Here is a 61,411-nt window from a genome sequence, read left to right as displayed (position 1 = left end):
TGAACGTGCGACAACATTTCTCTCCGAAATGGTAAGAAGTTATATTAGATTGAATGGAGGATTTTAACTGTGACGAGATGATTGACAGGGTAGTTTGCGGTGACATGATGCACCGGGATGCACGCGACAGATCTGTCCGTTAAAGATGACGAAGTAGTATGTCCCAAAGCTTGCCTACTCTTTTGCTACACACTCAAAAGTATGTACTTTTTCTTCACAAAAAGAGTACATACTTTTAGGGCGTAGTATAAGTAGGCGAATTGGGACGCAGCATTAGTCTGGCAAAGAGCTCATTCAAGCCCATTTCCAATAGGCCTATTTCACAAAATGGCCCCCGAGACCGGAAGTAGGGTAAACTCGTTTCCGGTGAAAGCCCAAGCAGTTACAGTCGAAGGACAAATGCGGAAACTGTAAGCAGTTTAGTCCTGTTGCTTACCTTTTTATGGTGTTTATGTCAACCCAAAGAAGAAACAACCCTATTTATCACTTCACAGCTTTCCGTGTTTTACGGGTTTTCATGGAACAACTGGGGAGAGGTTAAATCACGCCAGACACAGACGGCAAAAAGACTTCTGGTCGCGCTGCCGCCCGCTACGATCGCCATTCATTTTCAAAATGGACTTTGAACAGCTTGTTTTCTCTCTCAGTCATTCATATAACGTTATCTGACAAAAGTAAGAATATCAGATGTTGTCCGTTTTGTTGATAGTTTTCAGGGAGTTGTGAAAAGATCGAAATTGGACAAATTCTTGACGTTTGCTTAGTGCTCACATAAAAAAAGTTCCATTCATTTAAATGGCATGACACTTGATGACTAAGCTCACATTTAACGTTAATATATCGAAAAACAATAAATAAATAAATTGAAATGATGTCTGATTGTAGGCTATGAGTGAAATCTAGTGGCTTTTGTTAAAAAAAAAATCATGTTATTAAGTGTTAGTCCAGGAGATTGCAGTAATCTTCCACTAGAATAGATTATGGCTCCTTTTTCATGTTACCATGAATGAAACTAGGAATTGTACATCTTTACAGTGAATTTGATCTCACGTTGCTATGTCTAATAATGAAATTACAAAAATAGTTAGACTAAAAACATGAATGAAGTGATTGATATTACATGTTTTTTAAAAAAAAATCATGTTACAAAATAATATTTAACTGTCTGGGGTCCCCTTATGAAAAGAAAATATTCCCTATATATGAATTATCAATATATGAAATGGTTTAACAGTACGGTATATTTGAAAACATACAGAATAATATATGGTGTTAATATATTACAATATATTGAATGAAACATGTCAAGTCACTTTTTACAAAGAAACAAGTCATTTTCATATATTTAAAAATGTGAGTATATATTTACTAATATATAATGTAATTTTATTTTCAATACACTAAATAATATATACAGGGATTAAAGTTATCCGTCGCTACGACGGACTTCCGTTAATATCAGGTTCCCCCTGTTTCTTAAATTACCCTTTTCATTATTTTAAGGCCGTAAGTATGCTTATTTCTCAAATAGTGTAATAAATGTCTTGATTTTAGTTCGAATGGGTCGGAAGGACGAGGTGATCACCCGCTTAGGGAGATGTGATCAAAGCCTGGACTGGAGCAAAAGCCCGTTCCTCTCTGCACAGAAGCGTTCTATTATCACTCCGCTCCTGATCACTCCGGGTTTTCCAGTCCCACTCACGGGAAAAACTGCTCCGTGTTCAAACAACTTTAAAAATTATTCCAATATGTTTATTTTTTTATATCACAAACGTCTGAATTTATAAGACTATATGTAACGGTTTGGAAAGTATTTTATACGTTTAATAAATGTCCCAGCTGCCCTTGCTTGCACAAGTAAACAGCAGGCCTGGCAAAGCGCACCCAGGTAAAAGGGAAAGAAAGTTACAGAAAACAACTTCTACAAACAATTTTAATTTGCCAACAGTTAATAATAATAAATAAAAGTGCATGACGTGCAAATCGGATAACAATCAAGTGCAATTTAAACATGTTTTGTGGAGGGCATCAGTCCCGAACCGGCATCAACACTCCATTTCAACATCTGCTTCCTTCTTCACACGCGTCTGGCGTGATTTAACTTCTCCCCGATTGTTCCATGAAAACCCGCAAAAACACGAAAAGCTGTGAAGTGATCAATAGGGTTGTTTCTTCTTTGAGTTGAAACATAAAAAGGTAAGCAACCGCTTTTAATCTCCGCATTTGTCCTCCGACTGTAACTGCTAGCGCTTTCACCCTGTCTATGGCTTTCACCGGAAAATAGTTTACCCTACTTCCGGTCTCGGCGGCCATTTTTGTGAAATAGGCCTATCCGTCGAAATCGAGGCACCAATCAGAAACGTTGGGGCGGGCTTTACACGATGACGACAGCGCTGGGATTTTGAAGCAGATTTTGTAGCCTACATTACAAAGATAGATGCCGCCGTCGAACATCACTCGTTCGAATCAGCTATCGCGTCTGTTTAAAGCGATTTGAACGTTTCGAGCAAAGAACAACACTCGGAGATTCTCCGCCGCTCTGCCATAGACTGTAAAAAAAGATGGACGACGCCCCTTCGCTCTTTTCCATTGGAGAGAACTGAAGCCACCATCGTCCCGATATGGCGCTGACATATTGGAACTTGAGTCTGCGCAGTAGCGTTTTCCGGACCAGTCATGCGCAGTCGTGATCAGGAAATAAAGCCGCGAAATCAAGGCCCCACCCCCACTCTCGCTGAATCAATCGTAAGCACACGCCCTGCACTTTTCTTAAGTGGCCTTGTCTGCTCCGTTCCTCTCCAATGATGTCTGCTGATTGCAGTACCTCGTTAAAATAAGGTAAATACAACTACTAACCACATAGTCAACATTATAAAAAAAAGTCCGTTAGTACTTCAGTGACTACTTCGCACAGAGAAGCTGTCAATCACAGCTGTCAATCATGATGTCACAGCACCGTTTTTATAGCATCAAATAACTAACTAAAAACTAACTTATTTTAAAAACAAACACTTGAAATTACATCAACGTGATAGAAACTACAGTAAATGACAGAAACTATCTTTATAAAAAAGATATGTGAAGTGTAATTTAATTATTTAGTTGGTCTCACGTCCCGTTGAATAACATGGGGAGGCGGGGCTTATGACCTATACTAGGACCGGTCACCGGGGGGCGATCGAGACGTTTTGGCTTCACTTTTGAAGGCTTGTGCGGCACGCTTGTGCTCTGCATACGTCATCTCCTTCATCGCTCTGATTGGGTTTAGGTCTATCCGCGACGTCCGTTGGTGACGCCCCTCTGGAAATGATTTGTCTATGACGCTTTACCAGACCATAACTCAGTTACAACATAAGCTGTGTCCCAATCATAGACAGTATAAGAAGTGGACAGAGCCATCTCATTGGAACTCAGTTGAGACAGTTGAAGCCCATTTTTAGCGATTTTTGAGCACTTCCGTTCCTGACGCGCAGACTCAAACCGACTCAAACTAAGCTTGATGACGTGAGCAACCTGTCTGACAGACGTTAATCTTCTAGTAGCTGTGCGTGAAAATTGCCAACGTTAATCTTGCAGAGACGGGGAACTTGAGCAAAGAGTTCCTTGGTGTGAGTGAGCAGGAGTAAGTATTCCGTTGCTTTTATGGACTCATTATCTATGGGCTTCTCCCTTGACGGGACGTCCCCCCGATTGCCTGCGAGCTTCTCCTGCTGTCTGTAAGGTAATTTCTGTACAGCGCGACAGAGAGTCGAGTGGTTATGACGCAATCGTTAGCCTATTTTTACTAAATCTGTTTCTACGGGGCCATAATGTAACATAGAGGGTAATGGAGCCCTTTATACATTGTCGTGTTTCTTTAGAAATAAATAATGGACAAATGGAGTCTTTAAACGCCTCAGATGTAAAGTTATTCGCTGTCAAAGTGACGCCAAAATGAATGGGAGTCAATGGAAATGCTAACGCAAGTGAAGTTCTGCTACAACATGGCGGCACCCGGCTGGCTTCAACTTCCGGTCGATGAATTACCCCCTTGGTCCCAATGTAAAGGCTGCGTCCTCCGAAGGCCGCATTTGAAGGCCGATTGCGTCACAGCGGCGTGACGAAGGCTGTCCCAATTCAAAGGCTGCATCTTCGAAGGACGCATTTGAAGGCCGATTGCGTCACCGCGGCGCGATGAAGGCTGTCCCAATTCAATTCCGCATCCTTCGAAGGCCGTATTCGAAGGCCGGTTGCGTCATCACGGCGTGACGAAGGCTACCCTGATTCAAAAGCGACGCCAAATGCACCCTTCGTTTCCCCGTGAAAGGAAGGATACATAAATGGACACTTAGCGGCCTATCCTACCCTGATCCTACCCCATAATTCATTGCGCGCCGGTGACGACAGCATTTTTGGTGCAGCATTTGGTGTGTAGCCTACAGTTCAAATTCAAATGTTGGTGTTCAACTATGCCTTTTAAAACCGTTCATTTTTCGTTTTTCAATTACGGGTTAAAAAAATTAAAAACGAATGGATGCAAATTTACACAGACTATTAAACTAAAGATAGTTTAGTGATAGTTGAATCATATTCAGGGGGGGGGACCGGCGTTCTTAAAGAGCCCAGCACATTTAAAGTAACATGTTAATAATACACAAATTATATTGTACTTCTGTACAAAAGCCAAAGTTGAACACCAAAATTTGAACTGTAGTAGGCTACACAAATGCTGCGAAAAAAAAAAAAGAAGGACTTTTTGCCCCTTTATTAAACATTTAAAATATTCACAAATTACTATGGGACAAATGTCGATTTTACTGGTTTTCTAAGGCCAGGTTAGAACCTGGAAATTATATTTTTCCCGCAATGCTGAATGAGAAGAGCCTCTGGAACCATGATTTATAGGCTAATGATAATACATGTGTCTGAATAAATAACGAGACATTTTAATTGTTCGTTTAAAAGTGAACATTTCAAGCTTTAGGCTAGGTATATTTTGTTTCAGTTCATTTATGAGACGCGCTCCAGTTCACGGAGATCATGAAAGCGCGACTGATTGTTTTATTTTATTTTACAAAAGCACAACGTTTTCTTGTTATGTGAGTTTGGACAAATAAAAGTAGTTGCGAATGATGTATTATTCTTTTCTGTATGACCAGAAATGATAGAGTATTTTTTAAGTTGTTTCCACTGTTGATGGGAAAATGCAAGTGTTCGCGGCCGCGCCTCCATGTCATGCAGTGCGCGCTCACACTCCCACACACATTTGCGTCAAAATCTTGTGTTTATTTGTGATAATCTTAGCCCTGTATTATGACTGACATTTGACGAATTTCTTTGTTCCTTTTTTGGATAAAACCGCCTTCTAAATATGTAGCCTAAATGTAGGCTAATAATAATAATATTATTATAATTTGCGTTGAGTTCACTGAAGACAGTAAGAATCATAAAATAATTTATGAATGTTTTATTTTTATATAACCTAACCTTGTGTTTGTGTTATATTTCTTTTTTATATGTGAAGTCTTTTTCTGCTTATTCTATTATACTGAGCTTTTTCCTCCTAAAAAAATTGACTTTAAAGACAAGTGGCCTAAATGTCGTTTAGAAAATTCATGTATTTAACATCCTCAGTAAAATATAAAACATAAAAATGACAATAGCCAGGAGCGGTAATCGGGAACACCTGGATGCGCAATTAGGAAATCCTATGAAGGCTACAAGGTGCGTCCTTCGAAGGACGAATAGGCTGCATCCTTCGAAGTCCGCGGCCTTCGGAGGATGCAGCCTTCACATTGGGACACAGCTTGAGAATGGTCTGGTTTTAACCAGGCTATGCTCTTCCTGCACTGAACCAATAGCATCACTTCAGTTTCAAATAGGCTGACATAATGTAAAGACTCGGTGCTGCCACCTTCAGAGCAGTGACTGTTTTGTTTTTGTTTCCATAAAATTGTTGCATGTATGGACAACAGCAGCTTTGAAATTAAGTATCTTTTTTTTGTGTGTGCATATTTAATCACAGAATAAAATAAATGTAGAATTATATTGTAGAAATATATCAATGAATCTAGAAATATATCATAAAAAGAATAAAAAAAGTCTTAAATTACATACTTTAATATGCTTTATACAACATTGCCTTTATTTAATGTTTTATCAACATTTATGTTTATAACATTTATTCATGTAACATTTATAAAGAAAATATCATAATATGCCATAAAAAAATATGATCCCATCAAATGTTGTAGTCTTTTGCATAAACTTAACATTGAAATTTAACATTCAAAATGGAGGAGGTGGAGGAGGAGGTGGTGGAACAAATTTTCCTCCAGTATTAGGAGGAGGAGGAGGCGGTGGTGGCATGGAGGCATTTTGGGGAGGTGGAGGTGGTGGTGGTGGGGGTATAGAAGATCCACTGTAGGCAGAGCTAGGAGGAGGAGGAACAGCTGTCTTGCCCTGAAGAGGAGGTGGAGGAGGCACGTTGCTGAGAGGAGGTGGTGGTGGAGGAGGAGGTGGACCAGCCATGTTATCTGGGGGAGGAGGAGGTGGTGGTGGAGGATTGGCTGATGTCATTGAGGTATTTTGGCCAGGTGGAGGTGGTGGAGGAGGAAGCAAAGATCCTCCATACTCAGAATTAGGTGGAGGTGGAGAGGGAGGAGGGGGTGGGGGTGGAGCATCTCCCATCTCATCATCTAGGAGAGGTGGAGGAGGCAGCATGGACAGGTCGGGATAGGCATATGGAGGTGTAGACGGGGAGCGGTCAGACTTGAGTGAAGGAGACGGTGAAGCTGGAGAGAGACCAGGAGAGGCTGTGAAACTAGAACCCACCCAGTCAGGCACTGATGGAGGAGGAACTGCGATACCCAAGAAAGACCTGAAACCACAGCAAATACATCAGATTTCTGAAGACAATGGAAAAAACTGAGTTCATTGAAAACATTTGTAACCAAATCAGTAAAAGCCATTGTATTACATACCAGTTGAAGGTGCTGGTCTCCTGTGTGCCAAGTTGTTTTAAAGAGTCCTCATTGTCGGTTTCTGATTTTGGCTCTTCCTTCGATGACACAGATAATAATTTGAAATAAATAAATCAATTCATCAAAAGGGGTTTTAAAAATGCTGCGCAAATGATTTAATAAAATATTAAAATATTTTAAATTCCATTACAAAATACAATAGAGTAACCTTATAATTAATAATGAAAAACATAAAAAGTGTAAGTACATTCCCAAATAGTTTGGTTTCTACTTATTTTGATTCCAATGAATTTATGACTCTTAAAAAAAAAAAAAGATTAAAAATGCAGTTAAAACCCCTTTTTTAAGAGGCAAGTACGTCATTCACATGCTAGCCTATATGTTGAAATATTATTATTTAAAAAATACATTATATCAATAAATACAATATATTACATACACCACCTTTCAAATGTTTTCTGTAACGTTACTGAAAGAAGTCTCTTATGCTGACCAAGGCTGCATTTACACTATTTGATACAGTAAAGGCAGTAATATTGTGAAATATTATTACACCTAAAAAAACCTGTTTTTTTATTTGAATATATTTTAAAATGTGATGCAAAGCTGAATTTTCAGCATCATTACTCCAGTCTTCAGTGTCACATGATCCTTCAGAAATCACTCTAATATGATGATTTGCTGCTTTTCTGATTTTCATTGTTGAAACTTTTGTGGAAATTTTGCTACATTTCGTCCCCTCAATTGTTTGATGAATAAGAAGTGCAAATGAACTTTTTTTTTTTCTTAAACAGGTTTTTTGCAAACATGTAAATGTCTTTAGTGTCATTTTTGATCAATTAAACGCACTGTTGATGAATACAAGTATTCATTTATTTCAAAGAAAAAAACTTACATATCCCAATCTATTGAACGTTAGTATATAACCTACTATTATATAGACAACAGAATCCTACATATTTTAGGCCTGAGTCCTGATCCATACATTAGATCACATATTATTTATATTATTTAATTTATTACATTAAAACATGTCTAAATTTTCTTTTAATTCAATCAGAAGTAAAAAACCAGCCATGTAAAAAGTATTATGTTTGGATATATATTTGCTCACATTGTTGCTGGCTTCCCAGTGGCTGTGGCCCAGTTTGTCCAGGAGGGTGTAGGATATGGGAACACGTCTGTACACACGAAACGGCTCCCGTCCTCCTGCTGGGGGAACCGACTTCTGAGTCCGGGGAACTTTTGACTGTTTGGCCAGCACTCCGATCTCTCTCCGGGCAATTTTCTCCTTGTACATGCCAACTGTCTGAATGTGAACACTGACATTAAGAGGCTATTTTTGCCATATGCAACTTTGACAAGATTATTATTCATGTAACCAGGAGCAATAGTGTTTCATATTTCTAGCATTGTGCTAACTTGCCCTTAGTAATAACTGGCATTGTATTTCATGATATTCTGGTGCTTTCCGTTGAGTGATAACAGGAGCTCACCAGAGTCAGCATGTTGACGGAGGACTCCATCTGTTTGAGCTGAACCGTCTGCACATCTAAAATCTTCAGCACAGATGTGGCCAGATTGTTGATCTGGTACGAGACACTGGCCAGAGCCTGTGCGGTGAGAGCTTTGGACTCTTCAATGACACTTTTGGTGTCCTCCACCTAAAGGTAAATAATCATTTTCAATAGGCCTATTCAGACTCTTCCATGTTTTTTTTGTTTTTTTTAAATGATGAATAACAGCAGATTGAAAGAACTCCAGACATCTGAAACATGTAATCAAGGACTTAAATTTATAGTTTGAATGAATATTACAGAAAAGTGTTGTGTTGTGTCTGAAAAATGCTACCTTTGCAGACACATAGGTATGTCTAAATAAATATAATAAATATGCACTATACTGTTCAAAGTGTAATATTTTCTGTAAGTCTTTTATGCTCACCAAGGCTGCATTTATATGGATCATGCTCAGTTGATACTGTAATAATATCATAATGACAAAACAGGTTCGGCAAACACTCTAGTGCGTATTTGTGTTTGCGGAAACTTTGCGCTCTGGAGAACATCAAATGTTTCTATTTACAATGTGTTTTTGCAGAGGTGAGGAATGTAGCCAATCACAGACATGTTTGATGACCTCTTGACCGCAACGGTCAATCTCATTTACAAAGTGTAGACTCAATGCAAGTAAGAGATTCATTGTGCAGTGTAAACATCACTGATTATAACGGACCTTTGTGAGATCGTGATGAACTGAGGTGAATGACAGCATTTTAGTGATTATAACATGAGCAGTCTTTCAATATAATATTACGGGTTCTCTTCATTTTGATGGTCCCTTCAACATTGCACCTACATGTCTACTAACTCGCATTCATTAGAGTGTTAGCACTAGCAGATTATTAGTAGACTGGAAGAGTTAGGGTTAGAATAAGTTGACGTACTTTCAAAGTTACTTATATTCAGTAGAATGAGTTCTTCGGATGACAATAAAGAGTTAGCAGAACTGAAACAGACAGTCTACTACTACTCTAAAGAGAGTTAGTTGGCATGTAGTTGCAGAGTCACTTACAGTCAACAGAATGTTCAAAAGAGACCATCAAAATGAAGTGTTAGCCTACCATTATTAAATATTATTCTTATTATTAAAGACCTGCAAATGATGAAAGGCATTTGCAAAATGATTGCTTTCAATATAACAGACCTCCAGGATACAGATATGGATTGCTAGATAAACATGTTAAGAACAGTTTTCATGGAGTTCTAGGAATACATACCACAGCCTTGTTTAGGCATGTATGCCCTCGGCACAAACAGCACGAAGCTGAAGACTCCAAAAGAGTCCAGACTTAAGAAAGGTGTTTTCAGTAATCCATGTGAATAATTAATAGCAATGGAGCTTTGAAATTAATTCCACTTTTAGTGAGATACTCTTATATTTAGCAAATGTAGGCTAATAAAATCCAGTTATTAAAAAAATACTAGACTACTTATCAGTGAGTGTAAATATTACAATGTCGTACAGCATTTTTAAATCAGTACATAATATATATTTTTTTAGGCCTAATGTAAGATCAGATAATATCAAATAAAATCTCTAAAATACTCTATTTATGAGAATTTATATATATATATATATATATATATATATATATATATATATATATATATATATATATATATATATATATATATATATATATATATATATATAACAAATCAAATCTTATTAATGCAAATTTGATGTAGGCTATAGAAAAACAATGAAATCAATATCTCACGTTGAGGTATTTGTTCTGGCAGTAATCGGCCACTCTGTGCAGGTTGCTGTGGTTGTCTAGAAGAGCTTTTCTTGCCGTCGGAGCCTCTTGAAGGATTTTGTCTATGCATTCTTTACAGTTGTTGTCTCTCATTGTGCAGATCTGCAGTATAATGTACTGTATGCTGCTGGTTATGACTCCTCTACTGACTATGGTAAGACAAAACTAAGGTGAACTAGCGAGTGACTGAAGTGAAGATGACAGGCACAAACATGTTGGAAGAGAGGGTGTGTTTAAAAAGCAGTTCTGCACACACTTTCAGATCGCACAATAATCTTTAGTGCAGACACGCTACAGAGTGTATTATCTATCTATCTATCTATCTATCTATCTATCTATCTATCTATCTATCTATCTATCTATCTATCTATCTATCTATCTATCTATCTATCTATCTATCTATCTATATCTATCTATCTATCTATCTATCTATCTATCTATATCTATCTATCTATCTATCTATCTATCTATCTATCTATCTATCTATCTATCTATCTATCTATCATCTATCTATCTATCTATCTATCTATCTATCTATCTATCTATCTATCTATCTATCTATCTATCTATCTATCTATCTATCTATCTATCTATCTATCTATCTATCTATCTATCTATCTATCTATCTATCTATCTATCTATCTATCTATCTATCTATCTATCTATCTATCTATCTATCGGAAAGAACAATGTCAACATTCTTCAGTAAATTATGACAGGATTCAATTATTGTAGGCCTACTACACTATCCCTTTGGAAGAGAGAGAAAATAATGCATGTCTTTGTGTGACCACAAGAGGCCACCATCCAGCTATCAAAGTGTGTTAGGTCCTTTATTTCAGTTCAGTTAGTGCGGAACTCTATTTCCCTTCTTTCACTCGTTGTGAAGTGTATTAAATGCATTTGGGTCTGTTAATAGCTGTCAATGTTCTAGTGAGTCTTACATCTAAGTTTGTTCAGAAAACGAAATATTAAATATTTATTCATGCTATTAAACACTGATCTATTCCATGACCACACAACTCTGGTAATTCGTCAGTAAACTGACTTTTCTCGCCAATAGAAAACAACTGTCGATCGGGTTGCCTACTTTTAAAGTTATTATATTGCTGTTAATGCCCCGTCACTGTGAGCTGTGCATTTTAATGATGTGTCTGATAGGCATGGCTATTGCTATAATAGAATAGAATTGCCCTTGTGATTGATATTTCATGAGCAAAGTCTGTGTGCAGCTGGGGTTCAATGATAATTGGTTATCATTATCGCATCTGTATGTCAGTTACGTGCATCACGTTTTTACCACAGAGACAAATATTGTCAAGTTCTTTTATACATGCAAAGCACTGTCATGCTGTATGAGCATATCAGCTCCCGTCTGCATATTCACTATACACGATAATATATTTATAATGTGATACAATTATGAGAAAATATTACGGCTGAAACATTTCATGCTTCTGACTGCTCCCATGCCAACAGCAGCATTGATGATCTTCGTGACTAATAACAATAGTGCTTTCCAGGAGAGGGAAATCTTTTCCACAGGAAAACGGTCCATGTAGCATATAGAGCTGGAGAGTTCAATGAAAAAAAGAAATCCATCATGAAACAATATTGCCTTTGTTCGGGAAAGGCCCTTCAATGGTGCTGCAAAATGATTCGTCTGACCTTTACATGTAATTACATTTGGTCCTTTTTGGTCCAATTTTGATCTTATTTCTTCATTGAGGGACATTAAAAAATGGCTATGAATTCCAACACCACTTTTTTTTTTTTTTTTAGCAGCATATAATCGTAAATATTTCAACTTGCATCTTTACAGCGTTTCGCGCAGGAAACGACATTCTAAAAACACAGCGCTTAACGCATCTCGACGCGTTTTCCACTGCCTGCGTCTCGTGTTTCAAATCCAAAGATGTGCTGTGTGTGTGAATGGCCCCGAATGGGACAAAAAGGCAAGGTCCGTAGCGTGTGTTTACATAAAAAATAATGGAAAAGCAGTGCAGTGGAATGCAAAAACGCGTTCTGTGGAAAGGGCCCCATACTGTTTCTCCTGTTTTGTTGCTGGAGCATGAGCTGCGTTCACGCCACATGACATGCCGTAATTACCGTAATTTTGAGATGACAACAGGTGACGTTCTATTGGATTGGAAATTATGCATTTTTATGCAACACTATCAACAACCTAAATTATGCTGCGTTCCAGGCAGGTTTTTGAGCACGTAAATCACGACTTCAAACCACGACTCAGCTTTCCAGGCCAGTCACGCCAAACTACCTGAGTTGTTTTGTATGGTTTCGCGGGCTATGTGACATCAGAGCTCATAACTGGGAGTACATCGATCTAGTACGAGTTCACGGGTGGGAAGTCACGGGTTTGACTGCAGTTCCAGTGCACTTTCACAGGTATAAGGTTGGAAAAACAGGGGTTAGCCTACAGGTTGCCTGGAACGCGGCATCATCAGCAGTCAGGTGGTACAGCAGTAATGTGGTACCAACTCTCAGAAAATTCCCAGGTTACAAGTTGTAATTACGAGTTCTATTAGGACGTGGTTTTCACAAGTTGGAATCTTGTAATTACGGTAATTGCGACATGGCATGAACGCACCTAAGGCACAACCCACTTCTGGATAGGGGGGCGGGGAGAAGCAGCTCATTTGCATTTAAAGATACACACACAAAAACAGCTTGTTTTTGCTTCCACCCAAAAAGGGGCATTTTAGGAATAAATTATCTGCGGGGTATATTGAGCTGAAACTTGACAGACACATTCTGGGGACACCTAAGACTTATATTATATCTTGTAAAAAGGGACATAATAGAATGTTCATAGAACATTCAAAAGTAATGTTTTTACAACTTAATGGGAACGTTAGCAACACCTTCCACCCTTTTAGCTGGGTGTTACATTAGTGGTATTGCCTATTGATTTATACAACTGAAGTTGAGAACCTCTGTTATAAATAGCTTTGTGGTTACATGTTGATTGATGCAAATGAGAAACAGAGCTGCACATTAAAGTCGTATCATTGCAATCCCCCCCTCCTGGCTTAATATACATTTGGTGGACATTTCTCGTAATGTCAGTGAGAACCCTGCTGTTTTACGATTTTAACATAGAAAACCCTGGTGCACAGAGCCAACAATTGCTCTGAGATTTCTTCATTTAACAGGAATATGTACAGCATAAATTCGTGCCGGCCCGGGGGTTTCCAAAAAATACTCTGGGAAGAAGAAATGAGAATTTATGTTTTCACTCAAGAGAGCTGCACGGGAGTTTGATCAAGCTGTTACTGCAGTTTCTATGGTCAGTTCACTAAAATCAACCTAATGCGTCCTAAACAAACCTCAGCCTTTATGGATTCACATAGATATACACACACTCCTGATTGTTAGTAATTATTTACATAACCAGGAGACTCCCATGCAAGAAAAAAATCATGTCTTATTTTCTCTATATTGCTTGTCCTAGACAATAACAAGATTAAATGGAGAGCAGTCGGAGACTAATGATATGTATCCTGCTTCTCAAACTTTTCTGCTTAGAAAAAAACCCTAATCTCATGGCTGCAGTTCTGTTTTTTTTTTCTCTGAGTTGTATGATATAAACTCGCAATAACATGAAAAAAGTCAGAATTGTGAGATTCTGAAGTTTTCTTGCTATTGTGAGTTTATTCTTTCAAAATTCGGACTGTTTTCCTCAGAATTGAGAGTTTAAATCTTTCTATTCTGAGTTTATACTGTAACTCAATTCCTTTTTCCCAGAATTGTGAGATAAACATGCAATTATGAGAAATAAAATCAGAATTGTGAGATAAAAAGCAGCAATTACCTTTTTATTTTTTATTCTGTAGTCGGAAACAAGCTTCTGTCTCTAAATTTTTACTGAAAAGATCTCAAAGAGATATCTTTTCTGAAAAGAAATACAGATATCTGCATGCAGTCAAATTAGAGATTTGACTGTATACAACAATTGTCTCATTTCTGCCTAGTTTGAATGTCTAAAAAATATATCCGAGGAAGTAGACACTTAACTGAGAACACCAAGTCTCTTGAGTTATGAAAAAGCACTTTGAGCGATAAAATCATCTGGGCTGTGCCAATAAGAACTAAAGAGCATCAAGGGAGACCTTGGAAGAAGACAATGAAACAAACTCAAGAAGTCAGCCGGAGACGAGAGATGTTCTCCACGTTGGAGCAGGTTTTGATAACGCCGATCAGATGAACCCTGTGTGGGTTTCCCCTGGCTCAGTCAAAGCTATAGCTGCTCTTCCCTTATCTCTGCAGATTGGATGTTGTGAACACATAGCTCTGACACACTTCACAGAGTTCCATTACGGCCCCAGAATTGAATTACCAACAGAAGTCATTGAATGTGTTTGTGGACAGCGCTTCAGTCTAAAGTTCATTCATTTCACATGCTCAGGTACCTGCAACTTTAGCTTTATTTCAAAGTCAGCTAGATGATCAACAGATTTACATAAGGACTTGCAGTTAAAGTCAACATGAAATGCAGTTCGGAACCATTTCCCTAAAGGGATAGTTCGCCCAGAAATCAGAATACTGTCATGTTGTTCCAAACCCAGTAGACGTTTGTTCATCTTCAGAACACAAATAAAGATATTTGTCTCACAATTTTTGTCTATCCATTGAAAGTCCACACAACCAAAACTTTCATGCATCAAAAAGTGGACTATCCAGGAATGGACAAAAAATGTGAGAAAAAAATTCTTAATTTGTGTTCCGAAAGATGAACCAAGGTCACTTTATTAGGTGAACTTTCCCTTTAATAAGATTCATTTCTGATTGAAACAGGATATTCAACAATAATAAAAAAAAACCCTAAAGACTTGATGTTATCTATCAGGAATAAACCGTAATCAAATCAAATTTTACTATCAGGTTTTACTATATGTTATAGGTTTATGTTTGTATTTCTTGTAGAACTGAGTGTTTTGGTTGGTTCTCGTTTACATTTAGTGTGGTTGGTGGTTTCCCTGTGTTTCTATTTAGTCTCCAGCGATTATTTAAATACAGATCTTTGTTTGATTTTCCAAGTCTTCTTCATGTGTGTTGGCTACCACACTGTAACAGTAACATATCCAAAATGTTGACTGATGTATTGTGCACAATAAGAACAGTATAGCGTATTAATGAAGTATATAGGATCAATATTAATTTCATGCTGACTTTAAAATCCATCAAAAGTGTAGCATTATAGCTTTTTTTTGCCACATTTTATTGATGGATGCAATAGTACAGAGTCTGGAAATTAACCAAAGGGAGAGAAAGAGAGGAATAGGAATGGGATGGGATCATGGGAACATGACCAAGTGCCCTCCAAAGTTTTGGAAAGATAAGAAGGCACTATAAAAGTAAGGGTTTGGACATTTATTGTGTGAATGTATTAAAGTAACTTGTAAATATCAATGAAGAGCAGCAATAATGATTTTATTTCTGACTGCCTAATAAAGGCAATATACAAACGTCACAATCAGATGCCCCTTTGGCAGCTGCCGGATAGTTTCAGTAAACCTTTATAGTTTTACTGATTGATTGGTTGGAGGTTGATCAGAAAAGATCAATAAGAACAATATGGATATGCTTTAGAACTAAGCTGTAAATATATTTTAATTTACACTATCGTTCAAAAGTTCTGGGTTGTTAAATTATTAAATGTTTGCGAAAAAAATTATTTTATGCTCACCATTTATTTGATCGAAAATATAGTAAAACAGTAATATTGTGAAATATTCTAAATAACTGTTTTCTATTTGAATATATTTCTTCAAAATGTAATTTCTTCCTGTGATACAAAGCTGAATTTTCAGCATCATTAATTAGCATATTAGAATAATTTCTGAAGGACTGTATCACATGATCCTTCAGAAATTATTCTAATATGGTGATTTGATGCTCAAGAAACATTTCTGATCATTGTTGAAATGGATGTGCCGCTTAATTTTTTCCTCCAGAATTCTTTGATAAACAGAAAGTTCAAACGTATACATTTTTAAATAAAAGTCTTTCATAATGCAAAATGAAAGATTTTGGTGTTTCTAAACTTTACATTGTACAATATTAACTGATTAGATTAGGGCTATAGCACAAAGGGCTCATAAACAGTTTTATTTTAAAATATAAATATATTTTACAAGTAGGGCTGCAACTAACGATTATTTTGATAATCGATTAATCGGACGATTATTTTTTTGATTAATCGATTAATCGGATAAAAAATTCAATTCGATTTTTTGTTTATTATGACTAAATAAAACCCGGTTATACTTTATTTTAAGGTGTCCTTGTTACAGTGTAATTATATATTTAATAGGGATGCACGATGATATCGGGACAACATCGGTATCGGCCGATAAAAGCTTAAAATGACCATCATCGGCATCGGCCGATATGAATATTTCTGCCGATGAGCCTTGCCGATAGGGTGGCTTGTTTCCTATGCGCACGTGACGACCGTGAACGAAGCATGAGCGCCAGCAACTTAAACTTCCAACTAGGGGTGTGCGTCTCACGGTTTTTGATCGTGGACGATTAAAATGTCTCCACGATCTGCTTTTGAAGAAAAATCATAGTATTGTGCATTCTATCAGTTCAATTCTGGCGCCTTCATCTCAACATACTGTACAACGCGACGTACATTCACATCACATGTAAACGCAGAGGTAGAGTTACACTCACGGGACACCGCAATTCACAAAAGTTCATTGTTTGCATGTGCGTCAAAGTCTTGCTAGGTAAACATGTCATTCACGTGCTGATGCGCTGTTCTAACATCCGCTTTTCTGAGCGCGTTACACCCGACGCTCACAGGAACTAAAGCCGTCACAGCGCCTGCATACTGGACTAATCTTTCGAGTCTTATTGCGCTGATACTGTCAAATACACACAAGGTTTACATAAAGTTGGTTATGTCTAAAGTGAAAGCAAACAGAGAAAATCTGCTTGTCAAATGCGTGTATATTAGACGCGTCGCGTTACTCGCGTGCAGTTCTTAAAGAGACAGTAAAAATATTCTGCCGCTTGTCTTTAAAGAGATACTGCACCCAGAAATAAAAATTCGGTCTATCTAATGTTGTTTCAAACCTGGATTCATTTCTTTCTTGTGCTTAAATATACTATGGAAGTCACTGGAGTACAGCAACTGTTTGGTTAGCCACATTCTTCCAAATAACTTTTATAATTTCAACAGAAGAAAGAAACTTGAGAGAGTAAATGATGACAATTTAAATTTTTGGGAGAACTATCCCGTTAATGTTAATAAAACAACAAAAAACAGAGGAAATCACTCACTGCTCTTGACTGAGAACATTAATAGAAGCTTTAATAAGCTTTTTTTGCACTTAAAAAAAAATACAAATATATCGGTATCGGCATCGGGCAAAATTAGTTTGAAAATATCGGCATATCGAATATCGGCCAAAATCCTATATCGTGCATCCCTAATATTTAAGTACAGAGTAATATTAAGTAACTACATGTACTTACTATAGGAATAGGGTAGGATTAGGTTGAGGGTTAGTTGCATGTAATTATGCATAATTTACTGTTATTACTACAGTAAGTACATGTAACATACCGGTATGTAACAAGGACACCGTAAAATAAAGTGTTACCTAAAACCCTAAATTAGGATATTTATGTGTAAAAGTGTACTTTAAAAAGTGCAAAAGCCACACATTTTTTTACAAATATCAATATTTGCATTGTTTTTAATAGGGATGTAACGATTCACTCGCAACCGGTTGAAAATCGATAAAAATGTGTGACGATTCAAGTCGGTTGAAATGTTAAACGAATCGCGATACACGTTTTAAACAGCAGGGCGCGTTTACTATAGCCTACTGTGAAGTTGTGAACCTCGCTTTACAATAGCACAATAGCAGCGAGCACACACTGGCGTGAAGCTAGCGAGTGTTTTCACTTCATTCATGGAACTTGATCTTGTGTGAGCCAAGCTCAACTTCCATAGGAATGAACTGAAAACGCTCGGTTTGCTCCGCTCGCGCCGCACCAGTGTGTGCCATAGACTGCTGTGCACGTGCCGTCAAACAGTAGACATGGCTTTGGCGACGGCAAGCGTAGATGTTGACGTTGACTCATTCAAATCGGAGGTGTGGCGGCATTTTGACTTTCCGTAGACTAATAATAATCACCACCGTGAGTAACACCAGTCACCTCCGTTTTCATGTAAAAGTCATTAATACTACAATTGCGAGAGCCACGGAGATCACAAGGTGCATCAGTGTTTCCGTGGCAACCAGGTGTTGTATTTATTTTACTATCTCTTTCTCTAAATGTGTTTTTTTTTTACTCTTACTAGTGTAATGATACAAATTATAACAAAATTAGAATCTTGCCTTTATTACAATGTAAAACCCCTGTCAATCTGGTACTACTAATTTTACACAGTCTTTTACATAGTGTGCGAAGGTACCAGTGTCCAGCCTCTTGACCAAACAGACAGAAAGACTGAGTTGAAACAACCTTGAAGGGAATTTTTTTAATGTAGTTTTATTATTTGAGAAATATATTTTAAATTAAAAAGAAATGTGCAGCATTTTGTCTGAGAAATAATAAAAGGGACACTTTTGTCTTAAATCGCATTTGTTAAAAAAATCGTGAGAAAATCGTATCGTGAAACCAGTATCGTGAATCGTATCGCATCGTGAGATGAGTGAATCGTTACATCCCTAGTTTTTAATGATAATTGCTGATGGCAAGTTGACAACCATGATTAATGTAAAAAAAAAAAAAAATTATATCCAACATATTGTTTTAACACAATTTTTGTTAAAACAAATTTACATACATGTTGTTCAGATGTGAAGATATAAACTAAAAACATCTCAAATATATAATTCATTTAATATTTATTTAAAATTAATTGAATTATAAGGATAATTTGTAAAAATAAATATAGAAAGACTGAAAACAAGCGTGTGAACATAGAGCCGCAGTAGATCGCATAGAGCCGCAGTAGATAAAACTTAATAGTAGACAAATGCTATATAAAGAGAACGTAATGGAGGTACGCAGCAAGCTAACAGGCTTGATAAAAAAAAACAGGAAAAATGATGCATTAGTGCACAAACATTCGCTGAAAACCACTGAGTACAGTGACTAAAAAACAATAATTTACTGCTGCTGTTATTAACTGCCTTTATATTTAGTGCTTCGCTTTGTAAAGACCGTTTTAATTTAATATTTCTGCGGTAGCACTATTTTAATCCATCACTTATGTTGCGAGCGAACTGATTGCGCAACCTGATGCTTGAGACGCAAAATACAGACATCCCAAGTCTCCCGGAAGTTCTGGAAGTCACCCGCATATTGATAGCGGCTCCCTGATGTTCAAACTCCCGGGATTTGAGCGCGCAAGCAAGAGCGCGCATGCGAGACAGAAGAGACTGTGCTCCAAACCGTGTAGCGCGAGCGCGCGGCAGAGCAACGGAGGGAGAGAGACCTGCGTGTGTGCCTCATGAAGCGCGTGTAAGACAGAGAGCATCCTGATTGGCCTGTTTCAACCAATCACCAGTAACTTCATTTGCAATGAATATATGGTGTGAATAGGCCTATATGCCCAATAATGCATGCAAAATAGAGCATTAAGGGAAAAAAGCCCCAGACAATTGAGTACCATACTGCTCTCATTGAGCTATAATAAACACAATGTCTTCAAATGTACAATGAGGATGTTTTTGAACAAGGGCATGGGAGGAAATCCCCATTTCCCTAATGAGGTTTAAATTACAGGGTTGTGGTGTTTTTCTCCAACAATGTTCATTTTTACTGCCTGTGTATTTCCCTGCTGTGCAATAATAACAGTAGATTTCGCAAACCAGAGCCAAGTTTTAATCTCCAAGGCTGTTTTAGTTTGGTTACAAACTTACGTCATGTTCCAGTTTTAACGTGACAGCAGAATCTGACAACAATCATATCACATGACAATCATATCAACAATCAACAATCATATCACTTAACAATCATATCACATGAATAACAGTACAGAATGGCAAACGCGTCTCCTCAGAGAGATGCAAGGACAGACTCCGTTTATAATCTATTGAGAAAGACTTATAATATTTGTGTTGTTGTGCGTGTATATATATATACGGCTGTCAGTCAATTCAAAGTTTTATTTTTTATTGAATAAATGACTAGATGATTATCTAGTCAACCGATCACAATTATCTGTATATATAAATATCTGCCCCAATATTGATAATTCAAAGACATTTAATAATAGTGGCAGACGAAATCAGTGAATAGACATAACAAAAAAATCTAAATAAATTTTCCAGAAATGTACTTTTAAGTAGCCTACATTATTTTACTATTACTTACGCTAAATAAACACATTAAAATGGCAGCCCTGTTAATATGTGTTTTGGCTTTCAAGCTAATTGTAATATAGTCCACTGAAGGCAAGTTTGTATAGAACCCAAGTGCACTTTATTTACTGTACAAAACCGTAACAGCACTTTATTTACTGTAACGTGATCAAACATAAAACAAAGGCATGGCATGAACTCACAACATAAACGTGGACATGACGCTTACCAACAGTGGGAACAGAAAACAATACTTGACAAAAACACATGGCAAACATGAGGGCTTAAATACACAAGACTAATGACTAGGGACACCTGTGAACAATGAAACATTGAACCTGACAGCGTGCCAAAGCAGAACACATGGCAGGATCACATGACTAGAACAGGGGATCACATGACAGACATGAAACAAGAGCATGACACAAAATAAGACAAGACCTTACACTAATGTTCAACCTCCTGATTTTGTGCTATCGAAACGAATTATTCATATTATTTCAGAAGTCATTTGCTCACCATCAAAGGCGACCTTCTACACTGATTAGACCTTCGGTGAGATGATAAATGAATTTATGAATCAAATTGAGAACCTGAAATACAGCAGGTATATGAGGATATCAGCGGTTATCTATATCTCATCTTTGAATCTGATAGTTTATCAGCAGTTGCAGTCAATAGCACTGTGTTTTTGGTCAACAAGATACTCCCAGTTATCAGAAATACCTGCTGTCAGCATGTTAAGAGCAATTTATGTCCCGTGTTGGCAGATAAGATGGAGGCCATTTCAGCACATTCGTGACGTTATGTCCCTAGACCAGGGGTCGGCAAGTAAGGTTGGCATCGGGCCAAAAAATTTTTTTTACACTAGATGGCGGGCCAGAACATAGTCAATGGATAATTTAAGAAATTAATTGATGAAAAATGCAACTAGAATGTTAGTGAGCTGTTACTCTGTGTTAAATACTGTAGTAGGACAGTCAGTGTGGCAGTGTCCGGGTTTTATACTGGATACATTAATAAAGCAGTAGGGATGAGTCACGATTTTCGAATATTCGATTTGTTGATTTAATTATAGAATATCGAATAGGTCGTGGGATTATTGTCTAAAAAAATTCCCATGTTTTCGGTGCTGATTCGGTGGTGACGCCGTGTTCATGTAACCAGAGGGTGACGCTGCCAATAACGCAAAAGCGGTCACAAGGAACCGGCAAAAGTAATGATTATGAATGTTTCAAATATAGCAAGGAGACATTTTAATTGTTTATAAGTGTCTTGTGTCTGCTCAGTCGGCTGCAATAGTGACCGCAGTAGTTAACGCGCCTATAGAGAGAAATGCACATTTCATATGGATTACATAAGCAGAGAGTAGTCGGTTTCTTTTCGTTTTGAATTGTTTCGTTTAAAATTAGACATTTTTAAGCTTTCTATATATTTTCGTGTCTGTGAGGCAGCTTAAACGCTGAGTTTCGGTTAATTTATGAGACGAGCTCCAGTTCACGAGCAATGCAATCTCGCCGGCGCCTCCATGTCCGATTATATTGTCTGCTATAAGATACAAATGATACAAAACGAAATTAAATTTTTAGATAGGCTTTCTACAAAACAAAACTTAATGAAGTGGTCAAAATCATGTCTGACCCACATGTTTCCCGATATATTGCGGCATCTTGCAACACATCCTGCCTTGCTAAAACACACATGTGGGAGATGCGGAATGGATAAAAATAACTAAAAAAATAAAAGAGGATTTGAATAAGCCCATTAATGGCATTTTTGAGTCATGCTCTTAACGAACTATGTTTTATTTCCTCTTTCCATATTGTGAATAAATGTGTATCATTTTAATTTGCTTGTTACACAATGGAGTCAAACTTATTGTAATAATTATTTGACGTAGACTACTTTTAAACTTAGAATTATTCCTTGGCATCCTCGCATAGCCTACTATAAACTGCATAGCTACTTTTTTTACGCTTACATCGTGTTAACATTTAAGCTGGTGAGAGAAAATGGCACTATCAAAGAGTCTAAAAAGGGAAGTTGACAGCGAAAATAGTTATACAAAGAATAATAAAAAGACAACTATCCGTTCTTCCTACCTAGTTTTGTAAATGCAAAGCCGGTGTGTCTTATCTGCAACGACAACCCGATCACACTAAATGCGTCTCTATAGCACGCATTGTGTCTATCGTGCAATTTATACGCGAAAAAGAGTTTTTACGTGCATATGATACGCATGGGTAGCCGGTTTAGTAGTGGTGTCTGGTGCGTGTGTATTATACGTTGGGTAGGATTAGTGGTGTGGGATGCGTGTGTATTACACGCAATAAAGTGCGTATCAAATGCACGCGAAAAACTGCGTATCATATGCACGTAAAAACACATTTTCGTGTATAAATTGCACGATAAACACAACGCGTGCTATAGAGACGCATTTAATATAATATTAGACATTTCATGACGGTTATTTTAGAGGTGTGTCAAGCGATCCACAGACTCTTTTGAATGTCTTTCAGAACTATTCAGGCTGCGGCGCGGGCCAGATATTATTGCCGGCGGGCCAGTTTTGGCCTGCGGGCCGCCTGTTGCCGACCCCTGCCCTAGACTGTTAGACAGAAGCGCATGTTTAGAACAGAAATACATGTTTAGAAATGTTGGAACCATTTACAGAAACCGTCCTGCTGTTTAAGCAGAACACTTAATGATAAATTTTTTCCATGAAACTCTGACATCATCCAAAACCAAAATCAATGAATTAATATGGTTGAATTCAGTTAAAATGTCAGAGTTAAATAAGTTTAATGGTTGGTTACAGATGTTAGATTAGTTATTAGTGGAAAACAAGCAGATCAAGCTGTGATTAGTCATAAGAATTTCTGTCTATCCAAAAAAAAAAAAAAAGGTAATTGCGACTTTTTCTCACAATTTTGATTTTTTTCTCAAAATTGCATGATATAAAGTCGCAATTGTGATTTATAAAGTCAGAATTGTGTGATATAAAGTCACAATTGCGTGTTATAAATTCAGAATTGTGAGATAAAAATATGCAGAAATAGAGATGAGACACAATACAAAAGTTTTGAAATATCGCATACCCCAGCTTTAAAGGTGCAGTAAGCGATTTCTGAGAAACACTGTTGATATTTGAAATCAACCCACACAAACACACCCCTCCCTTCATTGCTCCGCCCCCCAAAATGCATGAACATGCTAGAGTGGATAAAATGAAGATGACAAACTTGCAGTGCTTCTTTTTCCAGTGATATTCCTTTGACCTTTTCTCTTTTTTAATGTCTCTCAGCCATCTCTCTTTCTACAGTCTTTCTTCAAATCTCCCTCTTGCTCACTCTCTCTCCTCCCCCATCATGAGTGGACACGCCCCCTGACTGCTGATTGGCTACAAGTGTATGTATGGTTCATGTAGGTTGTCTACAAACTGGAAGGTTGGTGGTTCAATCCCTCCTTAAAAGATTGTCATCCATTGGTATTACACACACTTCACTAAACTGGCTCACATCCTACCTCTCTGGCCGCACTCAGTTCATTCAGCTTAAGTCATTCAAATCCACTTCCTCTCCCGTCACTACAGGTGTGCCCCAGGGCTCTGTCCTGGGGCCCCTTCTTTTTATTATCTACCTTCTACCCCTTGGAAATATTCTTCGTAAATTCAATGTTAATTTTCACTGCTACGCGGATGACATCCAGCTCTACCTCACCACAAAGCCCACATCCACTCTTGCACTCACTACCCTCACTGATTGCATTGCAGAAATAAAATCCTGGCTTACCCTCAACTTCCTTAAACTTAACAGTGGTAAAACCGAGGTTCTCCTCATTGGTACCAAATCCACATTAGCCAAAACTAACAGTTGCTCCATCAAAATTTTTTCTCCACCTCCGCTCCACCACCCTCCTGGACTCTTTTTGTTTTGTGGAGCATCTGGAAGCCTCTCCGTAAAAAGGGAGGTGCTGTCTTGTTTGTTGTTTTTTGTTTGGACTTTTATGTTTAGTTTGATTTAGTTAGAAACAGTTCTGTCTTGTTAATCTAGTTTTTTTTCCAGTGTATATACGCCCTAGTGTTTGCTGTGTTAGTTTTAACTCGAAGGCTATTCCTGCCCTTCGTGTTCCTTGGTTTCCAGTTTAGTTTTGTTTGTTTTGTAAAATATTCTGCACTTAGTTCCTTGTCTCCACCTTCCTTCCTTGCTCTCCTTGCCTGAGACCGACCCGTGAAAACCGTGACAGTTATATTTAAAAGTTCTTTTTTGACCCACGTAAGTACGACTTAAGTATGTCTTTTTATGTGATTTAATAATTCTGTTGTTTTTGAAATATGGTACTGCTGGATGTTCTGATAAACATTTATGTAAACTAAAATATACTTTAATGCAATTTCCATTCAAACTTGTGTCATATTTTAAATACATTTGTAATGATTAAGTTGCACTTTAATACATTTAACAAATTTTAACTTTAAATGTAGTATCAAATAACACACTACAGTTAAAATTCTAAACAGGTACTTTAGTATGTTAGACAACACATTGAAATATGTGTAAGCATGACAAAAGATTATTAAAACATAAATTTAAAATGTACTTTAATTGAAAACTTTTTGTTACACTTTAGTTTATAGGATATTGGCAGTTTCTTAGTATTTATAAAGCACATATTGCATGACCATATTCTACATCCCTTAATCCTACCCAATACATAAACAATTCATAGTTAAAAGTTGATTGTGAGAATTGGACCCTATATATACTACAAGTGCACATTCCATTAAGCACACTTCTTTTTTCACCAGTGAACATGAAATTTTGTTGTCATCATTTACTCACCTTTGCGTTGTTGTTGTTTTTTGTGCAAATGTAATAAAAGTAAATGTCACTTTAATAAAAAATAGACACATATGTGAATGAGATAATTGCTGACAATGCAAACCCAAAAAAAAAAAATAATCATTTGTTATTAGATGAAATGTTCATAATAAAGAATTTTGATTGCAGACTTTGGGATCTTGGGAAGCCTCAACATATACTAAGAAGTCACTGTTAAGAAGTTTACTGAAAGGCATGCAAAATTAGGGATCTGAGAATCCCATTGCTGTCTTGAAGAAACAACTGAGATAGTAAGAAACCATTTTTCCTTCAATCAGTGTCCAGTAGAAGTTGTAAGAGACAGGTAGGGTGAGAGGCTGGGAGAGAGGAGGAAGGGGAAAGGGGAAAGTAGGAGGGACAGAAAGAGAGAACTGTGTGTATCCTCCAAAGAGGAGAGAGAGGGTGGGTTGGGTTAAACTAGCACTTAAAAGAGCTGACTGGGATTGTTCTGTGCCTGATTAACAGGGGGAAGAGGGAGAGAAGGACAGAGATAGGAAACACACACTTGACGGGAACATCCAGCAGTGAGTGTGAAAACGGCTTCTCCGGGAACTTTGATTCCTGCACTTTTCCCATTCCTCACGTCGCAGCTGTAGTCCATTATGCACCGGGCAGTGGTGCTGCTGACTCTCATCAGCACGAGCACAGCTCTGAAACCCGAGTGGATCCCGGGGAATTATCCTATGACAGAAGAAGGGGCTGAGAGGTTCGTGAGCGACTACAACTCAACCGCCGAGGAGGTCTTTTACTTCAGCACAGAGGCCAGCTGGAGCTACAACACAAACCTGACTGACCACAATTCCCAGCTGCAGGTAACAGTCAATGTGTTTGACAGACATCCAGAAACATTGCTTACATAGTCTGACAGGGTACAACTGCCAAACCTGATGTAATATAATTCAAGACTGACTTCCATGAATTTAGGTTGTATGGTTCTGCTGGAAGTCCTTTTTTTGCATATGTTGAATCAGCCATTTCAACAGCTCTTTGGACAGCCTGTTATAACATATTTTTTTGTCTTCCAGTGGGTTTTATTATTCATATTATGATTTATAGTTTTATAGGACTCTTGTAAAGTTTCACTAAAGGAGAGGACCAACAATTGTGAGTTTACTTAGTAACATTCTGCAAAAGTGTAACAGTTGAGTTGAATAACATGATCATTACAATACTCCCACGTGCCATCATTTTGCTGCTCTTTCAGAGCTTAGGAATGAGCAATTTTGTCTCAGAAAATAGACTAAAATTAGATAATTGTTGAAATGAAGTAAGAGGATAGAGTTGAATGAAAATGATGGTGGTTATAGCTCAAAACAAGGGCTTTGAAGAATTTGAGGAGAAACATTTGAGTTGTTGAGATCTCTCTGGTTTGGAGTTTGAGCACAAGACTGAGTTTCAGAAGAAACTCCATTAAGAAATGGGTAATAACTGGGTTTTCTCAAAAGAAGAATCTGAGAAGACTTACACAAAAGTCTCCATTTGGTCTCTGTTCAATATCAATGCTGTCAAGGAGAAGCAATTGAAAAGCCAAAAACCCGTTTGGGATTTTCTTTCCTGTGGGATGTTAAGTGTTGTGTAAAAGTCCAACTCATGTTATGCAATGCTATCAGATCATAATTTCTGATTTATGATATTCTGAAAACCATAATTATTTTATGGACAATGTTATGGCCGACAACCAAGAAATTGTTGATTTGAAAAACAAAAATCAACTGTAAATGCTGCAAGTGAATTTAACAACATTACAATACGGTATGAAAAACGGATACTAATTTTGAGTTTTGTCTAAGATTATATTTAACAGTGTTTTTAAATTAGCAAGCGTTAGATGATGGCCAAGGTTATCTACCATGTAAAAAAAAAAATGATATGATCAATAAGTTATGACAACATATGTTTTTACATTGCTTTAACTCATCAAAACAAGTTAAGCAATTTTTTTAAGTCAGTTTTATGTCATTTAAGTTGAAATGACAAACATCCAAGCTGATTGTACTTAAAAAATAAGGCAGCAACTTTTTTTACAATGTAAAATTAATTAAATATCAAATATCAGTGATAAAAATGGTAACACTTTACAAAGAGGCTCTATTTTGTCAGCATTAGTTTACTACATTAGTTAATATTAACACTGAAAAATATTTCTAAAGCATTTAGTAACCTTGAATAATGTTAATTATTAAAAGTTGTGGTTCCACTTTATATAAAGGTGACGTAGTTACATTGTACTCAAATAAGTACTGAGTAATATCAGTTATGGACTTACTAGAGTTACTGTTAGGCTTAGGGTTAGTTATTTGCAGTAATTATGCATCATTTACTGTTATTAGTAAGTACATGTAGTAATGTGTAATTACGTCACCTTAAAATAAAGTGTTACCAAAGTTGTATCTCTTAAGATTATTTAATGGAACTGAGCTAACGTAACAGTGAATGCCAGTGTGATCAACGCAGAGGCGAGGTGGTCACCGTTGCTCTTCCCACACATACACAAGCCTCCTTCAGACAGCTGTCTCAACACTATTTCACAGCTGTCTCAACACTCGCTCACAGTTTTTCAAATGGATGCTGGCACCGCACTCGCTGCTCAACATCTGAGCGAAACCTCAACAAAAAAGGCCGCAAAAAAGTTGATAGAAAGCTGGGCAGAACCTGAGCAATGCCTGGTGTGATGTCTATTATTTCAGACACATCAAACGAGTTGATCAAAGAGCCTCCGTTTCAGGCAACTCTATTGAAGGCGGCAGGCCAGGTTGTTGCTGTGAGCGAGGCTCTCTCTGACTGCGTATGAAGATAAAGCAGCATTGTATGAAAGCAACACACCCATTCCACAGAGAGCGCGGTCACAGGACACCCGGTCATGGTTGCTGGAGCAGGGATTTTTGTTTTCGCATTCATCGTGACCGTATAGGCATCTTGGTGGTGTGCGTTCAACAGATGAACGGTGGAGGTTATGCTAATGTAGCATATGTTGATGTTGAGGACTGCAGGGATTTAGTATAAAGCAAGAGGAAAAGTTGGAATTTTAAACTTCCAAGCAGCTTGGAAAAGTGCAACAGTACTTGAACTTGGGCTTCGTAATTGGAAACTCCAAATGAACTGTGATGCTGTGCATGACGTCAAGCAAACATGGCGGCACCCAAGATGATAGTGATAAAGATTAGTTTTAAGCAAATAAAATGCATATATGAGTCGAAATTTTATTATGATATTATGATAAAACCTTTTTTTGCAGATTTAGCTGCGTAAACGTTTCAAATGAGCTTTTCTGTTGATCATTTTAAAAACATTTAACGCAGATGCATAAACATTGGCATGGAGAGGAATAGTAGGCTATATGATGGTAATTGGTTTGGTTTTGTTTTTCTTCTCCACTTTGTTTTCTTATTTAAATTTTTTACTTTTAACTCTTTCCATACCAGCATTTTTTTAAGTTGCCAGCATTTTTGATATATATATATATATTTTACAAAACTTAAAAACTTTAATATTATTAACATAATATTGTGTATGAATATCTGAACATGCAATATATGAAAAGAAAGAACAAGGCCTCTGTTTTAAAAGAAAAAAAACTTTTTGCATTCTTCATGCATTCCTTTTTTTTTATCAACACTTAAATATTGGTTAAGTTTAATAAAAAAAGCAACATTTAGCAGCAAAAAGATGAGAAACTCGCATTTAGTAGATCGAGTCCATCAACACTGTCCTATAACTCGTCCTGGGTCAACATTTCATTTGATAACGTTAGTCTGTTTTGATTTGAATTGAATACCGAAAATCATAGTTAATGTGAACAATTACACTCCTTATAGTCTGTATAAAATCATGCTGGGAAAAACATTTTCCTACCTTTGCATGTGATTGTTAATTGTGTATATAAAATGAGTAATAATTGTAGTTCTTAACTGATCAGTATAATTTCTTCATTCTCAAATATGTTGATTGAAGTTTAACAAAAATCTTAAATATATCTTAAAAATACCATTGGTTAGGTAAATGCTTTTTTTTTTTGTGTGTGTGAAATAAATGAACTGATGTCTTTTTAGACATTTATTTTGGTAATATATCTCAATTAATCACTTAAGTGATATTCAGAGATTTTATTAAGGTAGTAAAGAACTTTATTTTTGTGATAGTTATAAAGCCACTGTTTTTATTATTATTTAAAGTGTGCAGCTGTAGAACCACATTTAATGCCAAATATCTGATTTGTGCCAGATGTCTGTAAAAAAACAAAACAAAACAGAATTGTCTATGTAAATGCGTCCCTTGAGTCTGCATTATTCATGCAGCGAATTCCACAAATCCGCTTTCCTTCCATGCCACTTCCATACATTAGAAGCACTCGCTTTCACCGCTCACTTTCTGTGGCAAAGTGGCCATGTGTAGCCCATCATTTCATTTCTGTATTGAGTGAGCAGTGCATCAGATAAAACAGAATCTTTAAATTAGACTCTAAAAAGCACACACGCACACGCACGCGCACGCGCACGCACACGCACACGCACACGCACACACACACACACACACAGGCATCTTTAACAACTGTTTGGACCCTTCAAGGACAAAATGAGGTGGAAAACATGTACAATCTGCTCTGAAAACACATTCCAAACATCTGCCGACAAGAGAGAGTGTTTAGGGAGGTTTGCATGGATGATTCAGAGCCAAGTGCACATGATTGAGCTCTAAAGCTCGTCACCCTTTTGATGGTGTCAGTCACAAGTTATTATTTGACTTTCTTTCAAGCCTTGAACCTTGCACCCGATTACGACTTATCATAACTTTCTTGCATAAACATGACAGAACAAATGGGACCTTGGAAGAAGAGGTGGAAAAACAAGAAGCTAGCAGTCTTTATCTCTGAGGAAAACGGAGTGTGAACAAGCAAGTGAAGGATAGGAGATAATAGAGATAAATACACATGTCACCAGCTTGTTAATCAGTGATGGAGGAAAAGAAAGTGTGGAAGGGAGCTCATCTCCACTCGGGTCAACAAAGGCATCACCCCATGAACTAATGAGTGCACTCGCTGTGACAGGGCCAATGTGCCCTGCGGTTATCATAACAGAGAAGGGATGCTGGGGTCAGACGGTCCACAGCGGGACACGGTAAAACTTCAAAAAAGCATGACGCACCCAAAACCAGGAAACAATAAACCTTTAGGAAGAATGTACACTAAAAATTTTAGGAATTTTAACATTAAAAAAAGGAAAAAATGCTAGATTAAATCATGTTAATTTGTTAAGTTACCATAATTTATATGTAACCTGTGTGGGCCTCGAATCCGGGTCTCCAGTGCGGGAGGCGGGCGCTCTAACAAGGAGGCTAAAGACCACAGTCTCCAGTGTCAGTCGCTAGAGCTCCTCTTGAGATCAGGGGAGTGAGGTTTACTTGCACAGCGACTACTTAGCTGGTCTTCGTTACATATATACAATAAAAAAATCTGATTTTTCACTGCTATAAAATCTTTTTTGGCATGCAATGAAAAATGGCTTATAATGTACAGCAAAAGAATAAATTAAATACAATAACACGATGCATATACTGTACAGTATGTACAACAATTCTTTTTTTTTTATATATATATATATATATATACACTCACCGGCCACTTTATTAGGTACCCCATGCTAGTAACGGGTTGGACCCCCTTTTGCCTTCAGAACTGCCTCAATTCTTCGTGGCATAGATTCAACAAGGTGCTGGAAGCATTCCTCAGGGAGTTTGGTCCATATTGACATGATGGCATCACACAGTTGCCGCAGATTTGTCGGCTGCACATCCATGATGCGAATCTCCCGTTCCACCACAACCCAAAGATGCTCTATTGGGTTGAGATCTGGTGACTGTGGAGGCCATTTTAGTACAGTGAACTCATTGTCATGTTCAAGAAACCAATTTGAAATGATTAGAGCTTTGTGACATGGTGGAAGTAGCCATCAGAGGATGGGTACATGGTGGCCATAAAGGGATGGACATGGTCAGAAACAATGCTCAGGTAGGCCGTGGCATTTAAATGATGCCCAATTGGCACTAAGGGGCCTAAAGTGTGCCAGGAAAACATCCCCCACACCATTACACCACCACCACCAGCCTGCACAGTGGTAACAAGGCATGATGGTTCCATGTTCTCATTCTGTTTACGCCAAATTCTGACTCTAACATCTGAATGTCTCAACAGAAATCGAGACTCATCAGACCAGGCAACATTTTTCCAGTCTTCAACTGTTCAATTTTGGTGAGCTCTTGCAAATTGTAGCCTCTTTTTCCTATTTGTAGTGGAGATGAGTGGTACCCGGTGGAGTCTTCTGCTGTTGTAGCCCATCCGCCTCAAGGTTGTGCGTGTTGTGGCTTCACAAATGCTTTGCTGCATACCTCGGTTGTAACGAGTGGTTATTTCAGTCACTGTTGCCCTTCTATCAACTCGAACCAGTCTGGCCATTCTCCTCTGACCTCTGGCATCAACAAGGCATTTCCGCCCACAGAACTGCCGCTCACTGGATGTTTTTTCTTTTTCGGACCATTCTCTGTAAACCCTAGAGATGGTTGTGCATGAAAATCCCAGTAGATTAGCAGTTTCTGAAATACTCAGACCAGCCCTTCTGGCACCAACAATCATGCCATGTTCAAAGTCACTCAAATCAACTTTCTTCCCCATACTGATGCTCGGTTTGAACTGCAGGAGATTGTCTTGACCATGTCTACATGCCTAAATGCACTGAGTTGCCGCCATGTGATTGGCTGCTTAGAAATTAAGTGTTAACGAGCAGTTGGACAGGTGTACCTAATAAAGTGGCCGGTGAGTGTATATGGGTTTTTTGCAGGTAAAAAGTTTCTGGTGAAACTTTGTGATCTGATTCTATTTTATTTAAAAGTTGTTTATTTGCACTTATATGCATATTGCAGGGATGTTGCACTGATTTGTTAATGTATATTGCATTATTTTAGTGTCATGTGCCACACTAATGGTAAGTGAATTGTGTTTTAACTATAAACATGTTATTTTAAGTTTTACTACTTAAGTACACATCTCTAAAATAAATGATAACTTACAGTTCAGGAAACTGAATCAGATCTTGATTTCTTAAGTTCATTCAGTGGATTCATCAGACTCTTTCAAACCGGTAATTTGTGAGTCATTTGAATCATTTGTATGTGAATCGACTTACTCTGGTATGCTTATTTTTGCACGCTAGCTCATAAGGACAATTCAGTTGTTTAATTTTGTAGTACACTATTTTTTTCTCACCACATTCAATTTGGATGCAAAATCACCTTCACATCTCAAGAAACATTATTTTTGAATAGACTGTACTCTGAATACATGTTTGTTTATTAGTCATGGTTCATGGAAAGTCCATTTGTAATGAACTTCAGTAAACTTCACTAATGAATTAAAAAAATTTAATGACTTAACTTCATGTCATTCTAAAACTTTATGAATGAATTTTTTCTTTTGGTCTATACAATAGTTGTCAATAAAACGGTTTGGATAACTGCAGCAGAAAGCAGTGCGTAGTTTAGAAGGACATTTTGGGTGAACTATCCCTTTTAGTAACATGTAAATCATACAGCTTTGAATTCCTGTTAGGAAGCTCAACGCTTGGACAAACATCCAACTTCACCTCTATATCCTCACCCCACCCCACAGTATCTTAAAATACACAGAGTTGGATAAGTCATCATCCCTGACAAGATGATCACATTCTCAGCTCAGTGATGTCTAACATGACCACAACAGACACACAACCGTTTTTATGAGATATGAGCTAGCAGGTGCTTTATACCTCAGCCTGAATTGTTTCAGGTGCTTTCACAAGAAGAAATGAGTTCCTGTCAGGATTCAAGGGATAAATTGATGGATGGTGCTAACTCAGCCACCCCATTTCTATCCCGTGTGGCTGCAAAAGCATCCAAGCTCTTATTGAAAACATAACAAGACAGAAAGAAACTCAAGTATTGAGCAAGAGCCAGAAATGATTATTAAGAGAGATTGGACTGAGAGAACAGAAAATCATGGGGATGGAACGAGATATGGGAATATGACACATTTCTCCCACAAAAGCATAACATGTTACTGTACTTTAGTGCACATTATTTTCAGAAATATACAAAATGAATCAAAAAATTGCATTCGCTCTCTGTAATCTGTCTTTCTTTATTTTCTTACTTGATTTTATCTATCAGGATTGATTATCTTAAAAAGTGCGAAAAAAAATTCATTAAATTCTATTTAACAAACAGTGAGGCTAGTGTATTCAGATTCCCGAACAACTTAATGGTTTGAAGCAGTCTGAAAAATCCTTCACTTCATGTTTTATGGGGCCATTCCATAGACATAATGATTTTTATACTGTACAAAGTGTGTATTCTATCTCCTAATCCTAAACCTACCCATCAGAGAAAACTTTCTGCATTTTTAGATTTTCAAAAAACATCACTGATTTATAAGCTGTTTTCCTCATGGGGACCAAACAATGTCCCCACAAGGACAAAGATTTCTACGGAGCCCCTAAGGGGACATAGTGGTGGTGGGGGAAAAAATTAGATGGGAGGAAAAATAATCAATAAGTCAATGTTTTTGTGTTCTCTCACAAATGTTTTGCATTCGCCGACAAACTTTGCGTTCGCCCTCTAAAACTTTGAGTTGACTCGCAAAACCTTTGAGTTCACTCGCAAAATCTTTGCGCTCTCTCGCAAAACCTTTGAGTTCACTCGCAAAACCTTTGAGTTCACTCGCAAAACCTTTGAGTTCACTCGCAAAACCTTTGCCTTCGCCCTCAAAAACATTGAGTTCACTCGCAAAACCTTTGAGTTCACTCGCAAAAACCTTTGCGTTTGCCCTCAAAAACCTTTGAGTTCACTCGCAAAACCTTTGAGTTCACTCACAAAAACCTTTGCGTTCGCCCTCAAAAACCTTTGCGTTCACTCGCAAAACCTTTGCGCTCACTCGCAAAACCTTTGCCTTCGCCCTCAAAACCTTTGAGTTCACTCGCAAAACCTTTGAGTTCACTCGCAAAACCTTTGCCTTCGCCCTCAAAAACATTGAGTTCACTCGCAAAACCTTTGATTTCACTCGCAAAAACCTTTGCGTTCGCCCTCAAAAACATTGAGTTCACTCGCAAAACCTTTGAGTTCACTCGCAAAACCTTTGAGTTCACTCGCAAAACCTTTGAGTTCACTCGCAAAACCTTTGAGTTCACTCGCAAAACCTTTGAGTTCACTCGCAAAACCTTTGAGTTCACTCGCAAAACCTTTGAGTTCACTCGCAAAACCTTTGAGTTCACTCGCAAAACCTTTGAGTTCACTCGCAAAACCTTTGAGTTCACTCGCAAAACCTTTGAGTTCACTCGCAAAACCTTTGAGTTCACTCGCAAAACCTTTGCCTTCGCCCTCAAAAACATTGAGTTCACTCGCAAAACCTTTGCCTTCGCCCTCAAAAACATTGAGTTCACTCGCAAAACCTTTGCCTTCGCCCTCAAAAACATTGAGTTCACTCGCAAAACCTTTGAGTTCACTCGCAAAACCTTTGCGTTCGCCCTCAAAAACATTGAGTTCACTCGCAAATCCTTTGAGTTTACTCGCAAAACCTTTGAGTTCACTCGCAAAACCTTTGCATTCGCCCTCAAAAACCTTTGAGTTCACTCGCAAAACCTTTGAGTTCAGTCGCAAAACCTTTGAGTTCACTCGCAAAACCTTTGAGTTCACTCGCAAAACCTTTTGAGTTCACTCGCAAAACCTTTGCCTTCGCCCTCAAAAACATTGAGTTCACTCGCAAAACCTTTGAGTTCACTCGCAAAACCTTTGAGTTCACTCGCAAAACCTTTGAGTTCACTCGCAAAACCTTTGTGTTCACTCGCAAAACCTTTGCGTTCGCCCTCAAAAACCTTTGAGTTCACTCGCAAAACCTTTGAGTTCACTCGCACTTTGCGTTCACTCGCAAAACCTTTGAGTTCACTCGCAAAACCTTTGAGTTCACTCGCAAAACCTTTGAGTTCACTCGCAAAACCTTTGCATTCGCCCTCAAAAACATTGAGTTCACTCGCAAAACCTTTGAGTTCACTCGCAAAACCTTTGAGTTCACTCGCAAAACCTTTGCGTTCGCCCTCAAAAACATTGAGTTCACTCGCAAATCCTTTGAGTTTACTCGCAAAAAACCTTTGAGTTCACTCGCAAAACCTTTGAGTTCACTCGCAAAACCTTTGCATTCGCCCTCAAAAACCTTTGAGTTCACTCGCAAAACCTTTGAGTTCACTCGCAAAACCTTTGAGTTCACTCGCAAAAACTTTGAGTGCAGTGAATGCAAAGTTTCTCGGGGGAATGCAAAACATTTGCGAGGGAATGTAAAAGCATTGCCAAATAACCTTTCCTCCCATCTTATATATTTTTTTTCACCATGTCCCTTTAGGGGCTCTGTAGATTTCAGAAATTGCCATCTTTGTGGGGACATTTTGTTGGCTAATATGTGTGAAAAATAAAATTAACATGATCAGTTTCATTTCAGTAAATTTCATTAAACTTGAATCGACTTTAAATGAGAAATATTCATTATATTTCCGTGAAACATAATTGATTTTTCAGATTTACAATAAGAGTCTGTCTCATTAATAATGATTGGGCCAATTTTGCAAGTGATATTCAGACTCTCTTCACTTGTTCCTCCAGGTGTCTGCATCTTTGGAGGAACAGGCATTCACAGAGGCATGGGGTCTAAAAGCAAAGGCTACATTCTCTGATTCTCTCTTGGAGACCTTCACTAATCCAGACCTGAAGAAAATCATCAAAAAGATCAATGTCCTGGGACCCGCCAATCTCCCAACCGCAGAGAGAGAGAGGGTGAGTTGACACACACCACTGAAGCTGTGGAGGAAAGCATCAAGATTGTGTTTTGATCGCTCTCTTTGTTTTCCCAGTACAATACCATTCTGAGCCAGATGGACAGCATCTACTCAACTGCAAAGGTGTGTCCCACTCCAGAGGAATGCTGGTCTTTGGAGCCTGGTGAGAAACACTCCCAACACTTTGTTGATGTGTGTCAGTAAGGGTCAAAGTGAAGGTGGAAAATTCATGTAAACTCAAAAGGACATACAAGAGCTTGCAATGCAGCCAAAGAATTATGTTTTAGATAAGCGTGAGAATCAAGCTAAAGAGATGAAACAAAAAACACTAATCACAACCCAGTATACAAAAGTGGCAATGACACTTTTGCAGACAGATTAGCTTTTAAGTGGAGAACATTGTTAAAATGCTAGACAACGGACAATTTTGCAGCTTTACAATTTTATATTTATAATTAAAGTTGCTATTCAGCCTAAACAGCCTGTGTGATATTGCTTATTCGCAACAGTTAACAATAAACAAGATGTTAAAATTATTTTTGTTCAGCCAACAAAATCTCTAAGCAACACACAGTAGTGAATGATTCAATGACTCACACATAAAGATAGCTATTTGTTTTATTTCTGAAAGAATTTTGGTTTTGGTCAGAGCAATAGTCGCATGGGCAAGTGCTTGTATGGTGCGGTTGCACTTCGGGGGATTCAGTTCGAGTCCTGGCTCGAGGTTCTTTCCCGATCCAATTACCCTGTCTCGTCTCCCATTTTTTCCTGTCTGTCCTCCTACTGTATCTAAATAAAAGCCCAAAAATAGAATAAAAAAAAATGTCATGGGAAAATGCACAGAGGATGAATTTCGTATAAATATTTCCTCATGCATATTTCGCAATGGGCATTGACCAACAAGAAAGTAGCCTGGATTGAAAGTGACTTCCTTTTCCACCAAAAATGAACTGGTTCGGAACTGGTGCTGGTTCAAAGTTGGTTCAACTTGCGAACCTTCTCAGAACCTTGTTTTTCCACTGACTAGAGCGCCCAGCGAACGACGTGGTTACGTCACTGTGTACGTCGCCATACATCTTAGCTAGAAACGCTTGCAAGTACAACATTACTTTGGGATTATCTCTAACTCGTGAACCAAGAAGGCTTTAAAAACAATTGAAATATGTAAGTCTTTTAATCTTTTCCTTTGATATGTAATCTTTTCTGATTAGTTATGTACTCCTGTCTTGTGTCTTTTTTTCTTTCCATTTATTTGTTCTATATTGTGACTGTTTTCTCCTTTGCTTACATAACGTGTTCAATAAAAAAAATAAACTAGAAACGCTTGCGCCAACTTCAAGCATAACAATTACAATGGCGGACTACATCGTGTTTCAGCAAATGTTTTTCCTGGCTTTGCGATCCTATATTATGTCAGAAAATATGTTATCTAAACCCGCCCCCAGCCCCCGACGTAAGCATGACGTGGTAAAAGAACGGTTCTAGTCCAGCAAAGAGTTGGTGCCGCTTTGGAACCAGTTTTCCTGGCCGAGAACCGGTTCTTTGCCTGTCGAAACACAAAGAACTGGTTCGCGCGCAGGCACCGGCTCCGAACCGGCTCTCAAAATGCGTTGGTGGAAAAGGGGTAATTGTAAGCTGTTCTTCATACATCTTCATACAAGATCCAATGGAAACATGAGGACTACTTATACAACAAGACTATTGACCAACAAGAAACACCTGTGAACAATAAATCAACCAATCATAACATGACACACAAGACAAGAGAAGCACAAGACACGATCACATGAGGGCAAGGGAGTCACATGACAAGAAATCAGGAAACATGACTGAGAATTTCAAAATAAAAACCAAACGTGACACACACCTTCTGGTATAAAGATGCAACCTGCAGAAAGAATCGCTGAAGAATCACCACCACTTGCATTATCCTCAACATTTAACTTTACAAAATGTTTAAAGTTAACATTAGCAGTGCTAGGTTTATGTTTTTTGCCTAATGAACAAAAAGTTGCATTTTAATTATTTAGCCTAATCTAAAAAGGCATTTGTCTGAAGAGTGCACCATTACATCCATATCACATGCAACACTATTATAAGGCAAGGCAAGGCAAGTTTATTTATATAGGCTAAATATTATAAACCAATGAAACCAATAAAACCCAAAAAATATCCGTTAATTGTTTCTTTGATAAAGTTTTAACAGAGTTTCATTCATGTGACCATGCATGTATTTAAGTGCAACGGATGTGTGCTGTTTCCCATCTCCAAATGCACTTACACCAAAAAAGCCACAGACAAGTCAATCTGACTCAGTATGAACACACAACACTATCTAGCTTAGCTGATGTCCATCAACTCTTGTCACTTAATTGATAAGATCCAAAGCTTTAGTCAATATGTTTTGTATCATTTGCTCAAATGCTTCCGTTCAAGGCGTTTTCCTGAGAAACGGCACTGATTTAGCTCCTGTGAGCCGGAAAAATCCGGAACACTGTTGTAAACAAACGCCCTTTTTCTTCTTCTGGGGCTCATTTGCAAGACTCAGAAACTGTTTTACTGTTCAGTTAGCATGAACTATTATGCATTTACGCTATTTATGTGTCTTTTAGAGCTCACAGAAATCATGGCTACGTCAAGAAGCTATAAGAGGCTTCTGTATGCCTGGGAAGGCTGGCACAACTCCTCAGGGGTTCCACTTAGATCCCTCTACCCTGAGTTTGTGGAGCTCAGCAACAAGGCATCTCGGATGGATGGTAAGCGAGTCATTCTTTTGGATGAACTGAGGGGGGGAGAAAGGTAAAGAAAGGACGATCTAACACCCATGTCCTTTTTATCTGATCTCCTCAGGCTTTGAAGATACAGGAGAATACTGGCGTTCCTGGTACGAATCTCCAGACTTCAAGCAAGACCTAGAGAATCTGTTTAAACAGCTGGAACCTCTCTACCAAAACCTGCACGCCTTTGTCCGCCGAAAGCTCTACGACTACTACGGTCCTAAATACATCAACCTCAAGGGTCCCATCCCTGCCCACCTCCTGGGTGAGTTCGATTGATTGAGAAAAATACACATTTTTGAAGACACATTACTTTGAAAAGAAGTAAACTTTAGCATACTTTTTTTTAAAGGACTTATTACAGAAATATTATACTTTGAAAGAATATACTTAAGTGTGAATTGGATGTACACTGCAAATATTTTTTTTCTAACTTAGAATTTTTCAGTCCAAATATCAAAAACATTCTTAAATCAAGATGCATTTATACTGAAGTAGTAAAATGGCATTTGCACATCTGGTATACAATGCATTTTGATTTAAGAATTTTTTTATATTTGGACTGGAAACAAAAAATCTAAGTAAGAAAAGCACTTTTTGCAGCATTTTTAAATTTTAATTAAAATGAATTGCTTGGTATTCAAAAATAAGTAAAAATGTATTCTAGCTTAAATTATATGAAATAGCCTACAATTAGTTGAACTTTATGGGTGCTTTCTTAAACCACTTAATTAGGACTTTATATGTAATTTTATAATTAGTCTTTGAAATATGGGTAAGTGTACTACCACACATTTATGGCAAACTAAAATGTATTTTAATGTTATTTCTATTGAAACGTGTATGTCATTTATATTTTTATTTAAATATTTTTTACTTATACATGTGTAATGATGAAGTTGCACTTTAGTATATTTGAAAATATTAACTGTAACATCAAATAACACACTACAGTTAATCGAGTTATAGAATCAAGTACATTACATGTGCTTTTGTATGCTAGTCAGCGCATCAAAATATGTGTATTTCAGGAACAAATTGACATTATTGCAAAGTGTAAAAAGTGTACTTAATGAAAGTGTTCTCTCTTTAATTACACTTAAGTGGCCTTTTATTTCATTTATATTTTATTACTTGTAAATATATTTTTTAATATATACTTTTAAGATTTGAAGTATAGTACAAGTGCACATTTAATACAATTAAGCATTTTTTTTGACAAAAATAAAGATGGTTTATTATTACTGTAATTTTGCATCTAGTTTCACAAAGCCAGTGAAACTTATTCTGGCCATAAATCGCCCGCTTCTACAGAAAAAGACATTAACCCCCGGTTTCACAGGAAAGGCTTAAGCTAGTGACAGACTAAAATGCATGTTTGAGCTGTTTTAACTGAAAGCAACTTGCACTAAAATATGTCAGTACCATTGTTTTGTCTCAAGATGCACAACAGTAATGTTTTTTTTTTCTAAGGAACATTTATAAAAGCTACTTAAATGTCCTAATTTAACTAAGGCCTAATCCTGGCTTAATCTAAACCATGTATGTGAAACCAGGCCTATAAGAATTATATGTAAAACATCTTTTTCATCATTTACAACAATAAGTGTTTAAGGGACTCAAGGTGATGTTGTCATTGTGTTTGCTTTCTGTTAGGCAACATGTGGTCACAAACGTGGAACAACGTCTACAACATGATGGTTCCTTTTCCTGACAAACCCAATGTAGATGTGACAGACACCATGGTTGCTAAAGTAAGCTAACAGAGCTATCTCAATGACTATAATAGATAATACCTGAGCCCTCCAGAGAGTGTTAAAGGGGTCATCGGATGCAGGGGCGTCATGCAAGCCAAAATTCTGGGGGGGCACAATCTGAGACGTTGCAATTGTTTTCTGACGGGTGATATGGATCATGTTAGGAGGGGTCAGGGGGTTCCTCCCCCTGAATTTTTTTTAATTCTGGCTGCTAAACATACCATTTCAATGCAGTTTGGGAGAGACAGAAATACCTTAACGGAGCTAGCAGCAACACTCCTCTATCTGATTCTGAGGACTAAGTTAAAGTATCTATTTTGTAGGTTTATGTAAAAGACAGGTTGATGAAAGAACTGTAAGCTCAAATTCAAAAGCTTTTGAAGTCTACTTCATTAAAGCATGTTTACACACACACTTACTGTACACTTAGGCCTACTACACATGATTTTAAAAACAGTACCATTGCAGTTTTTATGTTATGATTTTAAATTGGTATGTGACCTAAGAACAATCTTACATTAAAGGTAGCCTACATAAAGGTGCTGAGGTCTGACTTTGTGGTGCTCTGAAATTAAGTTATTTTAATATTAATATGTGATGAAGGACTTTGAAAGAAGTTTGGCAGATTTCAGTGCTGACTACCCCGTTTATTTGAAAATGGTTAATATTTGACAGAAATGTAAAAAAGTAATCAAATCAAATGCAATATGTATAGCGATATGTATAACAACTGCTGTAGGGATTTGGGGGGTAGTCCTACTATGATATTAGACTACATTAAAAGATAATGAATTTCAAACCTGAACCAAACATATTTTTTAATTCAAAGATCAAAGTCTGTCATTAGTCTTTAGTCTGCCAAAGAAAAACAAAAAAACATTAAAATCATGAACTCAAATGTCATTGTGAAAAAAAAAATGTTGTAACAGTGTGTAGGCTAAATCAGACCTTTCAGGCTATAGCCTAACACTAATAAGCCTTATGGCAAAATTATTATTACAACTAGATTGTCGGTCATTAAATAGGAAAACTAAATAATTTTGTAGATGATTTGCTTTGTGTAGGCCTAACCCGACATCAGACATTATAAGGCCCGGACGAAGTTTTTTTTTGCACACAGTGACGCGACCAATCAATCACTCCTTTAATGCTGCGTTCACACCAGACGCGAATAGCGCGTCAAATTCGCGCCTACCGCGTCTAGTTATAGCCTACGCGTGAACAATTTGAATCCATTCGCGCGTCAAGAGCAAATGACGCGCGTAAAAACCCTAAAGTTTAGACTGGCTGCCTGCACATTCACTGTCCTCGCGGCTGCGGTTGCTGCAATTGGAAGGGGCTGGCTGCAGGACGACTCAACTTCCACGGACAGTTTTTAATATTTTATATCAAGATTTTGCTTTAGTATAATTTTCGGGACAATTAAGGCCGGTTTCGGGATTCGGGACAACAGCTTAGATTTCGGACTGTCCCGAATTTTTCGGGACTTCTGGTCACCCTAGGGAGGAAAAATCTGAGGGGGCACGTGCCCACTCACTTTGAATGGGCATGACGCCACTGATCTGATGCAAAATTCACTTTTATATGGTGTTTGCATATAAATGTGTCTGCAGTGTGTGGACACAACCACCATACAATGAAAAAAAAAAACCATTCACTCCTTTTTTAAGCCTAAACACTCTCAATAATCAATCAATATGATGTCATATTGCTCTTGCTCCGCCCACGACCACTGGCGGACTGTCCCGAATTAGCATATTTCCGACTTTCAGCCATTTGTATACTGTCTGCCAAGGCAGCTCTTTACTTGTGTCTTGACACGCCCCACAGAACGGAAGAGAGGGGTGGGGTGAGGAGTTGCTCATTATCATTTAAAGAGACATGCACTGAAACGGGTCGCTGTGAACAGAGCTGTTTTTGAGGAGGTAAAAAGGGTGTTGTTTTACACAAACATTGAGGAATTTTAACCAAAGTATGTTACAAACTTTACATGAAGACCCTAAAGAATCATACCAACTTGTGAAAAATGGGCATCCGATGACCCCATTAAAGTAATTTTTACCCATAGGGTTATAATGCCACTCACATGTTCCGGGTGGCGGAGGAGTTCTTCACCTCTCTGGGTTTGATCGAAATGCCTCCTGAGTTTTGGGACCGGGCCATGCTTGAGAAACCAAGTGATGGAAGGGAGGTGGTTTGCCATGCCTCTGCGTGGGACTTTTACAACCGCAAAGACTTCAGGTACATGAATCGTATCACAGGAAAGTGGTTCATATTGTAGCTCAATGGAAGACTGTGTTTTAGATAGGGTTTCTGATGCTTGTGTATTTACTGAGGCAACTATCCTCACATTTGGGTGTAGTTTCACATTCGGCACTTTCATGTCACATGGGTTGATTACATTAAAACAGTCTTTCAAACTTTCCTATATCCTCATTAACTTTAGAGGTTTTTTTTTTTACTCCCAGACCCAGACTTTCAGTCTCGAAAGATAAAAATCCATCTTAAAAATGTAAATTATTACATGTTTAAAACTATGATATCCTGAGCAAAGAGTGAAATAAACAATTCCAATATTTATTGTTAGAAAATAACTTGGTTGTAGTGTCATGTTTTGCATTTGCTAATGACATCATTCATCAGACGTGCTGTTTACACCTAAAATAAAGACGTGGTGTAAATGGGGTCTAAAATGTTTTAAGCTTGTCCACTTTCGACCACTTCAAGAGTCGAAAACACATTCAACTGGATTGCTTTCACAGTGTAAATGCTTAAAGGGATAGTTCACCCAAAAATGAAAATCCTGTTATTAATTACTCACCCTCATGTCGTTCCAAACCCGTAACACCTTTGTTCATCTTCAGAACACAAATTAAGACATTTTTGCTGAAATCCCAGAGCTTTCTGACCCCCCTTAGACTGCAACTTTATTACCACTTTCAAGGCTCAGAAAGGTAGTAAAGACATTGTTAAAATAGTCCATCTGACTACAGTGGTTCAACCTTAATGTTATGAAGTGACGAGAACACTTTTCCTATAGCCCTCCACCTTCCCCAGCACCACCTGCCTAGATCTGCTTGGGAGTTCTCCCTACTTTCCTTGCAGCGGCTCGTATCCTATTCCCTGTATTTATGTGCATGTTTCGGCAGTAGTCTTTACTCATGCAGCAGCGTATCAGATCTAGTCCGCCAAGACAAAGCCTATGCACATTCCATTCTTATCAATAACATTCGGTTTAATTCTCTTCAGAGAGGTGTCATGATTGAAATAACAATGCAAAATATTTCTAAAGCATTTAATAATCTTAGTTAATAATAATTTCAACATTTACTAATACATTATTAAAATATAAGCAAAAATCAACTAACAATGAACCATTGTGTTTTTAGCATTAAGAAAGATTAATAAATACTGTGACAAATGTATTGCACATTAATATTTAATGTTAGTTAATACATTAACTTTTAACATTTATCGAGAATTGCTAATGGTATTCCTAATTGTATAAATTTCCACCATGGTTTAAAAAACACTACATCATTTGAGATATGGTTTATAATACAGTATATTATGAATATTGTTGGCTCTTTTGACGAATTACTTTTTTGGTCACTTTGGTTATAAGCGTAAATGCATAAATGTAAGGTGGAAATAACAGTTTGTTGGAAATTTCCATTGCATTAAAAAGTTATTCTACTCTGATGCATGTATGTACAATTTTGAACACTGTGTTCAAACTAGTGAGTGTGAGACTTTTGAAAGAATCGCTTTCCAACTAATTTCAAACACTCCTCCCATTTTGCCTATTGTTCGGCAAGAACTCAGTCTCGTACCCCAAACTCACTCTCTCAATTGTTTGAAGCAATGTTGTTATTTCAAGCCCAGTAAAGCTAATCAAACAAACATACTGTAATTCTGTTTTGGTACTGCAAAAATATTGTCTGTTTCCCAAACTCATGACAATGGTTGAATCAACACTGCTGTTTCTGGTTGGTCAGAATGATAAAAAAAACAGGACATTTTGATAGCATCACATTCTTAAGCTTTTCAGGGACAAATGGATTGTTTAGTTTCGACATATCAGCCAGGATTGTAGAATTATTTTAATATAAAAAACCAAACCATCAAAGATATTATTAAGTAATAAACAGCTAAAAGTTTGTGTTGGATTCTGTTTAGAATCAAACAGTGCACGACTGTGACTATGGAGCAGCTTTTCACCGTGCATCATGAGATGGGCCACGTGGAATATTACCTCCAGTATAAAGACCAGCCGGTCAGCTTCAGGAGAGGAGCCAATCCTGGCTTCCATGAGGCCGTAGGGGATGTGCTGTCTCTTTCTGTGTCCACGCCCAAACATCTCCACACCATTGGCCTTCTGGAAGAACTGACCGATGATGCTGGTAAGCGATAGATGTTCAGAATGATGCTTACAGTATAGTGTAAACCTCTGATAAACTGATGAAGTATTTGAAAATCCATAGAGAGTGACATCAACTACCTGTTGAAAATGGCTTTGGAAAAGATCGCCTTCCTTCCTTTTGGATACCTTATTGATCAGTGGCGCTGGGGTGTGTTTAGTGGACAAACACCGCTTGAACGATACAATGCAGATTGGTGGTACCTCAGGTAAAAACCAGTGTCTCATAATGGATCGTTGTGGTCAGCCGTCGATCATTTGTGCTGTTATCTCATGAATAGTTCATGATCATATTGATAGGTAACATACAGAGTCCATAAAGGGACATGGTGAGAGGGAAAAGAATATGAGATGGGAGGAAAAATGATGTTAATGCTTTTGCATTCTCTTGCAATTTTTTTTTGTGGTCCCTCAAGATACTTTGTATTCACTCGCAAAAATGTTTGCGTTCCCCCGAGAAACTTTTTGTTCACTTGCAAAATATTTTCCCCCCAGAAACTTCTTTGAGTTTTTTTCCTGCCATCTCATATTTTTTTCACTCCCATGTCCCTTTAGGGGTCCATAGTAACCCTCCTGAACTGATATCTGTATTATTATTCTTTTTTTATGAGACATCAAAACTAATCTACAACTTTTATTGTAATGTCGAATTAATTTATGATTTGAAATAAATGGTGCAAAATTGTTTAAATGTCAAAAACATACTTTTGCTTACCTCTCTACATACACTAACATTCAAAAGTTTGGGGTCAAAAGAAAGATCACAGGAATTACCTAAATTTGAACATATTCAAAATGAAAACAAATAAATGCATTAGCATAGGAGACTACTTTAAAAAAAAAAAAAAAAAAAAATTTACCAACCCCAAACCTTTGAACAGAGTTTAAAACAAAAAAACAACAGTACTTTCTTGAATTGATTGATATTTAATTTATTTTATTAGGACAAAATACCAAGGCATCTGTCCACCAACCAGACGTACAGAGGAACATTTTGATGCTGGAGCAAAATATCACATTCCTGGAAACACACCGTACATCAGGTTGGGTTCTTATCATGAGCTTCCCGTGATAAATAATCAATAATCAAAACTCTGATTTACACAGAGAAGATAGGCTAACTATTTTTTTCTCATTTAATCTTGTAGATACTTTGTGAGCTTCATTCTTCAGTTCCAGTTCCATGAGAAACTATGTAAAGAGGCTGGACATACTGGAGCTCTGCACAAATGTGATATTTACAGATCGGAAGAGGCCGGAGCTGTTTTACAGTAAGTATTGACTATACAGATCGACTGATGGTGGTTTGAATGAAACCACTGTATCATCACAATGAGTGGAAAGTCTGTACATCGGGACTGAGTGTTATTGTATTGTTTTCGGAAGGAAAGTCTTAAAGGCTGGCTCTTCGAAGCCTTGGCCAGAGGTGCTTCAAGAGGCTCTGGGCACTAACAAAATGAACGCCAGCTCCCTGATGAGCTATTTTGAGCCAGTTACTACCTGGCTACGGGAACAGAACGACAAAACAGAAGAGACGCTGGGATGGCCTGATTTTAATTGGGTGCCACCAGTTCCAGAAGGCTACCCTCAAGACATTGGTAAGACCACGTGCAGACTCTCTTTATTAAAGTTTTTATGAAACGGAAGTTGCAATAGGTTTTTCTTCCCTATTGTGACGTATATCTGAGTGAAACGGCTTCTCGGACAAGAAAAAAATGTAGGGTGGGACTTGATTTTATCCATCTGGAATTGATTGGATGGTTGTGGTTTGCTATTGGTTGATCTCATTTGAGTGACAGGTTGCCCCGTCCTCACGCCAATAAACACGATCAGAGAGGAGAAGTGATGTTGCTGCAAGTGGGAGGGGAAATTATAAAAAAAAGGAATTTTGATTACCCAATTTTGATTCACCACATAAATAATGACGGGAATGTGAAATATTGATATTTAGAAGAAACCGTTTTAAAATCGTACCTGTTTATTGTCTACAGTGTACAAAACAATAGTTCTAGAAAACAAGACAAACAGTTTAACAATATTCCCGTATCCTCGGATTTTAATTTCACAGTAAATACAGTCAATAACTGAGGCACTAGAGGTCATCTGCTGCGTTTTAATGAATCGAGAGAGAGAGCGTGTCTGCGTTGTGAGAGACATAAAAAGAAGCATTGCCTCAAATTACCAGATGAGCGCTCATTATACAGCATTGCTATTGGGAAATAACTGATCTCAAGCATTTCAGGGAGCTATGTGATAAATAAAAAATAATATAACAGTAATGTAACGCATTACAAATAACACGTTTAGACCCCCTGACCTGCAGAAAGGGGAAATGTTGTGTCTCTTAGCTGCTGAGTTGCCAATTCCATGGTTTCCCCACAGAATTATGATACTTTTTAAACCATTGCTGCGACTTAAGTTAAAACTTGAAATTTTATTGATATTTTAGGCCTCCTCAGAAAATGAGCAAAACTCATCCTCATGGTTTTCCTTAAAAGCCACAGGTAAAATAACAGATGAGATGCAGGCCAAAAAGTTCTTGGAGGAATACAACAGCACAGCCGAGGAGGTCTGGAACGCTTATACTGAGGCCTCCTGGACCTACAACACTGACATCACTGAAGCCAACAAGCAGATCATGGTGAGGCCCAGACTGCTCTGTTACTGCAACAACATTCATTCTCAGAGTCTCATGCTGCTGTTTTTTGGCTTTAGCTGCAAAGAAACTTGGAGATGGCCAATCACACAAAGATCTATGGACTAGAGGCCCATAAGTTCGACACCAGTGACTTCCAGGACGAGTCGGTGAAGAGAACCCTGATGAAACTGAGTGACCTTGAGAGAGCTATACTTCCTGAAGAAGATCTCAAGGAGGTACAGAGAGACAGAGAAATTTCTTTTTTGCTCTGCAACCATACATTTTTACCATTGAACCCATGCTGAATGTCTTACCCCTGAAAGTGCAATGCTGTAAATGTGTTTTTTATTGGATCTTACAAACTGAAGGCTAAAATGTATCTGTGGTAATTGATAGCAGGTCAAAGTTGCTCTTGATAGAGCTGAACTTGTGTTTTTTGGAAGACTAAAATATGACCTCATCTTTTTCATGTTCATAGTACAATAATTTGCTAGCGTCCATGGAGACCCTGTACAGTGTAGCGACAGTCTGCAAGAGTGAATCAAATTGTCTGCCTTTGGATCCAGGTGAGTTAACTTTTACTAGTTTTGCCATACCGTTTAAAGGTTTAAGGTCAGACCTTCATATTTTTATTTAGCAAGGATGCATTACACTGATCAAAAGTGAAAGTAAAGACATTTATAGTCTTACAAAAGATTTTAATTTCATCAATGCTTTTTTTGAACATTCTTTTCAAAGAATTCTGAAAAAAAAAAACGTTTTCACAAAAATATTAAGCAATATTTTTTCTTGAGTATGTTCTAAGGCTGTAGGTGTGTGTTTAACTCCACTGGACTACGCCACTCCAATTTTGTTTGGGTAGGAGGTCCCAAGTCACTAGAGGGTTTCCCGCTCGGCTATCCAATTAAATGAATAAAGGCAAAATTACTATAAAAATCAAAGCATCACTTTTATTAAATACAATGATTCTGGTCTCATCTGCTTTCACTCAAAGCTGGCCAAATGTAAGCGTGAGAGGTGGTGGTACAATTAACTATGGGAGGTAACATAACACTTCAAAAAAATGAATAAATACAATAAACCCCAAAAGAAATCAAAGTTTCTACATGCCACACTACATACACAACAACTCTTTACACACCACACTTGTATGAATCAGAGCGAATATCTTCCCTCCCTTTATGCTCACAGCTACAGATAATGACCTGGTTATAGTTCACAGAATAAACCATATAAAACGTACAACTGTTTAGTCATGGGCCAACCAAAAAAAACAACATGAAAACCAAAAATAAGGTAGGGGAAAACAGTGGTCAGTTGCACAGGACAAATCGAATTCTACAAAAGGAAAGACAATAGTAAATAAAACAAATACACAAATCAACCCATACAAAAACCACATTCTCATTAAAACAACTAATTATTATATCTAAACATAACATTGAATACTAGCACCACATCATAACATTGGTTCCAACTAGAAACCACTGTCCATATATTTATTTCAATCAACATGGTTAAAATATGCTAGCTATTCCAACATTACATCAATACAAATAAATACCTTAGCCACCCTTTTGGCTATAACTTCAGAAGCCACAGGAAGTACAGCAGCGGTTAATATCCATCGCTTATCCAGCTCCACATGGCCAACATGAAAGCCTTTTAAAGCAACTTCTCTACAAAAGGAAGTCATTTGCCCCAATACATACAACACAGGGTTGTCAATGATCATTTAAAAAAAACATAACTTGCTTTGACAGTGTCAACACTCACGTGCTGTAATGGTAATTCAGTGTCCACCACTCATCCAGCCAAACTTTATCAGCATTGGGGCATTTGGGCCTCAGTTCTAAAACAAACCAACTACATGGAGACAATGAACGGATTAAGTACAGCTGGCCCATTTGAATTAACATTTTCACTAAAAATCACTGGCTCTTGGCCAACACACCAAAAACATCCCAAGCATTAAAACCACTTCTCATTAAAATCAACCTACCAGAGCTTGTTCTTCCAGCGACCATGCCAAACAATTCAGGTACTGCAACCATTCTTCTCACAGGAAGTGGCATATTTAAAGGGAAATTACACCCTCTATAGATATCCTCACCAGCGCCCCCTATTGACTTGACTACAAGTGGCAAACCAGCAGATTAGAATGATTCCTGAAGGATCACGTGACACTGAAAACTGGAGTAATGAAGCTGAAAATTCAGCTTTGCATCAAAGGAATAGATTACATTTTATATTACATTAAAATAGATTTTTTTTTTAAATTGTAAAAATATTTCACAATATTACTGTTTTTACTTTTATTTGACCGAATAAATGCAACCTTGGTGAGAAGAAAAACATTGACAATCTTAGTAGACAAGCTTACAACTGATCATGTATTTCAAAGCAATGTGTGGAATTCAGCTCACAACACAAAGTTACTAAAATATTTTATTTGATGTTTTAGAAGTTATATACATGCTGTCTAAAAACCCACTGTGTTTTTGTTAGTTATACTAACTGCAAACTGTTCATATTGAAACAGTGAACAATGAAAGTCCTTATAGAGTCTGTTTTTCATATCACAGCATGCCAAATTGATTACTCCAACCCCCCATATGCTCCGTTTTTGATGTGTTTTGTTTTCCAGATCTGAATAAGATCATGGCCGAGTCCAGGGATTACGATGAGCTGCTGTTCGCCTGGCAGGGTTGGCGTAATGCCTCGGGCAGAGAGCTCCGCAACAGCTACAAGAGATACGTGGAGCTTGCCAACTTAGCAGCAAAGAGCAATGGTAAATGCCTGAAAATAAAGCGCATCTTGTATGAAGATCTCTTGCAACACAGGACAGCTGGAGAAAGATATTTAATTTGAGGAAGATTGATGAAGGAAAGAGTACAAACTTTTTCCACGTGGAAGGCAACACACACTGACTGACTCGCAATAAGAATAGTTCAAGAGATCTTTCAACGATGTTCTAATGTTGATTGTTTGTCCATTATCAGGTCACACTGATAATGGGGCATTCTGGCGTTCCCTGTATGAGACGCCAACCTTTGAACAGGATCTGGAGGCCTTGTGGAAGGATCTAGAACCGCTCTACCTCAACGTTCATGCGTATGTGCGCAGGGCACTGTACAAGAAATATGGATCAGAACGCATCAACCTTAAAGGACCAATTCCAGCTCATTTGCTCGGTGAGAGATGAACTATTCACATTAACGTGATTTGTACTTTTTATTGCAATATGCTTTGGTTAGAAAGTCTTACTAACAATATGTTACATGTTATCTAAACTCTCTGGCCCAGTAATATCAGGGTTTTCCATACAATGATGTAACTTGCTGCTTAACTACCGTAGAACGATGCATTGTTGAAGAAATCTACTAGCTAGTCACTACTGTTTCCCCAAACCGCATTGTCGCAAATTCTTCGTTCAAACACGTTGGTTAGTGTTATCACGCAGGTGTTTGAGTAATTACTTCTTTTAATTAATCAGTCGAATCAATGCCAGTTTTTTTGCTATGGCATCTGAGGACTAACTATAATTTTTCTGTTATTTTGCTTTATTTCCAGATTCAATCAGGCTCCTTCTTACGTACTAGAGCACGTACGCACATTGCACTTTAAATCTCTTGACAAACTAAAAGACGTTAATTCAATTTGTATATATTCAAAATGAAACATATAGATTGTACTGAATGTCAACTACCTGTACCTCAAGATAAGGATTTGAAAAATGAAGCATGAAAAAAGTAAGAATGATGAATGTCCACCCCTAAACTTAACTGTCACTGGGGCATACCAATTCACCAAAAGGGTAGTCACAAACTGCCACGACTGTGTTGAACAAAACATTGATTCAGACTAATGACTATTTATTCCTGTGTCGAACTAATATTTTTTGGCTCCATTTAGAAGACTAGAGCATTCTTGGTGTATTGTTGTTGCACCATCATCCATATAAAAGTAGAACAGAATAGAATAGTTTGCTTGACAGTTGTATGAAAAACAGCAGCTTTCTGGTAACTTTTCCTTTGTGTTATGAACAAAATTGTGTAGTTTTTGAATGACTTGAGAGTTTGTGAATGATGACAGAGAGGTTTTTTTGAGAGGTTACTTTACTTTAAACCAAATCTGAATTCTTGCTACCTCAATTTAAATTCAGCAATTCAGAAGTCATATTCGAATCAATTCTAGTCCTCCAACCTTAATTCTTTAAACCAAAGCTTTCTTTCACAGAAGTGGCTAAACACAGAAAAGGATTCAGTAAAACTAAAACAAAGGCTAAAGTTGCTGAAATCTACACTGTTTCTGCTAAAAAGTACTTTGCGGATTGCCATCTTTTGTTTAGTTGTTGAGGGTTTACATTAATATTCTGTAGTTGTTTGCGGCAACTCCAAAAGAATCGACAGGATTTAATGTGCATTCAAAATCATCAAGTGTGACTGTGTGAGTGTGTCTGTACATATTAGGTATGCACGTGTGGGAAATTGTGTGTACTTGTGTTTGTGTGTATGCAATGGTTCCACTTCCACATGACTGGAGATTAAACGGCTTGGAATTCCAATCCCAGTGGTTTCCTCCAGTGCCAGTGGTCAGAGATACCGTATTACACTATATCTCATATCCTGCTGTTCATTTGGCTGAAATTTTTTCTCTGCTTGTTTTTTCTCAGGAAACATGTGGGCCCAAACATGGTCTGGGATCATGGACCTTGCCATTCCGTTCCCTGATGCCACACAAGTGGATGCTACTCCAGCCATGATTGCCCAAGTAAGATCAAAACTGAAAACACATTCTTTAATCCATTCCCAGATCACAGTCTGAACTCTTGGAAAAAGTTCCATGTGTGTCATTCTCTGAATGCAGCGGCTATTTACATTAAGAGTTAAAGAAGGTAGATGTTGTTTACACTGAGTGCAAATAGTGGTAGAAACTGTTTGCACCGAGTGTAAATAGCAATAAATAGCATCTTGTTTACATTGAGTACAAATAGGCATGATAGACATATTTCATGCCTCCTTGTGCATACAAAATGTATTGGATTATTGGAATTCAGGCAGTTAAATGAAATATTTGGGAATTTAAACTGATATTTCCTCAACTAAACGCAAAAGACATAAATAACCTTGAAACTTTTTTTTGGTTTAGAATCTTTTAGTAAAGATGTACTGTGCAATGGAATATAAATCTATATTAAACTTCGGATTCCATCTAGTAAACTGCTATTTGGTTTTTCAGGGTTGGGACGCCAAGCGGATGTTTGAGGAATCGGACCGGTTCTTCACTTCTCTGGGTCTTCTACCCATGCCTCCTGAGTTTTGGGCCAAGTCCATGCTGGAAAAGCCAACTGATGGCCGTGAAGTGGTCTGCCATGCCTCTGCTTGGGACTTCTACAACCGCAAAGACTTCAGGTACATGCCTCATATCGCAGCAAGATGGTCATACTCAGGCATGGTGGCACACTCTCAGAAAAAAATGGCACAAAAGCTGTCACTTGGACTGTAGTCTTATGGTACCATTTAGGTACTAATATGTACACTTCTGGTACCAATATGTACGTATGTACCATTAAGGTACTAATATGCACTCTTGGTACAAAGGTGTAGGCCTACCTTTTGAAAGAGTATGGCCCCAGTGATAGCTTTTGTACCTTTTTTTTCCCAAGAGTGCAGGAGAGGTAAGATATATTCAATAACAAATGCTGTGGTACCACATATAAAACCAATACGATTTTTTGACAAAGTTAGTTTCAATAACATCCCAAAAATCACCCAAGATGGCGCAAATTGTTCAATCTATTTAAAATGGACTACACATACAATGCTTACTAGAGTATCCCCTTGTGAAAAAGAAGTGCTCAATTGTAGTGAATGTGTACTTCAAATCTTAAAAGTATGCTAAAGTGCAATAATTTTTCTCATCCGTCGTGTTATTAGCTTAGGAACAAACTCAACTGGAATCAATTGCGAGTTAAGTCTCTCATGCGCTTCGGATGTGGAGCGCTAGTTGTATAATGTATAAAGTTTCTATGTATAGTACAGTGTTTGGTTTTGTCTTGATTCAGTCACTATGCTGCCTATAGCCAGTAAACAACAAATCTAGCTAGTTTCTGAAAAAGCCTATATTTCACAGTGTCCTAAGATGTCTGCCAGCAGTAGCGGTTTTAGGCACGGGCGAACCGGGCAGTCGCCCGGGGCGGCATTTTTTCATGTCACATGGGGGGCGGCACGAGCAGTTAAAAAAAATCCTCTGCGCCGCGAAGGTTTTCTATTTTCTATCATTTCAATTCAATTATTGGCAATGGCGCCCCTGCTTGCTGAGAAGGTGCCGTGCACAGAAGCTATGTCAAGGGAGTCTCCTAATTGGAGGTAGCTCACCAAGGGGCCGTTCACATATCGCGTCTTTTGCGCGCTCGAGTTCGTTATTTCAAATGTAGGCGCACGTACGGGAAGCGCGCTCATAATTGAAGCGACGCGCTCATTTTTTCCAGGAGCAGCGAGATGAACATTTTTAATCTTTTCAGTATGGGGGTGCACCCAAACACGTGGGTGTTTTTCTCTTCTCCGTAAATAAATCTTTTAGCAGAGCTACAGCAAGCGTTTTTCTGTGGTGGAAATCCATTAGCTACTAAAACTTCTTTGTCGTTGTGGAGAGCGCAGTGCATGGTTGTATAGCAACGACAGCCATGGGAAAATCGGACCGAATTTTACTATTAATAATAAAAAATAAGCTACTGTGCATTATAAATGTCAGGAATTTATCTTTATTGACCCCTTCTTTTTATAAAGATGATTTAAAGGCTGAAATATGTGAGGTTTATCTTTTTATAAAACCTTTTTTGTCAAAAGTTTATTTGAACGTGTACATGTTATTAGATAACATAAAACACACTCCTTTAAAATTTGGGTGGGGGGGGGGCGCTCGAAGGGGGTCTCGCCCAGGGTGTAATTCAATGTAGAACCGCCCCTGTCTGCCAGGCCAAATAAACCACCATTTCACCTTACTCCTGTTATTCATTTCATAAGGGGAGGATGTTGGAGCTGAAATGACAGCTTTCTAGTCTTTTCCTTCCCATGTGTTATTATGTGAACCTCACTGTGAACCTCTTCCCCATCCTCTGACCATCTCTAGGATCAAGCAGTGCACAGTGGTGACCATGGATGACCTCATCACTGTGCACCATGAGATGGGCCATGTTCAGTACTTCCTGCAGTATAAAAACCAAACCATCTCTTTCCGTGACGGCGCCAACCCTGGATTCCACGAGGCCATTGGTGACGTATTGGCCCTGTCAGTCTCCACACCTAAACATCTTAAGAGCATTGGCCTGCTGGACAAGGTGGAGGAAAATAAAGGTACATCCGCAATGAAGCTTGCAACAAAACACACGTTTAAATGCCAATCTAAACTCTAAGTGTTTTTTACTGGTCTGTAGAGAGCACCATCAACTTCCTGATGAGCATTGCCTTGGATAAGATTGCCTTCCTGCCTTTCGGCTACCTGATGGACCAGTGGAGGTGGAAAGTATTTGATGGAAGGACCTCAAGCTCAGAGTACAACAAAGAGTGGTGGAACCTGAGGTGACCATTCTTCTAATCCACACCAATAAAGGGGTAGTAGGGCCCTATGATTTCCGTGATGCAGAATCCAGTCTTACTGTAGAATGCGGAAAGACTCGGAATTTGGCAAATTTTGAAGGATCAATCAAATGTATGGCTGTACACTCAAAGCATAATATAGACTAGTGTCTGTGAATGTTAAACAGGAAGTCTACATGTTCTGCGTGTCTCTGTGTGAATGAGCGGCACAGTTTGATCTACTATGCATACTCAAGCACACGTGACGCTGGTGTTTTTCGTTTCTGCCGTCTCACTATTTGAGGCAATGAACAAATGAACTTCATCTCCAGAGTTGCTCTGAGACTCACTTCACCAGCATTTCATATGCTGTCTGATTTCGAAAGGGTGCGCCCTATGTCATTGAGTTTGCCTCATTTCAGAACAGTAACCATTATATTTTAAAGTAAGACAGAAATTACAATAATTTACGCCTCATGAGGAATAACAGTCGGTTTTATAATAGTTGCTTTTATGAAATGAGGCAACCTTGATGATATATGTAGACGACAAATGCGACTGTCACTAGACTGGTGATATAAAAGTATCTGAATAAACCACACACATTTAGCATAGCTATTAAAACATTAGCCTGGTTAAAACCAGACCATTCTCAGTTGTAACTGAGTTATGGTCTGGCAAAGCGTCATAGACAAATCATTTCCAGAGGGGCGTCACCAACGGACGTCGCGGATAGACCTAAGACCAATCAGAGCGATGAAGGAGATGACGTATGCAGAGCGGCGGAGAAACATCTCCGAGTGTTGTTCTTTGCTCGGTTTTTAACTAAAAGGAAACGTTCAAATCGCGTAAAACAGACGCGATAGCTGATTCGAACTAGTGATGTTCGACGGCGGCATCCATCTTTGTAATGTAGGCTAGAAAATCTGCTTCAAAATCCCAGCGCTGTCGTCATCGTGTAAAGCCCGCCCCAACGTTTCTGATTGGTGGCTCGATTTCGGCGGATTGGAAATGGGCTTGAATGAGCTCTTTGCCAGACTAACTTTCAGAGCAAATCTAAATTTGCCGGAAGTTGTCTGGGCTTTCCCAGGCTAATAAAACATTGCTCTTGTAAATAAATGAATGCGTCCTTAAAGTTATACCCACCCAGTGCTCGAATTGGGCTGGTACATGCCCTCGCTACTTCTTGCGTACCGGCACTTCTGACATGTTGCCGGTACCAGGGGCTTCACTAGGCCCTTTCTCTACTTGTACACAAATTTGTGATCGCCTCAGTCCCCTTTCAAACCTCATATGCAAACGGCGGCAGGCTTCGGCTCCTCCGCATCTTTCACAGTGCGTTTTTGAGCTTTACGGTGACGTGCGTCAGCACTGTTCAACCTGTTCGGTTCCCAGCGGCGCAGTGTCAGAACCTAAGCTGAATTGACAAAAGATTTGTGAAAAATTGTGATAAAGCATTAAAATATATTTTTTTACAGTGCAGAGTATGCGCAGATGATGTTGATGTTGTAGATGTTGATTCGTTCTAAAGCTCGCTGCAGACTTCTAGCAACACTACCGGTTTTTGTTTGAATGTTGAGCTGCAGCTCATTGGCCGCTGATGCAACAACAACCAATCAGCTGTGCTATATAGATAATAACATGATCGCTACAAAATGAGTTTAAGACCAATCAGCCTGCCCCCTCTAGAGTTTCATGCCAGAACTAGGTAATCATTTTATCGATGCATTGATTTATATCTAAAAATTGTTATTGTTGTTTGCTTTCAGTTATATTAACATGTGAATTGTGCACTATGTAAAGTTTTTACCAGAGCTGAATTTGTGTATTTTATTGTAACAGAATGAAGTACCAGGGACTGTGTCCACCTGTACCTCGGACTGAGGACGACTTCGACCCTGGTGCAAAGTTCCACATCCCAGCTAATGTGCCCTATGTCAGGTATAGATAACAGTAAAATAAATCATCAATGTGAAAATATCTATAATGTTACACAACGCAGCCTTCGGATTGACTGTATATTTGGTTTGGCTCCAATAGGTACTTTGTGAGTTTTGTAATCCAGTTCCAGTTCCACAAGGCCCTGTGTGAAGCCGCCGGTCAGCCAGCACCGCTCCACAACTGTGACATCTACCAGTCCAAAGAAGCAGGGAAACTCCTGGGGTCAGTGAATCACTGATGACAAACTGAGACTGTTCACAGTTTTTACAAGCACTACGAGTAATGAAGTACTGAGATTTTAAAGATTTTCATTTTGGTCTACTCTTGTCTCAGTGATGTGATGAAGATGGGCTTCAGTAAACCCTGGCCTGAAGCCATGACTTTGATTACTGGCCAGCCCAAAATGTCAGTCCAGCCTCTGATGGAGTATTTCCAACCGCTCATCAACTGGCTGGAGGAGGAGAACAAAAAGAATGGGGACGTCCTGGGATGGCCAGAGTACGACTGGACACCATACAAAAGTAAGCATGGAGTTCATGAATCCACATCCAAATGTTGGTTTAACATTGAAGTGTTTTATTGAAAAATAAATGTGCTTCCGCTGGGAAACTGGAATGAATTTCAGCCAAATGAATTGGAACAGAATAAATTGTATTTCTTGATCATCAGATGTGAGTTAACCAATCCCAACAACAACTTCCCAAGCTCCAACACAATTTTAAATCACTAGATTTAGGTGAATCTTCCAATGGAGAAAATTTCTTTTCTGATTGTAACAATAAAAAGTTATAAAAAATGTATTTTTCAGTAGTTATAATATTTTGGAATGTGTTTTATTGAGTGTTTTTAATCTATTTAAATATTTTTGAGTTCTAAAAAGTGAAATTTTGCCAAAATTATTCTATTTTGGACTAGTTCCCTACACATGCCTCTTAAAGGATTAGTTCACTTTTAAAAAAACTTTTGCTGATAATTTACTCACCCCCATGTCATCCAAGATGTCCATGTCTTTCTTTCTTCAGTCGAAAAGAAATGAAGGTTTTTGATGAAAACATTCCAGGATTTTTCTCCATATAATGCACTTTGCTGGGCACCAAACGGTTCAAGGTCCAAAAGACAGTTTCAGTGCAAACTGCAAACTGTTCAAAGGGCTTTAAACGATTCCAGACGATGAATAAGGGTCTTATCAAGCGAAACAATCGCTCATTTAAAAAAGAAATAACAAAGTTTAAGTTTTATAAGCTCAAATGCCCGCCTTGCTCTGTTCTGTGTGACTCTCCTGTTCGAACTCGTTCATCAAAATGAACGAATCTTTTTCCGAGTCAATTCGTTCATTTCGTTCGTTAAATGAACCAAATGACTCGAAAAAAGATTTGTTCATTTTGATGAACGAGTTCGAACAGGAGAGTCACGAACGTGCGTCACAGAACAGAGCAAGGTGAGCATTTGAGCTTATAAAACTTAAACTTTGTTATTTCTTTTTTAAATGAGCGATCGTTTCGCTTGATAAGACCCTTATTCATCGTCTGGAATCGTTTAAAGCCCTTTGAACAGTTTGCAGTTTGCACTGAAACTGTCTTTTGGACCTTGAACCGTTTGGTGCCCAGCAAAGTGCATTATATGGAGAAAAATCCTGGAATGTTTTCATCAAAAACCTTCATTTCTTTTCGACTGAAGAAAGAAAGACATGGACATCTTGAATGACATGGGGGTGAGTAAATTATCAGCAAAAGTTTTTTTAAAAGTGAACTAATCCTTTAACTTCCTTTCTATAAGACATTTAGAAAATGTATAAAATACATTTATAAAAAGCTGCTCTTCATAAGGATCTGATTTTTTAGTTAACTGGTGTATATGTACAATTTAAGAATTGCTGAATTCTGTAAAAAATTTTTTTTTTTTTAGTTATGATGGAAATGAGAAGTCAATTTAGTTTAACCTGACGAACTAAAATAACTATATAGACATATATATATATATTTATTTTTAAAAACTTAAAATTAAAATGGACATGGAAACTTCAAAAAAAAACTAAATTAAAAAAATTAGTACCTCAATAATACTAAAGTAACAGGTTTTTGCAACTTTTTCTCCAAGGTAAACAATGTCATTACCATCAATACCAAAATTGCAGACCATGGCACTTTTTAACTAACAGAATACTCCCACACTTCTCACCTGTTGGTTTCAGTGACGTCCGTGTTGGAAGAGAAGCCGAAAGAAGTCAGCTTCCTGGGATTGAGTGTGAATGAGACAGGCGCTGCAGCGGGTCAATGGATCCTGCTGGTTCTAAGCATCGTCTTCCTGCTCGGCATCGTCGTCTTAGTCTACAGATACAGGAAGACTAAACCCTTACAGGACAAATCAATGTCTCAGATGGAGCTCAAGTAAAATTCTTCAAAAATGAATCCATTCTATTCTTACCATGCAGTCATTACTTTATGACAAGATTCACCTCTTTTTGAATGTAATGTATATTTATTATTTTTGGTCAAATTTGTTTGACTATGCAATGAAAAGTGACTTGTAATTTATTTGTAAAAAAACCCAAACAATTAAATGTTTCACTGCTGTTTTCCATTATTTGTATTGTTTTAACTATGTGCATTTCTAATTGATTCGACTGGTAAACCTTTATAGAATATAAAGAATTATACAGACGTTCTGGCTTTGTTTATTGTTTGAGCGCAAGAACATTTCATTAAAACAGCAGTCTTCAGTTTTTAAAAACACTTTAATATCAGTACAATATATTTAAAAAGCCTTTAAATATGTATTTTTTTTCTGTGTGGACATACAGTATATTTTCTCATCTTAATACCTAGGTCTGAGGTATACAAGCACTGTGTCATTTTATTTGCTCAGAATGTAATGAAGTATAGTGGTTTACTAAATCTGCTCTTTACCTCTAATAACAACTAAACAAGCCAAACAATATGCACTTCTCTCAGACAACGCACTCAAATCCACCATATGATTAAATCAAATTCCACTAAAGAATCTTTTATCTTCTTATACAATATATATACTCATCATTGAGAGTGGACTGATCTGAGATGCTTTTGAAATGAGACCTGGAATCCATTTGGCTTGGCAGTACAATGGCAGTACATATTTTATAGAAATATAGCATTTGTTCAAGCATACATCTACATTCTTCACTTGTAAAATGAATCGCACCAACATGACAGTAGTTCTCTTGTAGTTGTTCCTAAGGGTCAACACAATACAATTTGACACAATAGACAAAGATACTCTTAACTATTAACAAAAACACATTTAACTAGACGTCTTAACTGAATGAATAAACAAGAGCTAAATGGCTCAAAAACTGACCACAATTTCTAGTTATATTACACCACAAAATCAACAAAAACAAACATTGTCTCAAACAATAAGTAGAGTTTGGGCCAGGACTATTGAACATGTCAGTTTGGATTTTTGCTCATATGATACGATTCTGTTTTTTCCCCCGCATTGCAGTAATAAGAATTTAATTGTGCTTTATTGTCATAAATTGTCGCAAAAACTATATATATATTTACATAAACACATATTTCAGTCATGAAACTAAACGAGCGCTGATTGGTTCCTCTAACGCTGACCAGACATAAACAGTATTTCATACCTTAGCCTGTGATCGCCCTGCTGCGCGATTATGAAAACTTCTGTTTACTCCTCCCCCTCCCCAGCACCACTTTAGAGATCCGTACAATTCTTGTACCTCCTCAGCATCAGCGTGGCAGATCTCGTCTGCCGAAATCAAGCATATTTCCGTGCCCCATGCAAATAAATCCTGGGGTTTCATGTCTACTAAGTGTGTTAGAAGAGTATAAGTAGACTGGTAGGGTTAGAATAAGTTGATGTTCTTGCAAAGTTACTTAGTCAGTAGAATGTTGGTTAAAGAATACACTCCAAGAGTTGTCATGACTGAAATA

The 61,411-nt window shown here is 37.9% G+C and overlaps 2 protein-coding genes across 2 annotated transcripts; one reads left to right on the top strand and one right to left on the bottom strand.

Annotated features, from left to right (window-relative positions):
- Positions 1 to 6,206: 6,206 nt before the first annotated feature.
- Positions 6,207 to 10,461, bottom strand: abi3b (ABI family, member 3b). Its single transcript, XM_056245952.1, has 5 exons — positions 10,246 to 10,461; positions 8,459 to 8,626; positions 8,077 to 8,271; positions 6,963 to 7,039; positions 6,207 to 6,859 (listed from the first exon to the last, which is right to left on the bottom strand). Exons 1-5 carry the CDS (start codon positions 10,375 to 10,377, stop codon positions 6,268 to 6,270), a joined length of 1,164 nt encoding a protein of 387 aa, XP_056101927.1. The 5' UTR covers positions 10,378 to 10,461; the 3' UTR covers positions 6,207 to 6,267.
- A 15,520-nt stretch (positions 10,462 to 25,981) lies between these two features.
- Positions 25,982 to 60,051, top strand: ace (angiotensin I converting enzyme (peptidyl-dipeptidase A) 1). The gene is made up of 25 exons (XM_056245947.1): positions 25,982 to 26,328; positions 36,188 to 36,358; positions 36,436 to 36,523; positions 38,973 to 39,116; positions 39,211 to 39,402; positions 40,794 to 40,891; positions 42,963 to 43,135; positions 45,074 to 45,297; positions 45,379 to 45,523; positions 46,259 to 46,357; positions 46,463 to 46,585; positions 46,701 to 46,912; positions 47,813 to 47,955; positions 48,030 to 48,188; positions 48,431 to 48,518; positions 50,600 to 50,743; positions 50,955 to 51,146; positions 52,628 to 52,725; positions 53,194 to 53,366; positions 55,087 to 55,310; positions 55,391 to 55,535; positions 57,375 to 57,473; positions 57,573 to 57,695; positions 57,807 to 57,994; positions 59,665 to 60,051. The coding sequence occupies exons 1-25, from the start codon at positions 26,119 to 26,121 to the stop codon at positions 59,862 to 59,864; spliced, it is 3,855 nt and encodes a 1,284-aa protein (XP_056101922.1). The 5' UTR covers positions 25,982 to 26,118; the 3' UTR covers positions 59,865 to 60,051.
- Positions 60,052 to 61,411: the final 1,360 nt, after the last annotated feature.

Source organism: Rhinichthys klamathensis, unplaced genomic scaffold (assembly GCF_029890125.1).
Source record: "Rhinichthys klamathensis goyatoka isolate OS25496 unplaced genomic scaffold, OSU_Roscu_1.1 h1tg000035l_1, whole genome shotgun sequence".
In the NCBI taxonomy this organism is placed as follows: domain Eukaryota; kingdom Metazoa; phylum Chordata; class Actinopteri; order Cypriniformes; family Leuciscidae; genus Rhinichthys; species Rhinichthys klamathensis.
Note: the sequence above shows the minus strand (reverse complement) of the source record. Positions and strands in the feature narration are given on the sequence as shown.

Coding starts and splice junctions, on each gene's coding strand:
- abi3b (XM_056245952.1), bottom strand. CDS start 10,377: ATGAGAGACAACAACTGTAAAGAATGCATAGACAAAATCCTTCAAGAG. Junction 8,272..8,458: donor CCGTCAACATGCTGACTCTG/GTGAGCTCCTGT, acceptor GTTCACATTCAG/ACAGTTGGCATGTACAAGGA. Junction 7,040..8,076: donor ACTGGGAAGCCAGCAACAAT/GTGAGCAAATAT, acceptor GTGTCATCGAAG/GAAGAGCCAAAATCAGAAAC.
- ace (XM_056245947.1), top strand. CDS start 26,119: ATGCACCGGGCAGTGGTGCTGCTGACTCTCATCAGCACGAGCACAGCT. Junction 45,298..45,378: donor AGAACTGACCGATGATGCTG/GTAAGCGATAGA, acceptor GAAAATCCATAG/AGAGTGACATCAACTACCTG. Junction 48,519..50,599: donor TTGTCTGCCTTTGGATCCAG/GTGAGTTAACTT, acceptor TTTGTTTTCCAG/ATCTGAATAAGATCATGGCC.